This window comes from Bactrocera tryoni, chromosome 3 (genome assembly GCF_016617805.1).
Source record: "Bactrocera tryoni isolate S06 chromosome 3, CSIRO_BtryS06_freeze2, whole genome shotgun sequence".
Classification (NCBI taxonomy): domain Eukaryota; kingdom Metazoa; phylum Arthropoda; class Insecta; order Diptera; family Tephritidae; genus Bactrocera; species Bactrocera tryoni.
This window is the reverse complement of record NC_052501.1, coordinates 50934427-51006515: the sequence shown is the minus strand read 5'-3', so window position 1 is coordinate 51006515 and position 72089 is coordinate 50934427. Positions and strand designations below refer to the sequence as shown.

General features: G+C 37.3%; 1 protein-coding gene and 1 pseudogene across 3 annotated transcripts; both read left to right on the top strand.

Annotated features, from left to right (window-relative positions):
- Positions 1-33913: 33913 nt before the first annotated feature.
- LOC120772645 lies at positions 33914-37144 on the top strand. Of its 3 annotated transcripts, XM_040101371.1 has the most exons (3): positions 33914-36714; positions 36780-36939; positions 37006-37144. In XM_040101371.1, the coding sequence occupies exons 1-3, from the start codon at positions 36571-36573 to the stop codon at positions 37116-37118; spliced, it is 417 nt and encodes a 138-aa protein (XP_039957305.1). In that variant the 5' UTR covers positions 33914-36570; the 3' UTR covers positions 37119-37144. The 3 variants fall into 3 exon arrangements, 1 of the variants encoding a protein (XP_039957305.1); XR_005705080.1 differs by having other exon boundaries at positions 36780-37144; XR_005705079.1 differs by having other exon boundaries at positions 33914-36939.
- A 17073-nt stretch (positions 37145-54217) lies between these two features.
- On the top strand, positions 54218-60797 carry LOC120772357 (annotated as a pseudogene).
- The last annotated feature ends 11292 nt before the right edge of the window (positions 60798-72089 follow it).

Here is a 72089-nt window from a genome sequence, read left to right as displayed (position 1 = left end):
TTTTATGCCTGCATGTCCCGTTTCATTCTTATGGTATCTTTGGATCTCTCTATAAGCTTGGTCTTCACTCTCTATTTCTTTTGCATTGTACGACATCTTTCAAATTTCACATTTCCGTTCCCTCGAATAAGTCTAATATTTTTTGTTGTAAAATGTTGTATTTATGATCGTCTAATGCAGTAAATATACCTACTTTTCCAGTATCTATATGATGTGTTAATAAATGTTCGAAATATTTTTTCTAAGTCAGTTGAATTAATAAATATTTTCTTTTTGTTATGTTTATATTCAAAGTCTTTGATTTTATCATCTGTAAGAATTATTTGCGTTTTAAAACGATTAACAACTGTGTTAAGAATGCCAATATGGTTAAGAGTGTCTTCTTCCTGAGATTGTCCCGTCTCATGATCATCGGTATTATTATATGGAGAATCAGCTTATTCAGTTGATGAGTTAAGTGTGTGTATTTCTTCGCATCTAATTCCACTCAAAAAGTCTGTTAATACTAAATTCGCTAAGTTTAATGTGCCATCTATACATATCGGACTTAGAGCTCTTAACTGTGATTTGACAAAAAGCCATCGCAGTGGTTGATGGTCAGAAAGAATGTCAAATTTAACACCAAATAAATAAGGTCGAAAATAACCAGTAGCCCAAACAATTGCTAATAACTCTTTTTCAGTGGCAGAATAATTTGCTTTCGTGGTTATTAGGGTTCTACCAGCGAAGCAAATTGGATGATTGTCTTGCTGCAAAACTGCACCCAAAGCATAGTTGCTTGCGTCTGTTATCAGTTGAAAACGTTTTTTAAAGTCGGGGTACTTGAGTACGGGAGCTTCAGTTATTATTGTTTTAATAACATCATTGGGATTGACTTTAGCATCCTTTTTTAAAAACTTTATTAGTGGATAAGCTACCTTTGAGTAGTCGCGATTAAATTTCTGTAATATCCGGTATCACTTAGAAAAGATTTAATCTGCTTCATATTTTTTGGTAGTTGCAGCTTTAAAATGCAATCAACTTTTGCCAGATTGGGTTTCACTCCTTCTTGGGCGAGTATGTGGCCCAAGAAAGAAGTTTCTTTTGCGAAAAATTTGCACTTATTAATTTAAATTTTTAAGTTCGAATATATTAATTTGTTAAGAATATGCTTAATGTCAACGACATGCTCTTGTAAACTTGTGGAGAAAATTAAAATATCGTCAAGGTAGACGACGCACCTTTTATTAATATCGTTTTTCAAAACTGTATTAATTAGACGTTGAAATGTGGCCGGTGCATTTTTGAGCCCAAATGGCATTCGCGTAAATTCTTAGTGGCCATGTGGGGTGGAAAATGCCGTTTTCGACAGGTCTTCCTCTTTAACGAGGATTTGGTGAGAACCCTTTGCCAAATCTATCGTGGAGAAATATTGACCTCGGCCTAGTTTATCTAATATACTTTCAATATTAAAAATAGGGAATTTATCTTCTACTGTTATTTGATTTAACTTTCGGTAATTTATATATCTATTACTATTCTCTACTTATCCACTCCTGAACTATCCTTTTTTTTGCCACTATCCACAAAGGTGCATTATAAGGTGACGCACTTTCCCTAATGATGCATTGGCGTAGCATGTCATCTATCTGTCTATAAATTTCCTTCTCATGTTTTTTTAGATTTTCGGAAATTTTTCAGAATTTCGTGCTCTACGCAATTGGTATTACTTAATATTTCACTTTCCATAAATATTACATCTTGGAAATTGTTTAGAATGGTCTTTAGTGCAGCTGACTACTCGATATTTAGGTCACTAAACAGGTTATCCACTACATTTTTCCCTAGGCTTGTTGGCTCTAATTGGTAAATTTCGTGTCTATTGAATAGAAAATTAGGAAGAAATTTTAATACACTATGGTTCATAATAACTACTTCTTTACTCATATCAATTATAGCTTGAAGAGGTTTTAATATATTTTGCCCTATTATTGCGTTGAATTGTTTATCCCTAAAATCTGTTAATTTCCATGACATAGTGGCGATTTCGTTAAACTCAGTTGGTAAGTCGGTTATGATTTCATGATAAATATTTGATTTTGAATTAAGGGAAGAAAATAAAATTGGGTTATGTAAAGGTATTATTTCATACTGCAACAATTTGTCTTTGTTTAAAAGAGAAGTTGTGGATCCGGTATCAACTAAAGCAAATAATTTATTATTCTTAATTGTAACCTCAATTAAGGGAAGTGTCGTTTTGAGACATTTGTATGAAAATTTATTTCGTGATCATTTTCGTTATATTGGAAGTTGCTATGATTAGAATATTTTTGATAATTGTTGAAACGTCTAAATCCTTCTACATTTATTCCTTGAACAAAATTAGCATCTGCGGTGTTTACCTGTACGTGATCTACATCCATTTTTGAAAGCGTTCTACTTTGTGGTAACGCAAAGTTACGGTTTCTAACACTATTGTTATAACTTCTGTTTGCTTCAATTATATTTGAATTTGGTTGCTAAAATTTATTTTGTCTTACAAATTGTTTCGTTTGGTTGTGATACCGATTAAAACTTGGTAAACTTAAAATCGTTTATTCCATTATGATTTTAATTTTTTCTATAATTCGCGAAGCTGTTGTTATTTTGGTAAGTAAGATATGGTCTTTCGTTTCTATTATATGTAAGTTTATTTTCTACGATATGATTTCTAATAAGTCCTTCTGCTTCTAATAAATTATAAGCGTTTCTTAAAGAGTTAATACATTTATTAATGATGACTGAAGCCAAATTAACATCAATATTATTAAAAAAGGTTCTTAATATAGTTTTTACAACATTTTTTGGGCAAAATTCAATAGGCTTTTTGTCATCGTACTCGAATTTCTCATTTAGTTTGCATAAAATATATAGTAATTAACAATACCATTTTTATTTACTAGCATAAATGCCTTTTGATACAACTGGTTATAAGATTTTTTTATACCAAATTTTCGTATAAGAATAGTCCTTACTTCTATCCATGTTGGTGAGGGACAAGAGTTCGAACGACGTGCAAAGCTTCACCTTGACTCTTATTGATTATATAATACGATGAAACACGTAGGTTTTCTCTAGCGAATCCGTTGGAAAAAAAGTTAAAACCATTTCCACTTCTCTTAAGAACGAAGTAAGAGCGCATGAGTTGTCTCCTTTATATTCGCGAATGCGATATGCATCTTTAATTATCTAATTTAATGTAAATGTTAAAGCACCGTTATTCGCTGCCATGGTAAATGTTGTCAGTTCAATTGCTCTTTATATACTATTTTTGCCTTGGTCGCTCTCCTATGTTTTTTTGTGTTTTTTTTTTGAACCCACAAAACCGGTATTTGTTAGTACATACGTTTCGCAAAAATAAGTTTTGGCGGGAAATCGGTGGCTTCGTTTGGTTTTACCGATACTTGATTACGGAACTCTTTCAGTTTAATTTACTTTATTGTATTTTGTTTTATTTTATATTATTTTATTTTGTTTTATTCCTGTTTTTATTTCTCTGGTTTCACTTCTTCACACTTATAACACATCACGTTTTAGTGTTTTTTTTTCCTGAGCGATAAAATGCAATAATTTTTCTTTACTTTTAAATCCGCACACTTTATTGTTTTTTCTTTAATAGCTAGTCTCACTGTATAAATAATAATTAGTCATACACTAGTAAATATATTTTTGTGATTATTTTCTTTGTCTGTTCTTTTTTTCGACTGCGCCAGTTATGTGTATTAAGACATCCGATTCCGAAGAGTGATAAAAACTTAATGCTTTATTGTATTTTTAGTTCGAGGGAATAAATAGCTTAAAAAGAAATAGGAAAATGTATGTTAAGTATAACATAATATATAATGTTTATAAACATAATTTTTGTAGACATGTTTACATACATAATTGACGCGCTGTTCTTAACTCGGCTATAAACGCGTAAGCGGTGTCTACGCCAATTAAGAAGAAGAAGTACGTCACCAAAGGAAGCAATATGGCGGTTATAGGTCTTGAACGATATGGTCGATACGTGAACTGCAATAAAGCGCTTTGTAGGATATTTACTTGTGCAATTCATGAACATTTTCCGACTGGTGTGCGTCTCGCAGTTAATTTGGAGAATGACCAAAGAGTGTATTTCAACCCAGAGAATACAATACAGCCAGTGGAAACACCGCCAGCAACAAAATTGACCCTGACTAGTTTTTTCTAAACTTTCGTTAGTGATCCGTTTGCGAGAACATTGCTCTATTCGGAAATACCTTGATATAATACATGGGATGCATCGTCGAAGAAATAGTTACGCAGGAAGCAAGGCCAACCAGTAGATGGACATCTAGGTGTGTTCTCAACTAATGCATTGGGAGGAATTTACACAATCCACCCGAAAAACGACGATTGCTTCCTTCGGTTGCTATTGATAAATGTACGTGGTTCAACTTCATTTGAGCCATTCACACTACGATGAATGGTACGATGTGTGCAACTTTTTCAGAACCAAACCAGCAATTACAATTGCTGGAACATGTTAATCACTGGAATGCAAATGAAGTTCGCACACTTTTCGCGATAATCATTTCGACATATCAGCTTTCACGTCCGCGTCTATTGCACGCGCAATGTTAGCTGCCAAAAATACCGATGTTGTTAACTTAAACTGGAAGATTCAAAGTCAAATTCCGGGAGATTTGCGCTCATACAAATCGATTGATCGTTTTGACAACGAAGACGACGTCGTGAATTATCCAGTGGAATTTCTAAATTCTTTGGAGAGGCTTGGTATGCCACCGCATCATTTGCGTCTCAAAGTTGGATCTGTCGTTATTATGTTTCTCAATCTGCATGCGCCGAAACTGTGTAATGGAGCCCGACTAATTGTGACGCACCTATCGAATACAAGGGGTAGAATGCTTGATTAAACGAATTCCTTTGAGTTCTATCGATTTGCCATTTCAGTTCAAACGTATTCCGTTTGCCAGTGAAAATTGCATTTGAGATGACAATGAACAGGACGCAAGGATAGTCGCATAGTGTGTGGCATAAATTTGGAAACGCTATGTTTTTCACACGGCCAGATATACGTGGCGTGCTCACGAGTTGGAAAACCATCTTTTTTGTACACCGGAACAGAAAAAAAAAAATGTTGTTTTCAAGCTGCGTTACATTAAAAAAAAAAACAAATGATAAATTTAACTTTCTTTTAATTTCAAAACAAATAATTTCACGCCTAACAACGGCTTCAGGGTCAGCTAGTTCAATATATGTTTATATGTACCTGTATGTACATATATGATATGTCTGGTCAAAACTGAATGAACTGGAAAAATTTTAACTTTTCTGGATCAACTAAAGACATTTAGCTTTAAGTTTTAGGTATGGAGCGTGTCAATGCTAGACTCGAAAATCGTTTGTAAAAGACAAAGTCTAATAGAGATTTCCGAACACTGAAAACTGTCCAACAATCTAGCGAATGGCGTTCCAAAAATTAGCCGAAATCAAGAAAAGCACTTGAAATGTGGTCAAAAATCACGGTGCTGCTCATCGTTTTTATTGATTGGCGTGGCCTGTTTACCATTGGGTCCATGCCAAAGAATTAAAAGGTCCGAAAAGTATATTATTTGAGCGTTGTGAGCTGTCTTCGTGAATCAATATGTCGGAAATTAGCAGACTTGCGGTTGATTTTTCACGACGATAATGTGCTGCCATCTGTTAGCACGTTGTGACTAATCAAATTCAAATTCAAATTTCATTTATTGAGACCAGAAAGAAACAAAAATACAAATTATTTACAAAAGTAGAAAGTTATAACTTAAGACTATACATATTTTATCTTAAACAAACGTTTCCGAAAACAGATCTTAATCTAAAGGAAAAAAAAGAAAAAATTACAATAAATTCTTGCTCCCGACATTTTCAAATGTATTCTGAGGGCTACGACTCAGTCTTAAAACTAACTTAAAACTTAAAACTAATTAAAAAAGAAATCTTACAAGCTATAATAGCAAATAAAGCTTATGCTCAAACTAGCCCCTGTGCGAACCAGGTGTTGATTTTACATAAAAGTATGAGCAGAAGGCTTCTGGATGATTAACATCATTTATTATATTTTCTTTACTAATACCAAGTGGAGATAAATACCTGCTGTTGACCCAAGTATGACCCGACAGCGACAATATACCATCAGCAATCAGTGGATTGTCACAATTCCGAACATGGTCGAAAAACCTTAATATTGCTCTTATTGCATATTTATTAAAAGGGGTACTTTAGAATTTGAGTAGATATATTTATTTGAGTATCTCTTTTTAAAGTGAATGAAGTTTTTGTTTAAACAAAATCTTATAATTTTACGTTCAAATATTACAATTTTTTTCATCAAAGAAGGCGAAAAATGAAACCAAATCGGCAAAGCGTACATTAAGACTGGACGGAGAGCCACTTTATAAATCAAAATTTTGGTTCTTGTGCTTAAACTTGTATTCTTCATTATCACTGATTAGGCATGAAAACGGTTATTACATTTTTTCACCATGTCGTTAGCATGAAAATTGAATTTAAATAAGTTGGTGAAGGTTACTCCAAGATATTTCATTTGATTCTGAAAACGAATATTATGACCATTAAGATTTAGAATCAGGTCCCTACTCTCCTTTACAACCCCTCTAGGTCCTTTACCTGAAGCATTTCTGATGCAGATAGGTACAGTCTTGGCCTCATTTATCTTAACCCCCCAATATTTGTAGAAATTATTATCTTTTTCTAGATGATTCTCTACCATTCGCAATGTCAAGGTAGGGAATTTGTTATGAGCATAAACTAAAGAATCATCAGCATACAGAATACTTAATGAATTATTGTGACTATGTGGAAAATCAAACATAAAAATATTGTAAAGCAAGGGAGCTAGAATAGAGCCTTGTGGAACTCCACAATTGCAAAATCCGAGGAACAATCATTTATAAGCACAAAAAATTCCTATCTGACAAAAAACTTGAAATAATCTTAATAATACCATGATCAAAACTAATCTGAACAAGCTTAAAAATAAGCCCTCTATGATAAACACGATCGAATGCTTTTTCGATATCTAATGATTCTGCTACAGTACAAAGTTTATTCCTTAAATTTACCAATACATCATTGGAGTACTTAAAAAGTGCATGTTGCGTGGAATGTGATTTTTGGAAACCAAACTAATAAGACTGAATAAACTTTTCCGAGTGCAAATCATGAATTTTGGAATGAATTATTTTTTCAAGTAGCTTACCAATGTTCGATAGTAAGGAAATAGGTCTAAATTTGTTTGCCTCAACAGAATTACGATTTTTTTTAAAGGTATTATCTTGGCAACTTTCCATTTTAACGGAAAATATCCATTATTTAAGCAATTATTAAATATAATAAGTAGAAATTTGATAGCATTTTCTGGCAGTTTCTAATTAAATAATTCGAAATGCCATCTGGTCCTGCAGATGGCTTTGAATTCAGTGAAATAATTGTGTCCTTTAAAATATATTTATTTATCAAAAGCTTATTAGTATTTGTTAGAGGATCAAGCGATGTAAGACGTGGAGAAAAATCAACCATATTACCACCAAGAATATGATCATGCGCATCCAGGGTTCTTTCCACACGACTGACTGAAGCACAATTAGGAGTTATCTCCGAATAAATACTTTCGTAATAAGATTTGAACACTAGAGCCTTTGCCTTATCCTCATAAATCTCCACATTATTAACCAACAACTTATCACAAAAAACATTTGGTTTCATCTTAGCCGCTCTATAAATTTTCCTAAAAGCATGAGGTCCTGGTGTAATAGTTTCAAGGAATTTATTGAACCTATCTGCTCGCGCCTTATTAATCCAATCCTGCAGAAGCACTTTAATATAATAAATTTGAGATGAAATTAATTTGTATTCCAGGGAAGTTCTATGTCCGGATGTATGATACATTTTTTTTAATTTTTTTTGCCACATATGCTTAATAGCAATTAAATTCTTAATTTGATTATTATAAAAAGGAGAAAATTCTATATGCTTTGTAATGCAGGAATTTTTAATCTTGGCAATGCCTAAATGTTCAACTGTGACTAATCTTTTAGGCAAACAGTGAAAGTCAGCGCTACCATATTCGCCAAAGTTGGCTAACTGTAATTTGTATCTGCTTCGCACCATCAAATCCATTAAAAGTGATTCGTTGAAAGCGCAGAAGGCCAACCCAGACGATGCTTAGAACAAGTGTATGGAAAATTTAATTAAATGGCATACTTCTATTGGCTCAAAAGCAGCTTATTTTGAAGGCGTCAATAACGATTTACATCATAATATCAGAATGCTATATAATAATATAGTATTTACGAGAGTTGCCTTTTATACGAGAATAAAAAGAACTCATTCGTTGCCAGATCGGGACCATACGCATCATCCGTATCGGTACTGATCAAGTGGATGTTTTGAGTGCTCAAAAATGCAGTTATTTCCGTTGATGTGTGAGAGTTCGCATTGTCGTTATGAAGAGTGATCAGTGAAGAGTAATCGGTGGTTGGTTTTCCCGATTTCCTGAAATATTAAATATATGTCGTCCCACAAATGCCTATGGTTGTCTTAATCTCACAACAGGTCACATGACATTCTTGCAAAATGAATTTGGTAAAAACATCAAATGTTTCCGGAAAGACTACTGATTTTGACGACCTTAACCGAATTCATCTTGGACTGATCTACGACATCGATTGAATTCACGATACCATCGATTAACATGGAGCTCTAACACAGCCGAATTTATTTTTACCAAAGCACCAAAGGTGATTTCTCGTTTCATTTCGAGAAATGTATTTTAAACCAATATTCATTATAAGTATATGGATAGAAATATCAAGTGCGTTCCATGACTTTTGTAAGTAATGGTATTAAGAATCAAAATAACTAATTTTTTAGGCAAAACAATTAAAGAGCTAATATAGAAAGAATTAAAATTAATACGATTAAATCTAACCCAACGCACATCTTACTCGCCACTAATCCCACAAATCCATCTTGGCGATTGTTTGCTTGCTACATTCAGGGCGTAATATTGATATGACTGTCCGAAAAGGGCATCAGACACCAAATACGCACACAGGCGCGAGTTGCCTTCTCTACCCTATTTGTACAGATGCTGAGAAGAGAGGAGAGAATCACTAAGCATCTATTTTTTTAGAGAGAATCGCGAAGCGGCTATTTTTCTATGATCATTCGAGCGTGAACTTTAATCCGAAACGGAAGCAAACAGAAGCAACGGCACAGCGTTTCTAGATTTTGTTCGAATAAAGGAAAAGGCACTTACAAAAAACTGATTTTTAATAGTGTTTAATAGTAAATAGTGACAAAAGAAACTCCCAAAAAGGGTAATAAAAAAACGATTGAAAGGTTATCATACTATCGTAAAGGAGACTCGTACAACAAGAAGGTAAGTGAATGATTTTTTTTTAAATATTTTGCAAATAATTACTTCATTTGTTTTTATAGCATTGGAATTAGCAGCTGCAGAAATATCATCAGAAGCAGCAAATTTGTTAAGTAAGTATGTGAGAAAAAGTGTGTGTTGTTTGAAATTGGATTGCGCAGTTCAACATAATACGCAAAAATAATTACATACATATGTACATAAGTATGTATTTTATGCGTTTAAGGCGGCCTGCACAATCTAATATAATATGTGAAAACAAATGTTTGCCTTATATTTTAAATAATCAGATAATATTATTATTTTATTTCAGATATTATTATGATTTTTATTTAATTATTCTTTCTTTTCAGATTTTATCACTATTTTTATTTAATTAAAATTGGCTTTCAGAGTAAATTCTATTTGTATTTAATATATTTTATTCTTTCAGATAATATTAATCTTTTTTTTTCAGATATTATTATCATTTTATTCAATTAATCTTTCTTCAATGTAATTATTATTTATTTTCAGGTATTAATAATCTTTAGTGATTTTCAACATAACCTTTGTATGGGAGGTGGGCGTGGTTATTATCCGATTTCTTCCATTTTTGAACAGCATATGGAAATGCCTAAAGAAAACGCCACTGTAGAGTTTGGTTGACATAGCTATAGTAGTTTCCGAGATATGTACAAAAAACTTAGTAGGGGGCGGGGCCACGCCCACTTTTCCAAAACAATTGCGTCCAAATATGCCTCCCTAATGCGATCCGTTGTGCCAAATTTCACTTTAATATCTTTATTTATGGCTTAGTTATGACACTTTATAGGTTTTCGGTTTCCGCCATTTTGTGGGCGCGGCAGTGAGCCGATTTTGCCCATCTTCGAACTTAACCTTCTTATGGAGCCAAGGAATACGCGTACCAACTTTCACCATGATATCTCAATTTTTACTCAAGTTACAGCTTGCACGGACGGACGGACGGACAGACGGACGGACGGACAGACAGACATCCGGATTTCGACTCTACTCGTCACCCTGATCACTTTTAAACATATATAACCCTTAAATAATCAATACATAATTCCAATAACAAAACGGGCGCGAATTAAAAAAATAAAACCACAAGCAACAACCCCTTCAAGAGCTGAAACAAGAGAGGAGAATTGACGATAAAAAGGGGCATGCACATACATACGTTATTCCTAAATCAAAGTGAGCGTATCAATTTCACTTTTTATTTAATATATGCACATTAATATGTACATATGTATGTTTTAAGTTAAGGGTTTTCCTATTTAAAAACCTAACAAAAATCAGTACCCAAACTGTTATAATTCACGTTTTTAATTTAAATTGCCGCATTATTAAAAACAGTTAAATCAGGTACTTAAATTCGGCTTGATATTCCAAAAAGGAATTTTCCCAGCAATACCCCTTTTGTTTAACAACAACAATAAGCAGGATTGCATATATCCAAATATCAACTCAAATGCGAAGAGAAAAAAAAATACAAACATACATATGTATATGCATAAAACGTAAACATATATACACATATATTTCACTTACTTAGCTAACAAGTCTAATTGCTATATTTACATATATATTAAATTACATACATAAGAGGACAACGGAAAATACAATTTTTTCTATTCCGTTTTCGCGTCCTCTCTCTATTGCGAAAGAATATAAACATACGGCATATAATCTGCCTATGCTATACCCTACATACATTGGGTCAAATAATTATTACAAAATTATAAAAAAGTCGTCTATTATTTTGAAATTAAATAAATGATGCGGGAAAATTAACAATATTACAAATTGTTAAAACATATACATTCATAATTTATTGAAATCTGACAAAAAAAAAACCCAGCTCAACATAAACAAATTATTGAACATATATGTATATGCATACATATTCGCATATACAAGTACATATACATCCCATGAAGCCGCTAGCATTATATCTGGGATAATGCCGCCAGACATAATGGCACGGGAACTGAAGCGGATCTATGGCAAAAGCAAAATTATTGGCAGAAAGCTGACAATGGCAGAGCGAAAAGTGGAAAGACAAGAAAGCATGGAGGAATGGCAAAATCGTTGGGACACAACAACAAAGGAAAGATGGACGCACCGATTAATCGGGAAAGTACAAGAATAGGTGGAACGAAAGCATGGCGAAACAGACTTTTACATGACGCAGTTTCTGACAGGACACGGATGTTTCCGAGAGTACATACATAGGTATGATCATGACAATGGCGTTACTTGCTCTTTCTGTGGTAATAGTAGTGAAAATACGGAGCACATAATTTTCTACTGTCCGAGATTAAAGTCAGAGCGCCAGGCCCTGGAGATAGAAGTGGCAGGCCGGGTAACACCTGATAACATAGTGAATCATATGCTGCAAAAAAGACGAGTATGGTATGCCATGGAGAGGACGACAGCTCTGATACTGCAAGAGCTGAGAAGAGCCGAACACCAAAGAAGCAGTGAAGCTAGAGCCGCAAATAGCGAACTAATGACGTGAGCCAATAAGATTCCCCCTTCGAAAACAAAAACAAAAAAAAAAAACACAAAAACAAAAAAAAAAAAAAAAAAAGTACATATACATTTACATATTCAAAGTCCACATTGGCAATTATTCAGCAATACCTCTTGTTATTTGGCAAACAAAAACAAGCAGGATTGCGTACAAAAAGCGAACTGATCTCTCTAACGAGCTCTCAATTGCTTAAGATAACCAACTTATAAATACACAAACGATTCGTGCATAATTAGGTAAATAGCGCATTGATCTCCTCAGCGAGCTCTCAATTGCACAAAACATAAGTACCTTCATAAGCACATACATATGTATGTACATACATACAAGTCCAAGTATTAGGGTGTACCCAAATACTAACATACGGACGTAAAAGGTGTTTATAAATTAAAAGTGCGGATATTTGCAAACTTAAAACTAAAATAAAATAAATAAATAATATTATTTTACAAAAATGGTTAATGACAACACAAATCAAAACACATCTGGAGCCACACGCTCAAAACAGGTTGTAAAATTTATTTCACAAAGTGACAGTTTAATAAGATACTGCACTAGATTTGCCTCCTCACCGATTCACGAAAACTCTGAATCGTTATTAGAAGTAAAAGGCCAAAATCTTAAAAATTTTTGGACTCGCCTCCAAACGGCTCATGACGCCATTGTAGATTCTGACGATTCAGATCTACCACAAAATTTTAAATTATCTGCTACCGCAATATACGAAAACTGCTTGGACCAGTACGAAGAAACAAAAGCTATGATCTCCGATCAACTAAAGCTCATTAAAGCAATTGCACCTACTCCCCACAGTAGAGTAGAGCTGCCACAAATGCAACAATATCAAGAGGCAAGTTCAGGCATCCACCTCGAGGTGCCCGCATGTGACACAGAAACCTTTTACGGAGGTTATAAAGAATGGCCGTCCTTCCAGGACATGTTCACGGCCGTGTACATAAGCCATCCTCAATTATCACAAGCGCAAAAATTGTATCACCTCAGATACAAAACTAAAGGTCAAGCAGGCGAAATAGTCAAACAGTTCGCATTAAATGACGACATTTTAATTTGGCTTGGGAAGCTCTAAAAGCTAGATATGAAAATGAAAGAATACTGGTCGATAAGCAAGTAACGACATTAATGAACTTGCCAAAAGTTAAGAAAGGAACAAGTGTAGAATTCATCAAACTAGAATCCACTGTTTCAAATTGTTTGTCGATTCTATCGACACTAAATATTCCCACAGACAGCTGGGAGCCAATTCTGGTAAACATTTGCACCGCCGCATTACCAGAAAAGTCGTTACTTCTATGGGAGCAATCGCTCTCATCACGAAAAAAGTGCCCAACGTGGCAACAAATGAAAGATTTTCTCACCACCCAATATGAAATTGCGGAAAGGTTAGAAGAAAAAATAATCAAAACTAAGATCATTAAACACGACCAAAATAGAAGCTTCAATAGACCCCAAGCTAGAAGCAACAAAAATTTAAACAAAAGCTTTCACAAAACGCACTCGTTCATATCCGAACAGAAAAAACACACGTCATGCGAACTATGCACAAGAGGGCATAAGCTTAAAACTTGCGAGAAGTTTAAAAAATTAAATATTAACGAAAGGAACAACTTTGTCAGATCAAAAAGACTCTGTACAAACTGCTTGTCCCATACACACAATGTTAAAAATTGCAAAAGCAAATATAATTGCTTCTATTGTCACAAAAGACACAACTCAATGCTTCATTACAGCAGATATCCCATCTCACCCCATAGAAGCGCTTATACACAAAGAACCACTGGTATAATTGCAAAAGCAAATCCAGAAACCCGAAATTCGAAAAATTGCCAAGAGACACCATGTTGCTCAAAGGCACAAAAAGTTCAAACGCTGCACAGCGAAACACAAAGTGGACTAGTTACAGAACTAGTTACCACCATACCAACTCAAGTTGAGGATAATGCGAACCTTAATGCACAATTAAGAAAATTTCGAGATATAGGGAAACCTCCTCCTCCTATATTAAAAGCACATACAACTTTTCGGCCCCGCAGGATGGCTTTCGCCAATAATGAAAACCAATTCTAAACAAATCCTAGAGCGGTGGCAGGCTACTAAACGCCAAATTAGTGCATACGCACTAAAACCATAAAACATAACACAGTAAATTTTCAAAAATAAATAAAATCAAAAAGAAAGTTAAAGGATCACCATACTCCCAATGCGATTTATTGACGCACCTGCTCTTCCAAAAGCTAAGGTCGCTCTTATCACAACTATCCAACCGCTTCTCATATGGGTGGGCTATGGAAATCAGCTATACAAAGCATCAACTTAATTATGAAGAATTTTCTACTTTATGAATAGAAGCAGATCTACATTCACGGCCATTCTCTCACAAGATCCCTCTAATTTCATAGTCCTAACTCTAGGGCTAAGGAGTACCCATTCTGGCCACATCTGAGCCAGGCGTGGAGTTACTATCCTTTATAAGCCGATAACATAGAAAAGGCAAATAAAAAACAACCGGTATACCATACCGATGAAATAAGAAATTTTAAATAACCGCTAATGAAATGAATATAAGCAAACAACGCATACACTTGTTTGCCATAATAATGAGTCGTCAAAAAGGCAAAATCAAATAAACCCGCAAAATAAAGTTTCTTCTCTTAAGCACCTACCCGCATATTAAAATGCACATTCTAATACATGTGGTATGTTTCAAACCAAAATCCGCTCTCTACACACACGGATAAATGTGAGTAGATTACAACTCTATCAAGAAATACTTCTGCTGTCAGAACGTATTCCGCGCTTCGGCTACTCTACCAGCAGTTTGCCGAAATAAATGCAACAACATATATGTACATACGCAATACTAGGCAAAATATTCGCCTAGGGGGCCCAGGATGTTTAAATGAGTTAAGCATCCCCCCACTCTACCTGGGAAAAACTGGCGCACCCTAGCAAGACAGCATAATACACCACATCCGATGGCGCCATCCACTTACATCACCACACTACACCAACACAACTCACCACACCTGTACCCACTACACAAAAAGAATGGACAACAAGTTTCGCATAGACACTGCCGCGTCGATACCTACACCATTCTACCGCGATTTCTACTTTTTGACATCAATGCACGGAAATTCGATCACCAGCAGCGTCAAATCATATTCGGCATTGGAGTCTTGCCGCCCCGCTTATTAACATTTTCCTTTTAAATAAAACTTAAAATATTTAAATTTGTAAATTCGTTATTTTATATTATTAAAATAAAAACAAAATTTATAATAAAAAATAATAAAATAATAAAAAATTTATAATAAAATAAATTTTGTGTACATTTAATCAATTTCTATGTTGGTAGTTTATTTCACTACTTATTTATAATTGGAAGTCCTTCGTAAAATGCGGGGTGGCGCATAAAAAATCGCGTTTAACATATTCGTCTTTCCGTAAATCAATCGTAAATGTCTTCTTTTTTTTCTTTCGCCTTTTTTCTATGTTGCACGAAATGGTTGTTGGGTCCGGAATTAAATCGTCAACATCAACATTTTTCCCATACTTTGTGCCTATAGCCACAAAAAATTGTACTAATTTTTAAATCCGGAGCCCTCCACGGAAGAAAACGGACGACAGTCTTCAATCACCCAATCAGCGCAAGCTTCTAAAGCTAATTTTTGGAACGAAGTTCGGCAGGCTTGGAGAAGATAGGGATTTTGCTGCGGGACCTAACTGAAAAAAAGTGATGGTAAAACCGTAAGAAAAAACCCGTAAGAAATAACCCGTAAGAAAAAGACTGTAAGATCGCTAGTTATAGCCTACCTTTAGGTTTTGCAAAATAATTAGGCATGAAAATCTGTAACATTATTGTGTATGCAAATTAGTTTTGGGTGAGAATTGTGCTTGCACTAAGTACGTTTATGGGGAGTTGAATTTTTGCCTATTTTTTGGCGTAAGAAAAAAGTTAGGCTGTTCACGGTAAGGTGGTTATCGGGTTATGCAGAGAACGTATATTTATAGAGAAGGTTCACGGAGCGGAGAGCGTAAAAAATATTTTTGGCTAACAAAATGCGATGAGCGTGTTTCACCACAGCAAGATTAGAAGGAGAAATCTTAACAGTGGCGCATGAACAGAGTTGAGCATTCAATGAAAATTATGCTCAGAAATATACATTGCTATTACAGACGCATGTTGGCCTTTCGCTTATATTTTTATACGTTTACATGCAATCATATTAATTGATATGAATATCATTTTGCGAATTTTTCTGAATTCGTTCAAAATTGATAACATTATCATTAAATTATGCTATTTTCAAGGTAATATTTGTAGGTAATGTACAAATAAGAGATACCTTTTAAAAATTTCGTATATTTGATAATATGTATGTATGTCATAAATTCACAAATATGTATGTACATACATATGTATGTGGATACGTTATATATATTTATGACATACTTTCATAATATCCTAAAAAACTGCTAGAGGATATAACTTTAATCTTCTGTAGTAGACGGGGAGATGAACTCCAAGTTCCGAAATCTATTCATTGGCGAGAAAATGTTCTGTGTTGCGCTCATCTCCTATTTTTGATGCAAAAAACAGATGTTAATAGCATATTTTCTAATAAGAAAAAAGAAAATCTAAATGGAAATGCCATTCGCTTAGTTGTATTTATTTTTTGTGCTGCCATTTAGTAAAATTCTAACGACTTTCTAACACTGGAAATAAGCAAACAATCACATAATCTGTACACAAGGGCTTAGGTTGGTCAGAGTTGGCTTTTTTGTCATACAGCATTTTGTAGTTGTTTACTTAATCACATAACCCGACAACCACCTTATCGTGAGCAGCCTAAGTATTAATTGCATACTTTTAGGCGGGCTCTAACTAAGTGTCCGCTCCCCTGCACATTTCTTCACCATTGAAAAAGTTTACGTTGCGCTTTTGTGAATAAGCTTTAGAGCTACTAGATCAGAAAACGGTCGGTACGTCGTTCGACTACCACTTAACCCATCTTCGGCCGCTACATGAAATCCTAGTAAGTTTTTAATTTCCTTTCGAAGGGGTGGTTTTATGATCATAATCAAGAATAATTTAAAAAAAAAAATTTTTTTGACCAACCGTTTTCTTGATATGAACTGGTCGAAAAATCGACCGCTGGCCAAAAACCGTCAAGTATGAAAAAATATATTTTTTTTGTTTTATTTTCTTTAAGAAAAATTTAATCATTTTAGTTCAAATTATTTGCTTTTATTTAAAAGATATGTATTTTTTTTATATAATACATGTATATTTTACAGACGTAAATTTAAAAATTTTGATGATATTCATCAAAACATTTAGTATGTAAATAAACTTTACACTTTTTGCAAGTAAAAATAGTATGTTTCTTGCATAACTTACAGCGCCGATATTTATTTTCGAGACTCCCATGACGGCGTGTACCTTTTCGTTGATCCGAGAGAGGTTCGATGGATGTCCAGAGTCCTCATCTTCATCTCCATTCTCGTAATCTTCCTTATTGTCGTAAGTCAACAAATGGTTTGTGACTTCAGATCGAAAATCAATTTGTGACAGTGGTTTCGTCTTTTGAAATTTTGCGAACATACAATACAACTTCCATGCATTGATCATTGCGTTACCAAGAGCATTAATCCATATTGGCCACCACTATTTTTTTCCTCGTATACATATCCGATAGTTGGCCGCAGCATTGTCATGAAGATCCACTCCACCCATACCGTGATTATATTCTTGTATTACTTGGGGCTGTGGAATTTCGATAGTTTTCTTTTGCTTCCGACAATATCTTTTAGCATATACCATTGGTTCGGCTGTGGAGTTATTAGTAATAACATTGACGACAGCGTTATCGTTCCACCGTACAGTCAATATTTCTTGTTGACCATCGAGTAGCTGGTCAAATGCCCCGCGCTTTTCTTTTTTTAAATTCCTCAAGGGCGATTTTGCCATCCTATTTTCACGTATAGTACCGGTTGCAAAAAATCGACACCCATTCAATAGGCACGTAAGATGATAGGATGAAAAAAAATTGTGAAAGGAAATAATATGGCAGTCGGGGTCAGTTACGTTAGCAAGCAAATCTAAAACAGTTTGTGCTCCTAGACCGATATTCTTATCGTGAGGGGTTGCTGCACCCCCATATAGTATACTAGAAAATAAATATCCACTTTCTGAACATAAGCACCACGACAAAAACCAAAACGAATCGGTTTTCCTTTGTTAAACATTTTGCATGAGTGTCGACCAAAAACTCCGAACTGCATAAATTTTTTATTGAGAGCATCAATAAACGGGCGAACCTTGGCAAAACGATCTACATACTGTATTTAAATCGGTGTTATCAGCGAGATGTAAGAACCGTTTTATTATTTTAAACCGATTACGACTCAACACTTGTTTTACAATTGGAATTCCCATGTCGGGCCGAACAGACCAATAATGGTCAATATGAGGCAAGGTGTAATACCCGGAAATGTACAAAATACCAATGAACCTACGTATTTCCACTGGCGTGACGTTAATGGCAGCATTGTGTTGATTCGCATATTCGTTTGTGAAATGCGTAATCTCTGCAATTATTAATTTATCAAAATAATCTTCTTCATCTGTCATACACTCCACATGAGGTGGTGGAATGTATACGACGTCAACATCTGTTGCATTCAATACAGCTTGATCCTCCTCGTCATCTGAAGATGGCTTATTTTAAAAGGGCCATGATTTCACTAATTTTTATTGCTTTACGCTTTGGCATTATCTTCACCAATTGATTTTATTGTACTACGCAAGTTCGAAATCTTTCTTTTTGCAATAACAAAAGCAAACAAAATAAATTCGGTGAACTGCCTTTTTAAATTTTACGTTACGATAGTCAGAGGGAGACAAATATATGAGACGAAAAGGTTACATGTGGACAGATGTTGCCAGACTTAAAACGATAAAAGTATAAAATCCGAAAAAACTAAAGCAAGGGCCATTAAATATTTGATATTTTGAAGATATATACTTGCCTTTTACTTAATAATAACAAAAATCATGCTTAAAAAAATGTTGTCCTACTTGACGATTTCTGGCCAGTGGTCGATTTTTCGACCACCAAAGAGTATGTAGTTTTAAAAGTCGAAAAACTTGTAATATTGAGGTGAGTTTCTTTTGATTGTTAAAAGTTGATCTCTTGTCTTCGTATACAATTAAAAATAAAAACAATTTTTTTTTGTTTTCCCAATTTTTTTAAATTAAACAAAAACACTTAAAAAAATTAATTTTTTTATGATTCTACCAAATTTTTCATTTAATGTTTTAACTGAAAAAAACTATGCCTTATGTTTTAATAAAATTCAGGATTTAATTTTTCTGAAAACAAATCATGAAAATAGCACTTAGCTTCAGAAATATGGACCTCCAAAGTTGATGGTCGAAAAATCGACCAGCGGCCGAATATGGGTTAAGCAACAATTTCCTAACACACTCGCCTTAGGTCACTCTCGCACCTCTGCAATACAGCAGTTTCTAAGTATGGAAAGAAACCTACTTAAAAAAGGTGAATCAGAGTATGATGGTGTGTTAGAAGAATACCTCCATTTAGATCACATGGAGGAAGTAACCCCAGGGGAGAAAATCGTCAACGGCAAATACTACTCCTTTTATCTGCCACATCACGCAGTAGTGAAGCCAGACAAAAAAACAACAAAAGTAAGAGTTGCTTTTAATGCCTCGAAAACCACCAGTTCAGGGAATTCCCTAAATGATATCCTATTTACGGGACCCATACTGCAACCAGATTTAATGCTTCTGATTTTAAATTGGCGTATATTCAAATACGTATTCAATGGGGACGTTGAAAAAATGTATCGTCAAATAGTCGTACATAAAGACGACCAAGATTTTCAACGTATTATGTTTCGAAGATCCCCCACCAGTCCTTTACGCGACTTCAAACTAAAAACAGTTACATTTAGCGTTAACTGTGCACCATATCTAGCCATTCAAACACTCCACGAATTGGCAGACAACACAAAGTCAGAATTTCCTCTGGCAATTGAAGTGTTGAAAACTCAAACGTATGTAGACGATATTCTGTCTGGAAGTCACACTCTTCCACAAGCATACGAGGCCTTATCACAGGTAATAAAAACCCTCAATTCCGCAGGGTTTCCATTAAAAATGATTACGGCAAATCACCCAAATATACTAAAAAATATTCCAAACGAAAATTTGTTGGACACTAATTTCCTTATATTCGAAAAAGAAAGTACAACATAAACACTAGGCATCCAATGGAATGCGATATCGGACCAGTTCTCATACACGACGGACTCCATATCCGCATTATCAGCCATAACGAAAAGACAGATTTTATCCTCGGTGGCAAAACTTTTCGACCCCGCAAGATGGCTTTCGCCAATTATGATCCAAGCGAAAATCTTAATACAAGAACTATGGCTAGATGGAACCGACTGGGACGAACAAGTGAAACCTCTTCGCTTAGAAAAATGGTCCCAGTTCGCAAACAATCTGAATGATATTTCTCAGATACATATTCCACGATGGGTAAACTACTCCCCCGAACACAAAGTCGAATTACATGGCTTTTGTGACGCCTCAGAAAAGGCATACTGCGCTACTATCTATGTGCGCACGCAAAGTGACACCACGACCACAAGCCACTTATCAGTAGCAAAAGCAAAGGTGGCACCTTTGAAAACTATAAGTCTCCCACGACTTGAGTTATGTGGCGTACTACTACTGTCAAAATTAGTAGCCATAGTGCAAATGCATTTAAATATGACAAAATGCAAACTATATATGTGGTCCGATTCTGAAATTGTACTAGCCTGGTTGGAAAAACCACCACATGCATGGAAGACGTATATTTCTAACTGAACGTCTCAAATCCTTGACCTAGTGGGATCAGCCACGTGGCGTCACGTAGCCAGTGCTGACAATCCTGCCGATCTAGGTACAAGAGGGTGCAAGCCACTGCACCTTGCCACTACCACCCTCTGGTGGAATGGCCCCCGATGGTTGATAGAATCTCCTGATTCTTGGCCACAATCCCCCATGCGCAAAATTATCGCCCCAGAAGGTCGAAAAATCGCCACCTTTCACACATTATTGGAGGATGCCGACATCCTTGAACGATTTTCATCGTTTCCAAAAGCTCTCAGAGTAGTTGCTTATATGTTCAAATTTATCGAGCAACTCAAAAGCAAAGTAAAAGGATCACATAATTTCCCATGCAACACAGTGACGCACCTAGAGTTACAAAAGGCAAAGGTCGCACTAATAGCATATACACAAGCGCGCTACTTCAGCCGGGATATATCACTACTAAGAGAATCGAAGCCGATTAATAAAAAGAGCTCACTCTTAGTTCTAAACCCATTTCTGGACACGAAAGGTCTGCTTTGTGCCAATGGTCGGCTCGCTAATTCAAGCCTAACATACAATGAACGCCACCCCATAATAATTCCAGAGAGGTCACCATTTGCCGCATTATTCCTCCATTACATCCACATCTTAATGCTACACGCCAAACATCGCCTCATGCAACATATGGTACGCCAGGAGTATTGCATCCCCCGTCTTAAGCCGCAAATAAAGAAGTGCATCTTCACGTGCAAGATTTGCACTATGCACAAGCAGAAGATGCGAACCCAGATTATGGCAGCACTTCCACCGGAACGCTGCAATTTCGCTCTGCCTTTCACCACAACAGGTGTTGATTATGCTGGGCCTTCCCAGGTAAAGGCGTCCATGTTAAGGTCTCCCACTCTCATGAAAGGCTATGTGGCTGTCTTTGCATGTTTCACGACAAAGGCAGTACATCTTGAGCTATGTAGTAATCTGACGACGGAGGCTTTCCTCGCGGCATTTGCTCGCTTCGGCGCTCGACGTGGCTACCCTTCGAAAATCATGAGCGATAATGGCAAAACCTTTATTGGAGCTCAACGAGCCACAGAAAAGCAACTTGTGGATTTTTTAAAACAAGTGTCATCCGACATCGTACAAAAGTACGCCCCTCAAGGTATCAATTGGCAACATATCGTGGCACGATGGCTCATATCTCACTGTATGATAAATTTATAACCAATAATCTTCTCTAAACAGATTACTATGGAGGTAGATACGCCAGTTACAGCCACGCCAACCGCTCGGGCTACCAATGCGCCACGCACCGGGCCCTCACCAGCGCCCCGAACTGTGGTTGCAACAACGCCGGCCCCTGTACCGGCAACCGCGCCTGCAGCGGTCCTTTAATCCGTACCTCGCGGTTGCACTCGGCCACCACCACACCCATCACGGGTTTTGGAATCCCTAAGGTGCCCCATCTGTCGGCGCCGACATCGCCTGCACCATTGTGGCATATTTCGGGGTATGCGACCCGTGCTATGGCAGCAAGTTTCGCAGGCCCACGGGCATTGCCAGAACTGCCTGTCACATACACATGTGACTGCAGCGTGTGAGTCACGAGGGCTGTGCCAAATTTGCCACAGGTCGCATCACACGCTGCTACATCGCAGCGCAGCACGCGAATTGAACCGGCCACCCATCCGTCGCGGCCGCGTGAGCGGAACCTCATCGCGGAGTCGACAGCCTGGGCCACCACCTCGTCGGTCTACGGGGCTGAGCAGCGTTGTGGCTACGCTGCAACAGCTGCAGCGCCTTTTAGGCTAAACAGTCGTTTAGGGGGGCCGGGATGGCTAAATGAGCACCTGACCCCCCTCTTAATATAACAAAGCTACACCCTACTCATACACACCATACTCAACACGACTACACCATCTACATCATCCACACATCATTTCATCACCTCTCATCTCATCATCATCTGCACCACACCTTTCACACCACACACAAGGACACCTAACACAAGCAACAAAAGGGACTGGCGGACGGCGCCAGCCGCTCTTTCGTTTACGGTCCGTGCGCATACACATACGCTAGTTCCCAACCGTTTCAAGTGTCAACGTTTTTTAAGTTTTTTTTCTCGAAGTTGTCAAAGGTGAGTGCCGGTATTTCTATAGCATTTTATATAACCGTATTACCGTATAGTTCCTAAATTTTATATACTTAATATCGAAGATATTTTGTAAAAATTCACTTTTGTTCGAACCAACTCATGAAATTTGTATGTAGGTAGATAAAGGAGGGTGGCAAAACATCCTTGGCCCCGGGCGCCCGAAATTGTAGCTACGCCACTGTCAATATGTCGACTTACCAGGAGATAGTATGTCAAGGTTATCGTGCCTTTTTATGTGATACAGCTGTCGTCCTTTCAAATTAATAAGACGTGAGCCCCAGTACGCGTGTTTTGCATTGTAATCTCCACCTGCTAGAAATCTATGGCCTAGTATTCCAAAAAAGTGTTTAAATTGGATGTCCATAATTTTAAACCAAGGTGGGCAGTATATGGCCGTGAAGCTTAAGTCCCCGTAGCAATTTTTTATAGTTATTGTCGTAGCTTGTAATTGCGCTGTGGCATACGATTTTAATGTGTGATGATTTAATCTTTTTCTAACCAACACTGCTGTTCCTCCATGTGCCTTTCCATCTGGGTGGTTTGTAACAAAGAGTCTAAATCCCGGTATAAAGAAATTGTTTTTGTTCGTAAGCTGAGTTTCTGACAATAGCATTACATCAATAATATTTTCATCCAGAAATCTAATAAGTTCCAATTTATGTTTGTTAACACCCTTTGCATTCCGTAAACAAATGTTTAATACACTCATTTACTTAAAAAAGTTTGCAATATATAGTTTTGTGATTTGATTATCTCTTGAAGCATATTTTGCATTGAATCCATAAATCATGTCATACATTGTGTAAGGTTGAAAATCATAGTTTCAACGCTTCCATTTGGTTGGTTTTGGGGCAATTGAATTTGTACAGTACGCCTTTCACCACGTTTGCATAGCTCCTTTGTGTAGCATTGTCTTTAAGATTTATTGGTTTTGAAATATGGACGGGAATTTCAATATTTTCATTAGGAGGAATATTCAACATTTGATTACGACGTGGTCGAATGCCCTGTGACATCTTCGATTTCAAATCTTTATATACACGGCAACCCCTGTTGTTAGTAGTGTGATTTCCTCGACAATTGCTGCATTTTTTATTTAATTCTTATATAATTATATATGAAAATTGTTAGTACCTACAATTTCACTCAGTTTCGCAACAAGAGTATTACTGCTACGCTCGCAAATATTGGAGGTTGTTTGGCATTAACGACTGTGGTGGTCGTCGTCTGATCCATTGCTTAATATGGCAAATCTGTTGCCATTTAAAACTTCCGGTTTATTCTTATTTGGTGTACCGCCTTGAAATTTTTTAGGATTGACCGCTGACTTTGAAGGACTTATATTCCTTTTTAAATTAATGTAACGGTCAAAGCGTGTTTGTACAGACGGGCCTTTTTTTATTGGTATATTTTCACCTTGCGTTGTGATTTTCTTTGTTAACTGCGCGCTTGCTGGTACCTGCTTACTGTCAGCGCATTTGTTGTTGCGCGATTGTTGTTTTCTGCTACTTTTGCTGACTGCGTTCCTTGCTGCGTTTCCTTCTCTGCGGATCGCCGCGATGACTCATCATCACCGTTACACTTTTTATTGTAGTAGTGTTTAGTGCTGTTAGGTCGAGAAAGCTGAAGTAGGCATTTATGGAATGCAAGTCCGTAGGCTTGGTGAGGCTGCGAAGCACTCATTATTGTTTTTAATTTCTTTGTTTTGTTTTTATCTATTTATTTCGTGCATTGTTTGCTTATATTTATAAATAATAATTTGTGAGCAGTGAATTTTATTGATTGTTTGCTTTTAGTTTATTATTAATGGCCGCTTTTTGCAAAATGTGAATACATACATCTCCTGTCATCAAACAAACAGTCGTCGCACTCGCGACTTGGCTCTCACGTCACTGTTGACCAACCCATGATTGCTCTTGCCAACAGGTGCTACTTCGGACTGAGTAGGCAATTGAAAAGTAAAGTCCTCTCTCGACGAACAAAAGCCAAACTCTATAAGTTGCTCATAATTCCCGTCCTGCTCTATGGTGCAGATGCTTGGACGATGACAGCAACCGATGAGCCGACGTTACGAGTTTTCGAGAGAAAGGTTCTGCGAAAGATTTATGGTCCTTTGTGCATTGGCCACGGCGAATATCGCATTCGATGGAACGATGAGCTGTACGAGATATACGACGACATTGACATAGTTCAGCGAATTAAAAGACAGCGGCTACCCTGCACATCGCCTACCCAGTTTGTTTCGTTACAAAACAATATGCAAAGTAACAAATGTTCCGGTGACATTACTGAACATTATGGTCCGTTCGAATGTATTGGAATTGACGCTTACGAAGTCAGCTTTTGTTATATGGGAAGTAGGCGTGGTCTGGGTCAATTGTAGAAGTTCACGCAAGTGAAGACAGTTCTCTGATTCCCATTCATTTGGGAGTGGTCAGAAACGTTTGTTTTACATATGGCTCAAGCAGCCATGATCTGGTAACCGATGCCCAGAGCATACTAAAATTATGGAGGGAACACTTCTCCCAAATGGCAGAAAGTGAACCCGACTCCTCAATCGATGAGGCGGAGCAGACGTTTCTTTGCCCGATCATGAAAAAATTCGAATAGCAATAACCCGCCTGAAGAACAACGAATTGGGGCTGATAGATTGTCGGCCGAGCTATTGATGAACGGCGGCGAAGAACTGATAAGTAGCATGCATCAGCTTCTTTGTTAAATACGAAACGAAAGAGTGCCCAACGATTCGGAATTTAAGTGTGCTGTACCTTTTGATTTTCCGATAACCAATGGATTCGGTTGCAGCTGTACGTATGGAGCTTGAAATACCATCCCACAATTACCTTATACCGAGTTGTTGACGAGTGCTCTCAGAGAGCAGAAGTGCAAGTCGAGTAGAACATCGTTCTATTGTGATTGCAGCTCCTCGCCGTCGAACCCTTCTTGAGTTTATTGGCGTGCGTTTTTTGCTGCACAGAGGCGGTTTCGAATCTTGGCTGCAACAAAATAGTGGTCCGAGTCGATTTTAGGACCACGGAACGCACGCACATCTAAAACACTAGGGACGTGTCTTCCGTTTATCACTACATGATCGATCTTGTTGGTTGCTTTTCGATCCGTGGAGGCTGAATTTACCGACCGCAGTGCCAAAAATAGCTTCTTTGCCCACCCTGGCGTTAAAGTCGCGAAGCACGATTTTGAAGAACTTCGCTTTAATGCGGATTGTGGCTAGACGTTCATCCACGGGTGTGAATAACAGTACTCGGCGACGGAGCTCTCTCTCATCACGAATCACGGCGATGATGACAGCCTTCACTCTAACGAGGATATCAACATCTTTCCAATTAAGGGACCGGACATTCCAGGTGCATGCCCTTAAATCGTAGTCCTTATTTTGTTTGCCATGGTGGTCATCAAAAGGGGGGTCTCTCATCCGAGGCTGTCGATTAGTTTTCATTGGTACTGTTTTTTACGTGGCGGGTCCCAAACTTAGCGCACAACCCTCTAGAGGGGATATTTCGCCTTCTCACTTTAGCTCGCCTCCAAACGGATGTTCTTAGGCTACCCAGAGGATACTTGGTCAAAGACCGGAAGTCCTGAGCTGCTTGAGCCATGTGTAAAAGAATCGTTTCTGACCACTCCCAAGTGAATAACGATCAGAGAGCTTTCCTAACTTGCGTGAACTTCTACACATGGCACCATCTTATATGTATATATAGATATAGATATACAATAAATTAACATGTACTTGAAAAATTTTAATACAACAAATACGAAGCGGAAAGGAGTGGAAAAAAAATTAGAACAGAAGCATGAACACATATTCTTACGTTACCCCCAAGAGCCCTGAAAGGAATCAAAGTGAGCCACTATTTATTTAATATATACAAATATGTGTACTTAAATATTAAATCCAATATAAATCCATTTTAAATCCATAAGAAACGGTTTATAAGCTGTCAAGGTTTCAATTACCGTGTTGCGACTTATATCTAAAGCTAAAACGAAAAAACATTAAGTTAAAATTAAGTAAATTTTTAAAATATTATATTTGAATTATAAAGTTTTCTTTTTATTATGTAAAAATATTTACCCTAATAGTATTAAACAAACTCACCTTAATCTATTACTATAAGTAAACAAAATGAATTAAACTCACCTTTTTTTTGTGCATACATACATACTTACATTCCAACTGTTGTTACGCCTTTCGGCTTTCACGGTTAAGTGATATGGACAGAAACAAAACAGAAGTTACAGAAAACAAAGTTTTATGAGAAATTAGAAAAAGGATTAGGAATCCGTACGTCTATACATATACTTTTTTTTTTGTTACCGCAGGGGGAATCTTCCAAAGAAACCGTCCTGTTTCAGACGGCAAGCACGATTCATCCTACACGCGCACGTGCTGCCATTGTTACCAAGTACGGAACCTGCGGGGTAGGATGCCTACGTACTAAACCCTAACTCCGTCTCCTCTGGCTATTTATTTTTCCTTGCGGGACCGCCGCTAGGCAATTCTTCACAATAATAAGCTTTAGCCGGTTGGCTCTCGATCTATAAATTTACCAACTCCATGTGGATCACCTATCTATCGCGCAGTATTCTTTGAAGCAATATAACCACCTGATTCCTTCAATAGCCTTGCTTGCGACCTCCGTTACCTTTTTTATGGCGTCTATTGTTGACCTGTGTCTTCGAAAGCCATATTGGTTTTCGGCTATGTCCGGCGGCTCTCTTTCTAGATGTTGCTCTAGCCGCACACAGATTATACGCTCCAGTATTTTCCCCATTGTGTCCAGCATACATAGTGGTCGGTAGGAGCCTGGCTCCCCTGCTGGTTTATTTGGCTTTTGTATAAGCACTAGCCGCTGTTTTTTCCAGACCTTAGGAAACACTCCCTCTCGTAAACAGCGCGTTTAAACTCCCGTAAACGGGTGGGCTTATATTTAATAGCCAGTTTTAGGGCCTTATTCGGGATGCCTTAGTCTTTGACATGACGATTTTATATGCATCTCCCCACGGGTTTTCTTCGACCTTGTTGCAGAGCTCTTTAAAACAACAGGCTTTGCTCTTGTTTATTGCTTTCTTGAGTTCATTTCGCTTTCGTTTAAAGCGCTCGTTTAGCATTGTGAAATCCGTCGTTTTTTGTCCCCTTTGACACTGGCACCTCGCTTTGTGGCATTTACTTCTTAGAGCTTCAATACCCTCATTCCATCAGTATGCGGGTTTCCTGTATGTGCCCTGTTTTTTCCTACACATAGCGGCATCGCAAGCTTTGCTCACATATTTAACAAGACATTCAGCCTTCTTTACTATGTCTATGGCGTAGTTCGGATTGTCATCCAGCATTAATTTGTACATATCCTCATCAAGGGTTTCAGTTTTCCAGCCTCTGTTTTGAACTTTTTCGAGATACTTAGGCATTTTGTGCGTTTTATCAATTTCAGGCAAGATTGCCAAGTGTACATGTAATGTCCACGACCGCACAAGGGAGCTACTAGCAAACGTAATATCGATTACAGAACCGCGGCCGTTTTTTCGAAGGTATTTCTGTTACCGGCATTCAGCAAGACGGTGTTCAGTAACGAAAAGGCCTTCAGAAGAGTTTCTCCTCATATATTTGTGTATGTGCTGCCCCACTCCACTGCCCATGCATTGAAGTCATCTGCCACTACGTTCATTGAGGTGTTCGACACTTCTTGTACAAGGTTATCAATGATTATTTCACATTCACCTTGTGCGATTCTTGGCGGAATGTAACAGCTATAGAAGTTTATTTCATTGAACTTTGCTCGTGTGTAATAATCTTGTCTTGTTAGTGGCTTTTCTTGGAACACGTTTTTTCCACAGGCACAAATGGCCGCTTTGCCCGTTAGGTTGGAGGTCCACGTTGCTACGCTAACGTTTTTGTATTGTTCGCAGACTATTGCCACGTCGATTTTCTGCTCACATACTGTATGCGAAAGAGGGTCTTTATCTGCTTCGCAGTGGTTGAGGTGGAGCTGAAGAACCCTCATATTTTGGCTTTTTGCACGCTTTTTGGTGGAGTTGATTTTTTTTTTGCTACCTATCTGATGGTCAGAGTTCTCCTTTCCCTGTTTTTTACATGCACTGCAAGACGGCTCCTTGTTGCATGTCTTAGCAAAGTGACCTTTTTCCCCACATTTGAGATAGCATTGACTTCTATCGTCTGAGTTTTTGCAGGTTCTCGCCAGGTGGCCATATTCCAAGCACCGGAAGCACTTCTTAAGGTTCGGCTTCTCCCTAATCCTACGCACTACCCATCCTATTTTAATTTTTTTGGCTTCAATAAGTAGCATAGCCTGTAAGGCGGGGAGGCTTATCACAGCTGTTTGGGTGCCTGCGTATGACGCCCTAATGCCTCTGATTGAGCCTTTATCAAAATCCCCTAGTTTTCCTATTTGCGTGCGAACAGCATTGACAATGTCTTCCTGTCCAGTTATTTCATCCAGATCCCGGATTTCCACAGTGGTCTCACTTGTTAGGGCTTTAATTTTGGCTTGATCTCTAAGCACTTTGCCTATTTCGCTGGTGTAGTCAGCGGTGTTTTCCATTTGCGCGCTATTCAGTTCCATTAAAATTTCACCTTTGGCCGTCTTCCTAATCCGGGTTACACTTTCCCCCAGTTTCTGCAGGGCATCTTCTTTTTCGACAACCCTTAAAATATCGCTATGTCACGTTGCTGTTTCGCGCAATCACTATCGCATCAGGCCCAGGTCTGTGCTTATATGCTGCCTTTTTTTTTTCTTTTGATTTCCATCCAGCCATCTTGTTTTCCCGGTATCTGTCCTTTGTTTATTGCGGTTGACTTATCTCCTTTTTCCTCGTTATTTTTAGCCTTCTTTGGTTCCTCTCCATGAGTGGTTTTATTCTTTTTTGGAGGAGTCTGCCTTTTCGCCTGTTTTTCTTCTCGAGGTCTTTTAGGCGTTATTTCCGTTGTTGCGGGCATATTTAGGATACTCCGTCTTGCTTCCTTAATATTTTGGTACTCCTCTAAGGCTTTTTCGTACGTCTTCGTTATAATGCCAACGAGGTCCCTAAGATTATTGTTGATTGTTCGTTGCGGTGGGCGCATCATTTCTATCAACTTCGTAATTTCTTCACCAAGCTCACTCATATTGTCACCGCGAGGTTTTACCGCCTTCGTTTGCGGCGTGTTGTCTTGCAGCGTTGGTGGCGACGATCTCGTTCGCGTTGGTTTTTCTACGCTAAGCATCTTTAGGGGAGATCTGCTAAGTCGCGAAGACCGCTTAAATGGATCTATTTCCATTACTGGTGTCCTTTGGGAGTCAGTTCCTTGCACTTTTGGATTATTCACATCTCCTGCGTTTCCCGCGTCATTTTCCAGTATGGTAGCCACTTCTGTTCGTTCGTTCTTCGTTTGTATTGTTTTTTCTCTTGTAAAAGTCCGTTCCTTTCTTTTGTACCAGCGCATCGAGTATAGGGGGGCGGGCCGAAATAAACAGGAGAGGGTGTACCCTCGGTGTCTATGCACCAACCCCAGTTCCCTGAGGCCTGTTCTTCGCTTTACTGGTCCCGGAAAACACTTACGGACCAGCGCTCGCCCGAGGCAACGCAGACTACTAATCTTGCGCCCAATGCACACTCCTTGACCAGAGCCCGAAGGGGCTGGTTTCTGATGGACACCGCGGCTAACACTTCGGCAGAGCAGGCTCACATCACCCTATCCATCTCGGCAGCAGAGAAGTCGCTGAAAAGATTTAAAGGGACTCCCAGTGCGCCGCGAGCGTACATCGGTCAAAAAAACTTTAACAGCCGCACCTAACATGGTGAACAGACGCTGACCAGGAAGCCGCTCATTGTGAGTCTGTCGTAATAATTATAATTTTTTTCATTGAGTTATAAAATTCATAAGAAATAAAAAAATGTCCCAAAAATAATCAAACTTTAACTGTTAATACTTAGACTTAAACGTTTGGGTTTACGAAAAAATCATTATAGACCTTTTTTGTAGAGCATTAAATTTCCTACAAAATCTAAGGAACAAGATATTTTTTTAAGTAGTTGGAAGCGATATATAAATTTTTCTATCTGATAATAAGAAAAAATAGAAAACTGTATGTAGGTGGACCTTCCCGTTACAATTAAAAACTCATGTTTGGAGAGGCTTTCTTAGAGGTGTCTAGGAACCTATTTTTCCGAGAACCAAACGAAAAAAAAATTTTTTTTTTTTGAATCACTCTAATGTACATATATGTATGTGCATACGTGAAGTGCAGCGATATCTACTTACATATTTATATTTATAAGTGGAGTGCAGTGAAAACATCGAACAAAAAAAATTTAATGTATACACACATATACGTAAATAAACGGGAAGTGGAGTGCTAAATGCATAAATATCCGTACTTACCCAAATACCTACCTCAGCCTATAAGAGCAAAAAGAAAAAAGGAAGTATATAGTATGTACTTGTATGTAAACACACTCGTGACCACGCAAACCTTACCACACAAAATTTTCAAGTATTGTGCGTATTTGACCACACTTTATAGTGGTACTTTTTGCAGAAAAGCTAGTTGTGTTTTATTCATTAAACGTAATAAATTAAAAACTATAATTATAATTAGATAATATCATTTAGTTTACTTATGCTTACTAAAAACTTAAAAAAAGAAAAAATTGAACAAAATCCCGAACAAACGAAAAAGTCCGAAAAAAATTAAGAAAATATATTATACTCGTAGTGTTAAGTTTAGTGTGACCACTATTATATTTACGTACATAACTATAAATGCATAGTGTTAAAATTTCGTGAACCAATTATACCTAATACCTAAATAAGAGAGAATATAAGAATAATTAAAACAAATAACGAAATAAAATAAAAGGTGGTACGTAACGCGTACAAGTGCGCAAAGTTATTTATCTATGCGGTATAGTGGTGAACGCAAATAAAAGGACAAACTTTAAATATTGTGGGTTTGGGCTAGCGAACATATACATATGTAAGTATATAAGACCCCTGCCAACCATGAGCGGGTAAAAAACCAGATAATCAGTGGGTAATCATGTGTACTTTGCCATAGGCCGAGCGACAATTTTACTCACTCACGTACGTATACATGTGATCATACATCTTTGTTGCTCTCATTCAGCAGTGTCATATAAAAAAGTATATCTGTCCTGCTCTAATATCCCCAATCGACGGCTGATGCAGGGTTGCATTTTCTCTTTTTAAATAGCTGATGCAGGGTTGCATTTTAAACAGCTGATGCAGGGTTGCATTTTTTAATTCCTACTTTTAAAATTTAAAAGAAAACTTTTTAATTTTTAAAATTTTTATTTTATTTTATTTTTTACATTTTTACATAAAATTTATTATAATTTATATATTAATAAAAATATATTTAATTTAAAAAAATAATTAATATCTGAAAAAAGATTAATTAAAGAAAAGAATTATTACAACCTGAAAATAAAAAAGTGGACAAATATTATAAAAGACAAATACCTGAAATAAAATAAAGGTTATTAATACCTGAAAATAAATAATAATTACATTGAATTTGTAATATCTAAAAGAAAAAGAAAGATTATTTGTATAAAATGATAATAATATCTGAAAAAGAAGATTAATATTATCTGAAAGAATAAAATATATTAAATACAAATAGAATTTACTCTGAAAGCAAAGCTTAATTAAATAAAAATAGTGATAAAATCTGAAAAGAAAGAATAATTAAATAAAAGTAATAATAACATCTGAAAGAAAAGATAAATATTATTTGATCATTTAAAATATAAAACAAACATTTGTTTTCACATATTATATTGGATTGTGCAGGCCGCCTTAAACGCATAAAATAAATACATATGTACATATGTATGTATTTATTTTTGCGTATTATATTGGACTGCGCAGTCCAATTTCTAAGTACACACACTTTTTTCACATACTTACTTAACAGTTGATATTTGCCGCTTCTGATGATATACATAGCTGCTGCTGCTACTTCCAATTCAGTTCTGATTTCCAATGTTATAAAAATAGATGAAGTAATTATTTTCAAAATATTGTTAAAAACTCATATAAAATGCATTTACTTTCCTTCTTGTTGTACGAGCCTCCTTTACGATGGTACAATCACGAACGACGTGCGTCTTTCAATCGTTTTTTTTATTACCCTTTTTGGGATTTTCTATTGTCACTATTGACAATTATGTTTTCTCCTTCGCACTCATTCAAATAAATCAAGAGATGAAAGAAACTTTTTTCATCGCACTTAGGTAAACAAAAAACAACCCGAAAATGTGCGTTGGTGTTAGTGTATAGAGAAAAATGTGTAGTTGTAGTGGAATATTTGTCACAAGCGGGTAGCCGTGGTTCGCAGGAACATATGTAATTTATATATACATACATATGTATGTACCAGAGACCTGCACGAGTAATTAAAAAAGTAACATGTTAGCAAGCGGCGATGCCGATGCGGCGAGTACACGCTACGTAACGGTACTTTGGCATCGTGGGCATCGGCATCGTGGGTATCGGCATCGCCGATTACTAACATGTTACTCACTTAGTATTGTGCGCCAAGAAAAGAACTGGCATTTTCGCATTAGATAAGTTTTTGCATTTGTGCTATTATTTAAATGTATATAATGGAAATTTTACAACATATTAAAAGTGGTGTTTATAAAATTAGTGATGCATCGGGTTCAAGTGACATCTGGAAGTTTTACAATAAAATTGTGGACACCAAGACGGGGGAGAATGTACCCTATGTTATATGTTCACTTGTATGTTGTATGTATGTACTTCGTTTCATTTGCCATTGACGATACCAGATAGTAATCGTACGATGCCACGATGCCGCGATGCCGATGCGCAATGTTACCTTCGCATCGTGGTAATCGTCAGAAGTGTTACTTAGTAACGTAATCGTACGATGCCTACCTTAATCGTGCAGGTCTCTGGTATGTACCCAGCAAACATATTGGCAAGCGTTTTGTAAATTAAGATTGCAGTAAGCTTGCATAAATAAGAGTTTTGCGAATGTCGTTGACAATTTGTTTGCAAATGCAAGTGTTTTGCGGACGTAGTTGACAATTTACTTGCAAATGCAAGTGCTTTGCGAACGTCGTTGACAATTTGCTTGCAAATGCAAGTGTTTCATAAATTTAAGCAAAACGTGTAGTTCTCGCCGCAAAAGATTGTGCTAATAAGTTGTGTTAATAAATTATGTAAAATTGTTCTTAAAGTTGTTAAATTAAGTGCGTTTGATACTTTTAATTATCATTTGCTATTAAAAAAGTTAATAATCTACTTATTTAATGTCTGCAGCAAAAAAGAAGAAAAGTGTTGTGCGCAGCAGCTTCGAAATTTTTGAACATCTATGGAACGGTGCGGCTACAAGTTCGGTAAGTACCCAGAGTGAATTTGTGGAACAGGAGGTTGTGCCTGAAGCACAGAATAATTTAGATTCCTTGTTGCCAAATGATGATTATATTTCTGATGAAAGTGAGAACTCGTCCGATGGCACCGTTATTGATTTCAATAAACGTTTAGCTGCATGGTTTGTAGAGAGCAATGTGCCCAATGTGCATGCTAATAAATTATTGGACTTATTAAGCGACAAAATTGAAGGTCTACCAAAAGATATCAGAACGCTAAAACGTACGCCGACTGATGCTCCAGTTGTCTCCTTAGCAGGTGGAGAATATGCCCATTATGGCTTGAAAGACTGTTTGACAGATTTTTTGCGGGAATATAAAGTGCATACAAATATTTTAGAATTGAACTTTCACATCGATGTATTGCCAATTTCGAAAAGTTTGCTGAAGAGCGTGTGGCCTATTTTAGTGAATGTAAATGGGACGGATTCAGTTTTCGTGGTTGCTATTTTTTGTGGACGGTCTCATCCCAATGATGTGAATAAGTTTCTGGCACAATTTGTCGATGAGTTGAACGATCTTCTCCAAAATGGATTCTCATACGAAAACAAAACTTTTGTAATAAAATGTCGAGCATTTATTCTGGATGCACAAGCTAGGGCACTTATGCTTAGAGTCAAAGGACACGCAGGCTATAGTTGCCGCACAAAGTGCGTTCAGAGGGGCGAACGGAAAGAGAATCGTATTATATTCCATTATCAAAATCATCCTTTGCGCACAAATATAAATTTTCGGCAAAGAACTGATGTCAGCCATCACAACCAGCAAAGTTCTTTGGAGATTGAAAAACTTCCAATCGACGTGATCCAAGTATTCGCTCTAGAGTACATGTACGTGGTGTGTTTAGGTGTAATGAAGGCTTTGCTTGGATCCTGGATAAAAGTTAAAAATCGCAATTATTCTTTGCAACAATATGATATCCGAAAACTAAACACAGTATTTCAATCCATTGCGCGTTACATACCAAGAGACTTTTGTAGGAAACCACGGGATTTAAAAGAGATAGACCGCTTCAAAGCAACGGAATTCCGTCAGTTCCTTTTGTATACAGGCCAGGTTGTGCTAAAGGACATATTGAGCGAACAGAGGTACATTCATTTTTTGCAACTTAGTCTTTCAATGCGAATTCGCCTCAATGCTGAAGATTGTGTACAAAATAACAAATGCGCAGAGGCGCTGATAAAGGATTTTTTACTCAGAGTCCCTATTTTATATGATGATTTAATGTTAACATATAATTGCCACTGTTTGAGTCATTTGGTCAGAGATTCCATGCACTTTGGATCACTAGATACAACCAGTGCTTTCAAGTTTGAAAATAAATTAGGAAAAATTAAGAAACTAGTTAAGAAAAAAATAATGTTCCGTCCCAAATTTACAACAGACTAGATGAGCAGAGTGTACATGGAAATTATCATACAAATATTGTTTCTAAAAAATATACAGTACAAAGTGATGGCACTTACAAATTTGTTAAAACTTAAAACTTTTATTTATCATCTATTGCACCTGAGAACTTTTATTTAGTACAAAAATTAATTTTCAAACTTATTTTCATATCCAGATCTGCTGATAACGATTTTGTACTTCATGGGCTAAGGGTACAAGACTTACATTACTTATATGATAAGCCACTTCAATCATCGCTTTTTAATATTTACCGTGCCGAAAATCTCAGTTTTAACAAAACACTGAATCACATCCAAAGTTATATGCTTCTACACCAGATCGTCTTATATATTTGTGCCACTCATAACAGATCATGTCGCAGAACAATCTCAATTACATCGTCGACCCCATTAATGATGACATCGCATCCTCACAAACTATTTATGTGATGCAACCAAGTCCAAGCACAACAACAACTTCTTTGGATAGTGCAACGTCGTCGGGTAAGATAGTATTTATTTTTAAAGGATACTTTTAACATAACACCGCGACACTTTTCTCATATTTGTTTTATATTTTTTTCGGCAGCAATTCAATCAGTAATCATCGACGCATGTCAAAAGGCTGTTGAAGAGGTGGATGAAAAAAATAAGCTAATATTGTTGCGCCTAACAGAAAACGTTGAGGGGATGCGCAAGGAAATCATTGATCTTAAAAAAGCGGTATCACATAATAACGCTACTATTATACCAAGCAAGCCGTATGCTAATATTGAAGACTTCCTCAATTTTGAGAAAACTTTTCTGGAAGATATTGATAAATTTTCCTTGCTGGTAAGAATTTAAATTTGAAATATTCGGTGACTGTATACTGATGTCGATTTTATTTATATTTTTAGAAGGCAGATCTAAAAAGATGGTCAACATCCAATTCGAGAAAATTTGTTACGAAAGCGGGGCAGAAGATTATGACTGACAACGTTGCTGAGAGCTTTTCCTGGCGAGGAACTGCAGATAAGAAGTGCATTAGGGCCTTCACTGTCGCCACTGCTATTCAGCGTAAGTAAAATACGTTTAAAAGGTTTCTAGTTACATTTCTATATTCATATTTAAATTCTATTGCAGAAACTTTCGCTGAAAATGGAGGCAAGGAAGAGGACTTTGTGTTTGCCTCTAAGTCATATTTGCAGTACGTAATAAATCTTATTAAAATTAAAACAACAAAAAAAGTAAACTAAAATACTAAGTAGTAATGATTTTTTAAATGAAAAACAATGAAGTTCCTATTTTTATATATTAATGTAATATTATTCTATGAAGAAACCAAATTTAATATTAAAACTGATTTTTTAAATGTATCAATAAAAAAGCATATCCAGAACAAAGTAAATGTTTAAAACGCTTACTTATTTCATTAAAAATACGTGTTTTTTAAGCATTTTCAAAACGCGTTTTATAAGCATTTAGAAAACGTGTAATTACGTTACTTAAAAAACATGTTTTGCAATTGTCTTTTAAACGCTTATAAAGTTGGGTCCTTTTCGATTATAAACCCTTTGCTTTGATGTCTTTTATAAAGGTGACAGCAGCGTTTTATAAGTGTTTTGCTTACATTTGAACGCTTTCAAAACGTTTATTTTTATATGTAAATGCTGGCTGTGTACGTTCGAAAATAACAAATGTGTACGACAAAAAAGTTAAAAAAATGTTTGGAAGAGCCGGTTGAAAAAACCGTTTAGGAAACTGTTTACAGTGCCGCTAGTTTCAAAAACCGGTAAAACTCAAATACCCGTAAAGACCAAAGTGCCGGTAAACCAGAGAACTTAAAGCCAGAGAACTTAAAGCAGAGAACTTAAAACATAGAGAAGGTGTAGGCTCGACTGCGAATATTTTTTTAAATTTAAGTAAGGAATTCACCTCACAACCACAGAATTCACGCTGTGAAATGTAAACATTTTTAACAGTTCTCTCACATACTCCAACAAAGAATATGAAGAGAAATAAATAGTATATGTATTTTCGGCATATGATGACGTGACATGTATGGCCATGCAGAGAATATTGAAGGAAAATAAGTTCTTTTATATTTAATTTTTAACAGTAAAAATGTGTACAACTACAGCTCTCTCACATACTGAAGAATATGAAGAGACGTATATATACATACATATGTATGCATTTCATACTATGCAAGCTCATGATGATACTCCCAACAACAGCATTGTGATATTTTCATACTTCAATTTTTGCATTCAACTAGGGAATCGCAATGTATGCAAATGTGTATGCAAATGTGTATGCTTTTGCGTTTTGCCGTCGGCATTTCCATATTGGCATGTAAAAATAATTATAGTGTGAGTATAATTTTGCACGAATGCATGCAAGTTATCACAGCTAAATGTACAACAGCAAAGTTGTCGTAGCTAGCAAAATATACTGATATTACTCAATTCAGCAATATTATGTAAATATACAATATCATTGCTTAATTTCCAAAATTTGCAACAACAGCACATTTCGTCGGCACTAAACCAGAACGGAAGCCGTGCCGCCGCAATTAAAGCCGTTTTTCGACCGAACTGAGGTTTACTGTTTGGCTATAATTATTGCTTACGTTAGTATATAGAAATAAGTACTAGTAAGTAAGAATTCGTACATATGTAAGTTTATAGTATATAAAAAAAATGCTGTATAAAAGAAACGTTTTTAATAAAGAAATTCGAGTTCGACTTCACCATTCAAACCAGTGTGTTGTTAATCATCCGGTGGCAACCATTAACTGGCGCCTGAGAACTTTAAAAAACTAGAAGTTGCCTGCACCAAAAGTATTAAAGTGAATCTGTACGCACAAATATCATTATCCAGAAGGATAAACCACGGAATTTAATTTTTATAGAAAGTTCAGTCGAGTTTGATATAAGTCATTAAAAACAGTATTTAAAACCTTGTTCGGAAATTTAATTACAAGTGTACGCAAAAAACACCGCAAAAACAAAAAAGCGCGTCAAGTGTCGTGACATATCTGAAGATTTGTTAAACAATTAAGCTAAGTGTTTGACAAATCAAATTAAAAATACTTATAAAGTGAGGAACTGAAACAAGAAGCCGCCTAATCAACGCCTGGAGTGACGTTATCCACCCCCCAGTAGAGGACTAACGCTTCAAACAGGACCAAGTGGACCGTCCAAAGAGAATGACAAAGTTGAAGCTGATACTCCTGTAATTTTAAGTATTATAATAAGTACCCGATATATAAAAAATATTAAAAATCTTAATAACCAAATAAAATTTATACCCGATTATATAAAAAATCTAATACAGTCGGTCAGTTTAAATTTATACCCTATATATAAAATATTAAACAATTTTTAATAGCAATAAATATATATAAAGTATCATATTGTAAAAGCAATAAATAGTCGAAATTGTAAATCACAGTAACGAAGCAAATTCAAGAAGCTATTACACACCTAACAGGTGCTGTTAATGCACAAATAGAACAATCAAAAATATTGAGCAATAGGATAAATCAGTTAGAAATTAGAATTAGTCCCCATAACGAAAGTTCTATTTCAAATCACCATATTCACTTAACTGAGTCAGACTTAATAGAAATTAGCAGATTACCTGACAGCGTGAAGAACCTCCCAACATTCGAAGGAGATCCGATCTAATTCATATCCTGGATCCACAATGTCGAATCTGTTTTGCAGGACTACGAAGTAGTCAGAACAAAGCCACTGTATAGAGCCATCCTACGACATATTAGGCAGAAAATTAAAGGCCCTGCAGATACGGCCTTAATCTCATACAACATATTCAATGATGATTGGGGAATAATCAAAAATTGTTTGTCACTACACTATGCAGACAAACGCGACTCTAGAACACGAACTAGGAACATTATCCCAAAAACTCTTCAGCATAGAGCAATTCTACGCAAGAGTCAATCACCAACTATCGCTGTAATAAACAAAATAAAGAGTCATGATTATTCAAGAGAAACAAATAATGTTCTACTGGAAACCTATAGGAATCGAGCCCTTGATATATTTATCAGAGGCTTAAACGGCGAATTGTCTAGAATGCTAGTCATTCAACGCCCCAGCAATTTACCCGAAGCATACGCTTCCTGCCTTGAAATTCAAAACATTAACTTAAGAAACTATTCAATATATACAAAAAATGGAGGTAGCTCTAATCAAATGCAAAAACATAAAATGAATCCAAAACCAATATTTGTACCAAGGGTATTAAACCCTGCCGAAAAAAATTTAATCTATAATAAAAACATGCGAAATCAAGCACCGCCACCACTCAGACCAACCAATCCTAAACCACCAATCCCTATGGAGGTGGACCCTTCAATACACTCACGAAGAATAAACTATATGAATCGACCGAACAATACGCCTCTAGTAAGGCCATTTAATTACTCTTCAAATATCCCTAGGAAATCCCAAAAACTATTTAATGCCCAAACAGAGGACGAGGAAATAAATTTTAAGACAGACGCATGTCTACCCTACCCTATTTAGAACTAACTTTAAAGAACGGGGATATCGCGAAGTTCCTTGTAGATACGGGAGCTAATAAAAACTTTGTCTCCGAAAAACTTTCAAAAAATTCAAAGAAACTTGAGTGTCCTTTTAAGGTTCACTCATAAACTACGTGGACCATTCTTCGGAAGTATAGATATTACAAATAATTTTGATTTCTTTACATTACCCAATTTAAAATCCTTTGATGGCATCATTGGCGATGATACCCTCAAAGAATTGGGAGCAATCATAAATAGAAAAAATGACACAATAACCCTCAAGGATGTGGTACTGCCACTAAAACAAAATATCTCCAAACAAATAAATAATATTCAAGAAAACTCCTATGAACATGAAGTTAAGGAAATGATAAATAAGTATTCGGAACTTTTCGGACCAGTCTCCGACAGTGGGACAATCGACACAACTGTATTAGCAGAAATTAGAACAACAAGTGAAGAACCGATATACATATACAAAAGCATATCCATACCCAACAAACCTACGGCGCGAAGTAGAAAAACAAGTAAAAGAACTTCTAAACAATGGTGTAATAAGGCCTTCGAAGAGTCCGTATAACTCCCCATTGTGGATTGTTCCAAAAAAAAACCAGGTCCATCAGGAGAAAAAAAGTATAGAGTAGTTGTTGATTTTAAACGACTAAACGTAATAACTATACCTGATTCCTACCCAATACCTGATATAAACAACACTCTCGCTAGCTTAGGCGAATGTAAGTATTTTACTACACTCGACCTTACATCCGGATTCCACCAAATCTGGATGAAGGAAAAGGACATAGAAAAGACAGCTTTTTCTACAGCCAATGGTTAATATGAATTTACTAGGTTGCCATTCGGTCTTAAAAATGCCCCTTCCATTTTTCAGAGAATGATCAATGATGTTCTCAAAACACTTATAGGAAAAGCCTGCTACGTTTATATCGATGACATTATAATAATGGGAAAAACTAAAGAGGAACACTTACGAAATATTGACGATGTGTTCATGCTTTTGTACAAATCAAATTTAAAAGTCAATCTGGAAAAATCCAAATTTTTTAGAACAGAAGTAAATTTTCTAGGTCATATCGTTACCGGCGAAGGTATTTTGCCAGATCCTGACAAAATATCCGCTATTAAAAAAATTCCCGCACCTGCTAAACTTAAGGAATTAAAAGGTTTCCTGGGTTTAGCATCGTATTATAGGAGATTTATAAAAGACTTTGCGAAAATTGTCGAGCCACTTACCAATTTAACTAGAGGTGAAATTGCTCAAATAAAAGCAAGTCAATCCAAACGGATACAAATTTCACTAACAGAGCAAGGCTTGAAATCATTTAATAACATAAAATATTTGCTTACATCTTCTGAAATTCTGGTTTTCCCAGACTTCAACAAACCCTTTATTCTGACGACAGATGCTTCCAATACTGCAATCGGAGCAGTCCTTTCACAAGGGATAATCGGTCAAGACAGACCCATAACTTACATCTCTAGATCACTCAACAAAACCGAAGAGAATTACTCGACAATAGAGAAAGAAATGCTCGCCATAGTATGGTCCCTCGACAAATTAAGGACTTACCTGTATGGAGCTAAAGAAATAAAAATTCTTACTGATCACCAGCCACTGACGTTTGCACTAAGCAACAGTAATAACAATGCCAAGTTAAAAAGGTGGAAAGCAAGGATAGAGAATATAATTATAAACTAATTTACAAACCAGGAAAAAGAAACGTAGTCGCCGAGGCGTTATCACGGCTGCCAATAGAAGTTAATACGTTAACATCCACAGATGAAAATACTCGTACACAACATAGCGCAGAAGAGGATAGCTCAAAGCTCATTCCTCACTGTGAAGCTCCAATTAACGTATTTAAAAATCAAGTTATATTTACCGAAGGAAAGGAGGAAATTACACACGATGAACCTCATCCAAGCTTCCACAAACACCTCATTAAATGTGAAGTTTACGATAAAGAAAACCTAAGTAAAATCTTGAAAAGCGTTCTAAACCCAAACATAATCAATGGAATTAAAATCCAAGAGAAACACATTTCATTACTACAGCAAATATATCAAGAAAATTTCTCACAATTTCGTTTCAGGATAACACAGAAAGTAGTTACCGATATCGTAGACGAAGATGTCAATTTTAAAATAATAGAACAAGAACACAAAAGAGCCCATCGTAATGGTAAAGAAAATAAAGACCAGATATGGGAAAAATACTATTTTTCACAAATGACTAAACTTATTAAAAAATATACTAAATCATGTGAAATTTGCGGATGTAATAAGTACGATCGGCATCCACAAAAACCCAAGTTACAGGCAACACCCATACCTTCGTATCCAACAGAAATACTGCATATCGACATTATAGAAATGTCCGGCGAAAAATATATTTCGTGCGTTGACAAATTCACTAAATTTGTAAAATTTTTCAGGATAAAAATAAATCAGTACTGCATATCAGAGATAAATTGATAAAGCTTCTACACTATTTCACTGTACCAAAGACTTTGGTCATGGACAATGAAGGCAGCTTTGTAAGCCCAATAACTCTGAACTATTTAGAAGGGTTAGGAATTGAAATCTATCTAGCACTACCTCAGAAAAGCGAAGTCAATGGTGCGAAAGAATGTGTGCATTCCACTATTATTGAAATAATCAGATGTCTCCAAGTGGAATATCCTGATTGCTCTATTAAAGAAATTGTCAATATTGCCGTTGACAGATATAATAACACGATACATTCAGTTAGGAAAAGAAAACCAGCTGATATTTTCTTTGGAAGAACACAGAGAATCAACTACCAAGATTTAACAAACTTTAGGGAAATAGTTAATTCTGACCTTCGAAATGAAATAGCCAGAAACCAAAAAAATACACTAAATTAACACAATAAAAATAGGTCAAAAGTAAGGAATTACGAACCTGGTGATACTGTATTTAAAAAGAACAAACAAATTAAAGGGAAAACGAAACCCATTTTTAAAAAAGAAACTGTCGCTAAAGACAATACCGTCACAATAACTACTAAAGATAACAGATTCATAAATCACTTTTAAAAAACTAACTGACATTTACTCTTTAGACTCTTACCTTACTGGACAACTGCAACAGTGGACACCTACGAATATGACAGCCCACTTGTGACGATCAAACAAGGACTAGGAAAGATTACAAAAGGGACGTATAAAATTATCCACACCATCGACTTGGACGACTACGAAAAAATTACCAACGACGTCAGACTTACTATATACCACGAAATTAGTAAAACAAATATTTTATTTCCACAATTAAATCATCAACTTTCCGAGATAGATAGCTTATTAAGCCAACTGCGTATAAAAAATGCAACTATTCAAGAGAGATCAATCAATTGGATAGGATCTGCTTGGAAATGGTTAGCAGGAAATCCCGATGCCACTGACTGCGACCAAATACTTTCCACAACGCATGAACTGACTGAAAACAGTAACGTACAGTACACCACAAACCAATACCTAATCAAGACAAATAATCAAATATTAGATAGTTATAACATGATTGTGGATGAAATAAGTAAGAATAATAAGGAATTATTCCCACAAACATTATATAATAGGTTAGGTATCGTAAAAGACGAAATTGAAAAAAATATAATATCAACGCAATTAGCAAAACAAGGTATCGTTCATTCACAAATTCTAAATAAAGAAGATATCGCAAATATTCTCTCTCAAAATGAGACATTACCTTTTAAAAATGAGCTGCAAGCACTCAATATGTAGAACCTTCTATGATTATTAAAGACTCACTTCTTTTATATATAATTTCACTTCCAAAAACCGAAGATTCCCTTTACAATAACATTATCATACGTTCGACTGTAAAACACCTTAAACGAGTATATTTAAAATTTACCAATCTTTTCATATCCCAAAACGACAAATATGGCATACTTGGAAATTGCATAGAAGTAGATGATACTACTATATGCAAGAGAAACCAACTTAAAAAACTGAACAAAACCCATTGTATTTCATCCTTAGCGGAGAAAAAGCGCTTTGTGATTACCAATATGTAAACCAAGCTATAATTGAATTAATTAGTGAAGGAACAATATTTCTTTCAAATTTTATTGGAAATATTACTTATAATAATACATCTTTTAAACTAAATGGTACTTTTCTCATAAACTTCTTTAACGAAACTATAACTTTGAATAACGTTAGTTACACAAACTGGCAAACAAGTTCTACCTAACGGAAAATGAAATTAAATTAGACTTAAACTATTTACATAAACTACATTTAAATAATGTAAATGAACTAGAACGAATAACATCAAAAAACATTATTTCAATTAGCTCAAGCTTCTTAGCAATTCTTGTTGCAGTAACACTATCATTAGTTTTATATATCATACTCAAACCAAAAACCAGAAATTCATTTCTTATCCCACCAATAATAGATTACCCACAGCTTTCAGTAGCCAATAATTCTTAATCAGCGAGACGCTGATGCTTAAGAAGGGGGGAGTTATCACAGCTAAATGTACAACAGCAAAGTTGTCGTAGCTAGCAAAATATACGGATATTACTCAATTCAGATATATTCTGAAAATATACAATATCATTGCTCAATTTCCAAAATTTGCAACAACAGCACATTTCGTCGGCACTAAACCTGAACGGAAGCCGTGCCGACGCAATGCAAGCCGTTTTTCGACCAAACTGAGGTTTACTGTTTGGCTATAATTATTGCTTACGTTAGTATATAGAAATAAGTACTAGTATGAAAGAATTCGTACATATGTAAGTTTATAGTATATAAGAAAAATGCTGTATAAAAGAAATGTTTTTAATAAAGAAATTCGAGTTCGACTTCACCATTCAAACCAGTGTGTTGTTAATCATCCGGTGGCAACCATTAACTTGCATGGTAATATTTGCAGTCAATTTGGACTTGCATATTTAATAATTTTATTTGATTTTTACATAATATACTCTAATATACCAATAAGTATTTTTGAATAATGGTTCTTACTAATAGAAATTGAATTTATCATAACAATATATAAATACATCGTCTAACATATTAATCTCATTATCTGCTCATATGGATGTACATATGTATGTATACGCAAGTTTTGGTTCTTCGAGCGGAGGAATAAAAATGACGACGATGTTACTTCTGTGGCACTATACTTTATTCTCTACTTGTTATCTTATTTTTTTGTAATGTTTACTTGTTTTTCTTTAATCTTTTATTTTGTCCAATTTCCAATATTTTGTTGTGTTGTATCTGGTTGGGATGATAGTGTACACATAACTCGCATGTGACATTCCATTCAGAAATTCAAATCATGATTTTATCACTTATCAATATATTACATGTGCGCGCATTGATCTGCATGTTCATTCATTCATATATAGTATGTATACTTATATGTACATATATTCGTATACACTTCCGAACAAATAATGCACAAACATACAAACATACATATGCGTACACATGTAAATATGTCACCAACAAAAAATTGAAACATTGTTGTACAAAAACAACAATCATCTCAAATACCATAAGCATGGCAAGTCAATATGGCAGAAAAATTGGCGAAGCCCAAATGTAGTAAATATGACAACAAAAACGATTTCATTCATAAACGCAGGCGCAAATTCCGTAAGGGGCCTCGCTTAATTCATAAAAACAGACGCCGTAACATCTCCCCGAGCATGCCTTTGCCAACAAGTGTCTTTTCGCCATGATGGCAAAAGCTAAAAATCATAAATTGAAAATCTTTCTGGTGTTTGTTCTAAGAGAGAAGTGAGAAAAGTGGCAACATAGCTGTTGTCGATTTACAATATTTGTCAATTCTACAATATTCTTCTTTGACGAAATGAAGTTCATTTGGCACATCTTAACTTTGTAATAGTCGAAATAAATAAAATTTATTTGATATATTAATTTATTTAAAAACTAGCTGACCCCGCAGCCGTTGTCTTGCGTGAATTATATGCTTTGAAATGAAACAGAGTTGAAATTATATTGTGTCGAAAATGATTTATTTTCGATTTTTCTAGATTTTTTTAATGTAGCGCAGCTTAATAAACATAATTTTTTTGATTTCTGTTCTGGAGCGTAAATATACAAAGAAGATTGGTTTCCAACTCGTCAACACGCCACATATATCTGGCCAATTTTCCCTGGAAATTGAATACGCTTGAAACGAAATGGCTGTCCCTTGTATTCGATAACTGCGTCATAATCAGTCGGGTTCCATTACACAGTTTCGGTGCATGAAGATTGTGAAACATAATAATCACAGATCCAACTTTGAGACGCAAATGATGCTGGGGCATACCAAGGCTCTCCAAAGAATTTGGAAATTCCACTGAATAATTTACGGTTTCGTCTTTCTTGTCAAGACGATCGATCGATTTATATGAGCGCAAACCTCCAGGAATTTGACTTTGAATCTTCCAGTTTAAGTAATTAACATCGGTATTGTTGGCAACTAAAATTGCGCGTGCACTCAAGCAATCGCAGTTACGATAATTTTGCCAATGTGCGGATAAACATTCGTGATGAGTTCGTCTTCCGTTGAAGTGAATTTTCAAAAGGGATGTAAAATTGATATCAAACCACTGGAAGTATCAACCGAAATTTGCCCATTTATAATTCTTAGCGAATACAATGCAAAATGTCATCGGCAATGTCATTTTTTCGTATCCCATAATTAACGCGAATTTGAAGGCTGATATGTCGAAATGATCTTCGCGAAAACTATGCGAACTTCAGTGGAATGCGAAGTAACTATTGCATTGTCCTTCGTCTGCTTCCAGTGATTAGCATGTTCCAGCAAACGCAACTGCTGGCATACACAAAGCGCTTTATTGCGGTTCAAATATCGACCCATTTGATATTGCTGATCTCATATTGTTCAAGACCAATAACCGCTATGTTGCTTTCTTTGGTGACGTACTTGCAAACGTGTTTGATCGATTTCACCAATCTATAATATTCAACATTGACATGAGTTTTGAATGTGAATTAGACGAAAGTGGCGAATATGGTACGATCCATATGTTTTCAAATTCGATGTGTTGTTAACGTCGATATTCACGCCTCTCAATGCTAAATGTTCTGCCATTGTCGTCTGGTGAGCGACGCCGATACAGTGAATATCCATAATTTCCCATTTCCGAAAGAAAAGCACATGAGTAGTGTTTCATGCATTTATTGTCAGACATACAAACCAAAGTGGGATTGTAATGTTCCCAAAGTCCATGAACCATATTGGTTTTCAGCACTTCGTATAATTCTGGATCTATCTCTGAATCAGGAATTTCCGCTGAAATGATTTCATCAATTTGATCTGGTGTAATCACCATCCGCATCCAAAGAAGAATGTGTGCGTACGCAACAGAATACATTCAGCATCTAACGGCACCATATATACCATAGGTTGCTTCAAGATAAAGAGCGTCAAACATCGCAGCTATTGTTTAAAAAGTCGTGCTGTGATATCGTTGCGATCGCTAACTGATTGACCGCGATCCATAATTCCGCACGTATGTCATCGCATTTTGGGAGTACTTTTTGCCTTTCTTTGGTCTGCCATACGTTGATGGTAAAAAGAACGCCGACAAATATTAGCGCGACCTCTTCGTGGCTTCGTAACAAATTTCAATCAGTAATTGATCACTTCGTCTGAAACACACATAAAGTTTCCACTGAATAATTTTCAATAATTTTTCCTTTGGATAGCCGGAATAAAAAAGCAAGCGACCGCAAGTGAACGATTCAAATTATTTACAAATCAAAATATTGAAAAACAAAACAAAAAAGAATTGTATGAAAAGTCACTTTTTGGAAATTTGCAATTTTTCGACTTTTCCTTATGAAAAGTATATGGTTTTTTTTATATCTAACCCTTTCCAGATCCATAGCGAACAACTTCTGATTTCATGAAGATTGGTTCCGCCGTTCTCGAGCGTTAGCGTTACTAACAAACAGACAATCATTTTTACTTACATATGACAATACATACGTATGTATGTATGTATATATCGGGTGATTTTTTAAGAGCTTGATAACTTTTTAAAAAAAAAAACGCATAAAATTTGCAAAATCTCATCGGTTCTTTATTTGAAACGTTAGATTGGTTCATGACATTTACTTTTTGAAGATAATTTCATTTAAATGTTGACCGCGGCTGCGTCTTAGGTGGTCCATTCGGAAAGTCCAATTTTGGGCAACTTTTTCGAGCATTTCGGCCGGAATAGCCCGAATTTCTTCGGAAATGTTGTCTTCCAAAGCTGGACTAGTTGCTGGCTTATTTCTGTAGACTTTAGACTTGACGTAGCCCCACAAAAAATAGTCTAAAGGCGTTAAATCGCATGATCTTGGTGGCCAACTTACGGGTCCATTTCTTGAGATGAATTGTTCTCCGAAGTTTTCCCTCAAAATGGCCATAGAATCGCGAGCTGTGTGGCATGTAGCGCCATCTTGTTGAAACCACATGTCAACCAAGTTCAGTTCTTCCATTTTTGGCAACAAAAAGTTTGTTAGCATCGAACGATAGCGATCGCCATTCACCGTAACGTTGCGTCCAACAGCATCTTTGAAAAAATACGGTCCAATGATTCCACCAGCGTACAAACCACACCAAACAGTGCATTTTCGGGATGCATGGGCAGTTGGCCACCAAGATCATGCGATTTAACGCCTTTAGACTATTTTTTGTGGGGCTACGTCAAGTCTAAAGTCTACAGAAATAAGCCAGCAACTATTCCAGCTTTGGAAGACAACATTTCCGAAGAAATTTGGGCTATTCCGGCCGAAATGCTCGAAAAAGTTGCCCAAAATTGGACTTTCCGAATGGACCACCTAAGACGCAGCCGCGGTCAACATTTAAATGAAATTATCTTCAAAAAGTAAATGTCATGAACCAATCTAACGTTTCAAATAAAGAACCGATGAGATTTTGCAAATTTTATGCGTTTTTTTTTTTTTAAAAAAAGTTATCAAGCTCTTAAAAAATCACCCGATATATACATACATACATATGTACATATGTACATATGTAAGTAAAAATGATTGTCTGTTTGTTAGTAACGCTAACGCTCGAGAACGGCGGAACCAATCTTCATGAAATCAGAAGTTGTTGTTGAAAGGGTTAGATATAAAAAAAACCATATACTTTTCATAAGGAAAAGTCGAAAAATTGCAAATTTCCAAAAAGTGACTTTTCATACAATTCTTTTTTGTTTTGTTTTTCAATATTTTGATTTGTAAATAATTTGAATCGTTCAATTTTGGTCGCTTGCTTTTTTATTCCGGCTATTTAAAAGAAAAATTTTTGAAAATTATTCAGTGAAAACTTTATGTGTGTTTCAAACGAAGTGATCAATTACAGATTGAAATTTGTTACGAAGCAACGAAGATATCGCGCTAATATCGGTCGGCGTTCTTTTTGCCATCAACGTATGGCAGCCCAAGACACTTGAGCTACATGAGACTCCCAGGATGCGATGACATACATATGTGTAGAATTAGTTTTCAATCAGCAAACGATCATCACGACAATACAGCAAGACTTTTCAAATAACAGCTACGATGTTTGATGGACTTTATCTTGAAGCCACGTATGTATATACAAGTATGGTGCTTTGCCGCACGCACACATTCTTCTTTGAATGGTGGATGGTGGTTACACCAGATCAAACTGATGAAATCATTTCTGCGGAAATTCCTCATGCAGAGGAAGATCCATTATTCTACGAACTAATAAAAACCAATATGGTGCATGGACCTTGCGGACTCCACAATCCCACTTGCAATAAATACACGAAACACTATCCTTTTTTTTCGGAAACACAAACTGGAAATGATGGATATCCACTCTACCGTCGTAGCTCATCCGACGACAATGGCAGGACATTTACCATTCAACTTAGAGTAGTGAATATCGAAGTCGACAACATATGGATCGTACCATATTCGCCACTATTGTCTAATTCACATTCAAAACTCATGCCAATGAGTTATTGATATTGTAGTTTGGTGAAATCGACTTTACCGACTATTGTCCGTTTCCCAGTTCTTTTGGAGAATGGCTAAAGAGTGTTTTTCAACCCAGAGAATACAGTACAGCCAGCGGAAACACTTCCAACAACAAAATTTATCTCTAAACTCTATTTGGAAATGCCTTGATATTATGCATGGAATGCATCTCCGAAGAAATAGGTACGCAGAAAGCAAGGCCAACCAATAGATTGACATTCAGGTGTGTTCTCAATTAATTCCTTAGGACGAATTTACATAATCCACCCGAAAAACTACGATTGCTAGTACCTTCGGTTGCTATTAATAAATGTAAGTCGTTCAGTTTGATTTGAGTCATTACGCACACTTTTCGCGATGGTCATTTCGACATATCAGTCTTCAAATCCGCGTCAATTATGGAACACGAACAAAAATACATTGCCGAAGACATTTTACATCGCATTCATTAAGAATTGGAAATAGGCAAATTTCGATTCCAGTGGTTTGATATCAATTCCACCTCCCTTTTGTCAATTCACTTCAACGGAAGATGAACTCATCACGAATGTTTATCCGAACATTGGCCAAATTATCGTAACTACGATTGCATGGGTGCGCGCCAATTTTTCGTGGCGTTTTCCCGAGTTGAAAACCCATCTTTTCTGTAGATTTACGCAACGAAATAGAAACCAAAAAATGTTGCTTATCAAAAAATTTAGAAAAATTTAAAAAAAATAATGATTTTTAACACAACGTAAATTCAACTTTTTTTCATTTCCAAACACATAATTTCACGCACGACAACGCATGCGTTGTCACGGCATCACGCGTGAATGGCTGAACCGATTTGGTTGATTTTTTTTTGTTGTTTTCTAATACTCAGTACAAGGTTTTTATGGAAAAAAATATTAAGAAAATCTCTCAGAAAGAATGAAAAATATACATACATTTCATTTTGCATATTTTAAAAAACGCGCGTAACAAATGTAAACGTAATTCAATTTAAATGTCAACGTCATTCAATTAAAAAAAAAAAATTGTGGTAATCTGTTTTCATGTAAATTTTATTAAGTCTATATAACTAAAAATGAATCGTCAAAATGTATGTACGCTCATAACTCAATAACGTCTGGACCAATTTGGCCAATTCTTTTTCTAAAATGTGCGTTGAAGTTCAAAGATGGTTTTTACGGCGAGAAAAATTCGAATGGTTTCCGGAAAACCCCTAAAAACAGCCCTTTTCTTTTCCCCATACAAACGTTACAATAAATATGAATATTTGTTTGTTAGTAACACTAAAAGAACGGTTGAACCAATCTTAATGAAATTTTTAAAGGTTGTTTGTTGTGGATCGGGAAAGGTTTAGAAACAAAATACCTTATACTTTTCATGAGGAGAAGTCGGAAAATTGGACAATTCCAAAAAGTAACATTTTGCATACACATTTTTTCAATTTTTGTTTCTTTTGTTTTTCAATATTTTGATTTGTAAATTATTTGAATTGTTCAATTGCGGTCGCTTGCTTTTTTATTCCGGCTATCCAAAGGAAAAATTATTTAAAATTATTCAGTGAAAACTTTATGTGTGTTTCACACAATGTGATTAATTACATATTGAAATTTGTTACGAAGCCACGAAGAGGTCGCGCTAATATTGGTCAGCGTTCTTTTTGCCATCAACGTATGGCAGCCCAAGAAAAGGCAAGAAGTACTCCTAAAATGCGATGACATACGTGCGGAATTATGGATCGCAGTCAATCAGCTAGCTGGTGCTGTTAGATGCTGAATGTATTCTGTTGAGTAGCAGAAAAGAGGTTTGCCGCACGCACACATTCTTCTTTGGATGCGGGTGGTGCTTACACCAGAGATAGATCCAGAATTATGCGAAGTGGTGAAAACCAATATGGTTCATGGACCTTGCAAACCTTACAATCCCACTTTGGTTTGTATGCTTGACAATAAATGCACGAAACACTACTCATGTGCTTTTCTTTCGGAAACGGAAATGGGAAATGATGGATATTCACTGTATCGGCGTCGCTCACCAGACGACAATGGCAGAACATTTAGCATTGAGAGGCGTGAATATCGACGTTAACAACACATCGAATTTGAAAACATATGGATCGTACCATATTCGCCACTTTCGTCTAATTCACATTCAAAACTCATGTCAATGTTGAATATTATAGATTGGTGAAATCGATCAAATACGTTTGCAAGTACGTCACCAAAGAAAGCAACATAGCGGTTATTGGCCTTGAACGATATGAGATCAGCAGTATCAAATGGGTCGATATGTGAACTGCAATAAAGCGCTTTGTAGGATATTTACTTTTGCAATTCACGAAAGTTTTCCGACTGTTTTGCGTCTCGCGGTTCAGCTTCATTTAAGTCATCGCGTATTGTGAATGGTACAGTGTGTGCAACATTTTGAGAAGCATGCCAGCAGTAGCATTTGCTGGAACATGATAATCACTGGAAACAGACGAAGGACAATGCGATAGTACTTCGCATGCCACTGAAGTTCGCATACTTTTCGCGAAGATCAATTCGACATATCAGCCTTTAAATTCGCGTTAATTATGGGATACAAAAAAATGACATTTCCGATGACATTTTACATTGTATTCGCTAAGAATTGGAAATGGGCAAATTTCGGTTGATACTTCCAGTGGTTTGATACCAATTTCACCTCCCTTTTGTCAATTCACTTCAACAGAAGATGAACTCATCACGAATATTTATCCAAACATTGGCCAAATTATCGTAACTTCAATTGCTGGAGTGCACGCGCAATTTTAGCTGCCAAAAATACCGGGAAATGCTAACTTTTTCACACGGCCAGATATATGTGGCGTGTTGACGAGTTGGAAATCCATCTTCTCTGTATCTTTACGCACCAGAACAGAAATCAAAAAATTATGTTTATTAAGCTGCGCTACATTAAAAAAATTTAGAAAAATGGAAAATAAATAATTTTCGACACAATATAATTTCAACTTTCAAAACACATAATTTCACACAGGACAACGGCTGCGGGGTCAGCTAGTTTCAAATAAATTATATTAGTTTCGACTATTACAAAATGAAGATGTGCCAAATGAACTTAAATGCGCTCATATATATACGTATTGGGTCATTCCTTTCTTTCTACCACAATGCTGTTGTTGGGAGTATCATCATGAGCTTGCATACATACTTATATTTATGTCTCTTCGTATTCTTCAGTATGTGAGAGAGCTGCATTTGTACACATTTTTCGCTGTTAACAATGAACTTTTTATCCTTCAACTTATTTGCCTTCAATATTGTCTGCTTGTGCATACATACACGTCATCATATGCCGAAAATACATATATTTATTTCTCTTCATATTCTTTGTTTGAGTAAGTGAGAGAACTGTTATAAATTTTAACATTTCACAGCGAGAATTCATTGGTTGTGAAATGAATTTCTTACTTCAATTTTAACAAATGTTCGCTGTCGAACAAATAAGCAACCATGCCGAATAATGGGGTCCAGATTATGCTCATTCACAGCCACATTAATATTTTTGCCATCGTAACGGAGGTTTTGCAAGAAAATTTGTTTGATTTTATTTCATGGTACAATCTCTTACGATGGTTTATTTAGTTATTTGAATCTGGAAGAAGTGTTTGCAAATTTCCCTTGGGACGATAAATAACAGATCGGCTGGGATTTTATTCCAATAAAAGTACGAAATAACTAAACATGGCCTCGTTAATATCGCTGCGTAATGGGTCAGGTGCTGATCCAATTTTATGATTTAAGAGATGAAAAAGCTATACGCGATGCTGTGAAGTGCTCAAAGGTAGTTATTAACAAAGAAGCTGGTGTATAACGTTTGATTATTTGTCTGCTTTAAACGCTAGTCCCAAACCAATGAGCTTTGTGCTTGAGGGTGGAAGCAACTTTTTGAGGAGTAAATACTACGGTGAGCACATTCGGATGTTGCACAAGCTATTGTCAATTGCGCTAAGGATCCCGATACTGCTGGTCAGGTTTATCAAGCTGTTGGGTAGGTTTCGAGCAAAATTGAATTTACATACTTTCTAATATATATCTAAACACTCAACACCCACCTTGCAGACCAAAGCGTTACCAGTTGTGCGAAATAATTGACTGGTTCCATCGTGTTATGCGCAAAGATGAAAAATGGTGGGTGTTAACGATTAATAACGAGATCACTAAATTTACGTGATTTATACTGTGCAATTTGGCATCAACATTATCTAGGTACACGATGCCCTATCTGGCATCACCATGATCAGGTGACACATTTTCGTTAAGGCATTTCTACCGTTGTTTGGGTCAGACCATTGTGCAGTATACAAAAACAACTAGACGCACGATTGTCAGGTGATGCGTTTTAGCTTGGCACATCATACGATTAAACTGTTCTTTTGGTCAGACCATGGTTCCGTATGCAATAACACAATTGTTATTTTCACCAGTTCGCTTACATATTATTTTTCTACATAAGCTTGAGTTAAGCATAGAATTGGTCTCAGTTGTCAGTCAAATGAATTGGATGGTACTTGGAGAGTACCAAATACAGGTGAAATAAATTTATATTAAAGTTCAATCGTGGTTTTATTACAGTGCAGACATATACGTCATACGGGTTAATTTGAGTGTTTAGTGCAATCCTAAACATTTTTGGTGCCTCCTGTGAGGAATGAGTGTATCGTTTAAATTGCGGATAATATGTCAGCATTAAACTTGCGTACATCAGCACTCACATCTATTCTGCGCATCTGGACGCAAGTTCAAGTAGAGAACTACCATCCAGACTGTGTTGAAAGTGAACAGCTCTTGGGTAGTGCCAGACAACATTTCTCTCGTTTTATGGACAACCATTTTGCCCTTGTGTCCAGCGCACATGGAGGCGAGATGGCAGAGCATGATGATTTGCTCGCTTCAACGGAGGAGATTTTCAACAACATTTGCATCAAATTAAAACGTAAAATGTCAGCGTTTGGTGAACTTCCCAACCAGGAATGCAGCCATGCACCAGACATGCGTTTGGATCCCGTCTCCATTCCAAGCTTTGACGGAGAGCCCATCCAATTGGTTAGCGTTTAAGGATATGTTTGAGACGCTGGTTCACAACAGGAACGACTTGCAGTTCACCTATAAACTGGGAAAATTTAGACAATATGTGAAGGCGGAAAATGTTCCATTAGTCGGGGGCTTGTACACAGGTGGGTATGAAGAAGTCTGGGCTGAACTGAAAAAACGTTACGACAATCCCCGTACTCTTTCGGAACTTCATGTTTAGCATCTTCTAGACTTACCAACCCACCCATCAGAATCTCGAGCTACTCTACTTAATTTTGTGGATAGTGTACGTAACTCCTTCAGAGCGCTTGAATTGATGAATGTGCCAGTAAAACAGTGGGATGCTATAGCCGTACCTCTGCTACTACCGAAGCTACCGATTGTTACTCGAACCGAGTGGAGAATGAGCCTAAAATCCAATGCAATTCCGAAAATGGAAGATGTGATAATGTTCGTGGAACGGCGTGCAGCTAACCCGCCGACATCGTCGCCAATTGCTCCACATATTTCAAGCGGACGGACATCGAGTCGTGTCGTGAAGGCGCATCTGACAATGAACTCGGGAAAAATTCTTAATCCGTTGGTGGCATCTGACAAGGCAACGAATTTCCCATCTTGTAATGAGTTTCATCGCATTACGAAATGTCAAAAGTTTCGTAACCTTCAACTTGACGGACGCTGGGACTTGGTGAAGCAGGCATGACTATGTTTCAATTGCCTCAAGGCCGGCCATCGTAATCGCGACTGTTCATTTGGTTTATGTCTCAACTGCCAACAGAAGCACAATACTCTTCTATGTAGACGGCCCCAGCAGAGGAGCGTTGAAGCTACGACAACAATGACCATGGAGCGACGTCCCGTCATTTCCCTTACAGAGTGACCGGACTATTCTCTTAGCAACGGCAAACGTGCTTCTTGCTGACTGTAAGGGTTACTTAAAGGAATGTCGAGCACTTTGCGATATTGGTTCCCAGATGAGCTTCGTTTGCGAATCATTAGTAACTATTTTGAATCTTTCTAGAAGTCCCTGGGAGTTTCAAGTCGAGGGTATTGATCAAAGCCTTTCAACCCGTACCAAAGGTGTTGTCAGAGTTAGTATTCAGTCTCAGGTGGACGAGAAGTTCCAGATTAGCTTCGATGCGTACATCATTGATTCAATCACGTCTATGACTCCTTCTACTAATATAGACATCAGGACCAGCCATTATTTAAGGGATCTTTGTTTAGCTGATCCGGCATTAGGTATACCAGGTCCCGTAGAACTACTGATTGGCGCAGATATTTGGCCTGCTCTTGTATTAAACGACGTTGTTCTCGGTTCTCATAACGAACCATGTGCATTACACACCCGTCTGGGATGGGTAGTGCTAGGTCCAGTAGCATCGAACGAGTCGATGTCAACCCTTTTTTCATCACTCATTGACGTTTCCGTTGATTCTACCACCGATAAACTTCTAAGGAAATTTTGGGAAGTAGAGGAGCCTCCTGATAACATCAAGGCGGAGGTGGACGAATGTGAAGAGATTTTCTCAAGCATGGTTACGCGACATCCGAGTGGTCAATATATAGTACAGATACCATTTCGATCTGATGCCTCTCCACTTGGAAATTCACATTCGGCGGCACTTCGGCAATTTTTGACACTAGAGCGGACATTGGCAAACGACTATGTACTGAGGGAGAAATACGTGGAATTCATGAGGGAATACATTAATTTGGGACATATGGAGGCAATCGATGCTCCTCCAGTTGACATAGGAAGCTGTTATTACATCCCTCACCAAGCTGTTTTGACTAAATTCAGAGTAGTGTTTAACGCCTCATCTAAAACAACGAACGGCGTATCTCTTAACGATACGCAAATAAGTGGACCACAGCTACAGGATAACCTGGTTGGCATACTTCATCGATTTCGGCGGTATTCGGTAGCTCTCACAGCCGATATCAAAAAGATGTTCCGACAGGTAATGGTGGATTCTAGGCATCGAAAATGCCAACAGATCCTTTGGAGGGAGTGCCCTAATGAACTCATGCGTACCTATCAACTTAAGACAGTGACATACGGTATGGCAAGCAGTCGTTTTAATGCTATCAGGTCATTGAGACAGTGTGCATACGATAATTCGAAAGTGATCGCTGACGTCAGCCGGGCAGCCGCCGCACGTGACAGCATCCTTCGTAGCTTTTATGTTGATGATTATTTGGAAAGTGTCCACACGACAGAACTGGCCATCAACCGTGCACGGGACGTTGATGCCATTCTTCAACAAGGTAAATTTGAGTTGGATAAATGGAACTCCAACTGCGTCCAGACCCTGGAAGGAATCAGTGGCTCTAAGGCGTCAGCATCGCAGATAAATTTTAGCGATTCCAGCACAACGGTATTGGGCCTTCACTGGAATCCTATTACTGATACATTATTCTTCAAGGTAAAGGTATGTAACTTTGACACAATTCCTACTAAACGGATTGTTTTGAGTAATATTGCAAGGTTGTATGATCCACTGGGTCTGCTGGCACCAGTTGTCGTGACGGCCAAGATGTTTGTTCAAAATCTATGGTTGGCGACATCTACCACCTAATCTTCGAGAGACTTGGATGAAATACCGGAACAGTCTACAGACTCTCGAAAGGATCAAAATACCACGAGGGCTGGGGATCAGAGAATATTCTGTATCGACACTACATGGGTTCCGCGATGCAAGTACCAAAGCTTACGCAGCAGTTATTTACCTACGAAACACCATAGCTAACGGAGGATCCCATATTTCTCTGATTGTCGCAAAAACAAGAGTTACTCCATTGAAGGAAATGACTATCCCCCGCCTCGAGCTTTCGGCAGCTCTGCTATTGGTTACAACTATGAACAACTATGAATTACACCGATAGCACTCATGGGGAACGAACTTTGGTGGAAGGGACCTCCTCTTATTCATGCGGTTAATGATGATAATGATAATGCCGACGTTCAGAAGTCAGAGATTACAGGAGTTGATTACTGCTGAAGAGAAAGAATGGGCACTAATCACACACATTCGTCAAAGCCAAGGTAAAATGTATCATTCTGAAAATAGAGCACTTAAATCTCGTTCCAGCGTCGCTTTGTCAAGTAACCTGTTTCCACTGAACCCGATTTTGGACGAAGAAGGCATACTGCGTGTTGGTGGTCGGTTAACAAATTCGGAATTACCGTATGAGCAAAAACATCCAATCATTCTTGCCAATACCTGTCCATTGGCAAAACTTCTCGTAAGTGATGCTCATAGGTGCTGTCTCCATGGTGGGATGCAGGAAATGCTGCAGTACTTACGCATTTGGATTATGCATGCACGTCGGATTGTAAAGTCATATCTTCATAAGTGCGTCACATGCCGTCGACACTCCCGAGTAACTCAGCAGCAACAGATGTCATGACTTCCAAAATCCCGAGTTATGATTGCCCCACCCTTTACCCATACCGGGTTAGACTATTGCGGGCCATTCAACGTTCATCATGGAGGAAAGCGAGCCACTACAATGAGTAAAACTTACGGAGCGATTTTCATTTGTATGGCTACAAAGGCCGTACATATCGAACTTGCGGAAAATTTGTCGACTCAGGCATTTTTCGAAGTGTTTGATCGCTTCATAAGCCGCCGTGGAATATGTTCGATCCTTTATAGCGACAACGGAACGCAATTTGTAGGTGCTAGTCGAGTTCTATATCAAGACCTTCAAAGTTGGAGAAATATATATGCAACTCAGCATATTGCAGCTTCCGGCACGCAGTGGAAATTCATCACTCCAGCCGCACCCCATCATGGAGGTCTTTGGGAGGCAGCTGTGCGTTCAGCAAAAAACATCTCTATCGCACAATTGGTCGCCAAATCTTACGCTTCAATCAACTGAGTACACTACTTGTTCGGATTGAGGCTTGTTTGAATTCCAGGCCACTGGTTCCTCTTCAAGATGACCCCAATGGTAGCTACGCACTCACACCTGGCGACTTCCTCATTGGTCGACCGCTCAATTCGCGACCAGAACCACCTATTGATGATATTCCACAAAATCGTCTTATATATTCTCAACAATTACAGAAATTGTTCGAGCACTTTTGGAAGCGGTGGAAACGTGAATATTTATCCAGCTTACAGGGGAGTCGCAAAAGGGAAGGTCGACGTGAGAATCTCCAGCCAGGAGATGTAGTACTGATTCAGAAAGAGAATCTACCACCCACGCATTGGCGCATGGGTCGCATCACTGAAGTTCACCCTGGCAGCGACGGATTGGTACGAATAGTTACTGTTGAATACAACAGTGAGAAACGTACACCTCAAGGACTTTTTGTTAAGCACCATTGTCAACGTCCAGTGCAAAAGATTTGCCGTCTTATTGATCCAAATCAAGAATTCCTGAACCCTGACGGTTCAGCGGGCAGGAATGTTAACGATTAATAACGAGCTCACTAAATTTATATGATTTATACTGTGCAATTTGGCATCACCATTATGCAGGTACACGATGCCCTATCTGGCATCACCATGATCAGGTGACACATTTTCTTTAAGGCATTTCTACCGTTGTTTGGGTCAGACCATTGTGCAGTATACAAAAACAACTAGACGCACGATTGTCAGGTGATGCGTTTTAGCTTGGCACACGATTATACTGTTCTTTTGGTCAGACCATGGTTCCGTATGCAATAACACAATTGTTATTTTCACCAGTTCGCTTACATATTATTTTTCTACATAAGCTTGAGTTAAGCATAGAATTGGTCTAAGTTGTCAGTCAAATGAATTGGATGGTACTTGGAGAGTACCAAATACAGGTGAAATAAATTTATATTAAAGTTCAATAGTGGTTTTATTACAGTGCAGACATATCCGTCATACGGGTTAATTTGAATGTTTAGTGCAATCCTAAACAGTGGGGATACCGTCGTTAAGACATGCGTTGCGATCCTACCTTCTTATTGAAAGCCAAGTTCACTTAGCTTAACTGTCCTGGACAACCTATTGGTGGACTGCATATGGAACGTATCGATCGCGAATGTATTACCGATGTCGTTTGGATGTACAATTGACCTCCATGGAAGAGCAAGTACCATGGGAATTGCGACCATATCGTGCTGCGCAATATTATGATGCCGAATTGGAAAAGTGGGAGGAACCAGCTCCACCAAAACCGATACGAGTAGAACATCGGGAAGAACTACGTATGTTTGCATAAAACTACTATAATGGCAGCAACGCTAACAACAACAGCCAAGCAAATAATAAACAACACTCATCTAATGAAAGTTGGTGGCGTTGGTGGCCAAGCAGCGATTTGAAAAGAAACATTTGCATATACGCGAATTACTATTCGTCTTCACATCTAGTGAATTATAGTCGATTATGAACGATGTGGAAATTGATAATTTAACTTTAAAAAACAAATAAACGTTATTTGGTTAATAATGAACAACTATTAAAAATTAAGGAATTTGAGTTGAATTTTTATTTGGGCCAAACAAGTTATTATCGATTAGAAATAATTTCAAACGGAATATATTTCGAACAATATAAAAATCTTATATACATACACGTAGGTGTTAGTACTTTTTAAATATAAAAGTATATAACATATCGCAGTTATTTGTTAATTACTTTTATTTACATTATTGCATTTAGTTTAAACCATGCTACAAGGATATCGACCCATCAAACTACCGACAATATTCATACATGCAGCTAAATCCAATATTGCTATTCAGCATTGCAAAGTAGTGTTGCGTAAGCTAATTTAAACTACTTTTTACTACTATATAGATATTGCAAATTAAAAAAATAATTTCTTTAAGAATCCTTTTAATTTAAAAACTTAGCTTAGAACTAAAAAATAATATGGTAAATCTGTTAGGATGGTCAAACACTCCAGTTGGGAACGAGTAACGTATAAAACGTGTATGTAGTTTGTGATTACAAAAATTTATACTTAAAATATAGGAAACATGGCCATTGCATTTACAATAAATAAAATGTGTTTTACTGTTCAGACGAATTATTATGATAAGTAATAACAAATTTTTCCACAATAGTAATCTCTTTTGGTCCACTCATTATCAAAAAGAATTTCCAATATGTCCATGAATAAATTAACTAAAACGCTTAAAAATATATATCATATTTATTTATATCAAGAAGATATAACTAAATCTTTTGATAACAGCATTAAACTTCATTCTATAAGCAAAATTGAAAATAGTATTTATAAATGTATAAATATAGTACTGTAAATTTATAATTTAATATTAAAGCATTTTTGCTTTACGCAACCCATTTTAACCTCTCGCCACCCTTATTCACCAGAGGTGGCCATGATGTTTTTATTGTGAACGTACACTTGGGGGGTAGGTTAAGGACTGTGAATGACTCTTTTACTATGGTGAATGGGCACTTTCCCTACTCCCTTGTACTATGGTTTGAGTCGTCCTGGGAATGAGCTGCCGCTGCGTCCTGTGCCAAAGGGACGTAAACGACGGCAAACAGCCGACGCACCAGGTAACGGTGCGAATTATTGAAAGTGGTGCAAACAAAAAAAATACAATAATAATAAAACGCACACTTTCAGTTTTTGGCTTATTTATACATATGTATGTATATGTACGTAAATCGTTTTATACATACACTTATTATATGCATATATTGAAGTGAATGTGAAGAGATTTCGGGATTGCGGTTTCGTTTACATTAGGTGCGACCTTTTTGTAAATCGCATAATTTTAAAATTTAAAAAAATCTTCGTTCAGTTTTTCGCATATTATCTCTTTTTTTCGTAAATTGAATTATTGGACAATATTTTTTCGCGTAAAGTTTTCAATTGTGCTATTGCTCATTTTGAGGTATTTCTTTCGTATGGCTTTTCGTTCAATTGGGAATCGATATTTTTCTTTTCGTTCTCTTCAACCGATTTCTAACTTTCCAAGTCTAATCTGTTGAAAATTTCTCGTGAATGTTAATTCAAAAAGTCAAAATGAGCAAGCCAAAATCAACTACCGCCAGCCTTTCTCCAAGCAAGGAGGTTACAGATTTAAAGTCATTAAAGCGTCAAAATACGTATACGACCTTTGGGAAAAAACCATGTCTTTAGATCCAATTGAATTGGAATGTCGACTCGACATATGAAATTTACATAGTGAAAAGTTAATAAAAAGCCAATCTAAAATTGAAGAGATTGATGAAGACGACTTGGCCCGAGGGGAGTTGGAGGACATAATTGCTGAAACGAAATCAATAATTAAAAATATTTTAGCAAAAGTAGAACGTCAATTGCCGAAACATCTTTCGTAACACCTCAAGGAAGAATATTCGGAATTTAAAAATTTCAAGAATCTGTTTGAGAGTTTGGTTCATAATCACCCAAGTATCCCAGATATTGAAAAATTTAACCACTTGGTAAATTGTCTGTCTAGAGAAGCTTTGCCAACAGTCAAGGCATTTCAAATGTCAGATGAAAATTATCCGAAGGCATTGGCAAGTCTCAAAAATGTCTACGATAACAAATGCTTGATATTTTCAACACAATTTCAAAATTTTTAGAGCTGCCAACTATCCCCAAAGCCTTCAGTACCTTTATTACGAGCGATGATCGATGAGTGTCTGCTGTTTATGACTCATTGCTATCTCTGGGCGATAAGAAGCAAATAACAAACGCCATTATCATACATAAAGTTTTGTCAAAGGTGGACTCTGCCACTCGATCCAAGTGGGAAGAGCAACTTGACTAATACCACTTACCATTATGGAAAGACTGTAAAGCCACTTTAAATATAAGATTTCACGAAACTAGGAGGCACAACCAACACGAGCCCCATGAAGCAGCCAAACACGGACGGGACAAAATCTGCTTTAGTTGCTGCAGATACAAAGCAGCCAATTTGTCAAAAGTGAAAATCGAAGGAACATCCTTTATCAGCCTGCCCCACTTTCAAGGTGCTTCCGGTACAACAGAGGTTAGAGTTTGTGAAATCGGTGCCCATATGCATAAGGGGCACACCGTATCCAAGTGCTGAACGGATCGATGTCGTGTATGTAATCGATCTTACCAAACGTTGTTGCACCAGTATCCAGTCTCCTTCCCTGCTGCACCTCATCCGCAACCGTCCACCACACATGTTATACATACAGCAAGAACCGGATCGGGTAATGTTGGCGACAGCTGTTATTCAAGTAAGGACTAGTTATGGTGAATACATGCCTGCGAGAGCGGAGCTGGACACAGACTCCCAAGTCAACTTCATGACGGAGGACTTGGCAGAAAAGTTGCGGATTCGACGCCAACACAAAACGTTAAACATAGTAGGAATTGGAAATTCTAATACGAAAGTGGGGACAAAATTAAGCGCGTTTATTAAGTCGAAGGTAAATAATTACGAATTTTTGGCGGAATTCTGGATAATGCGTTGCATTTCGGCAAATGTGGACACAGGCTCCCATGTCAACTTCATGACGGAGGACTTGGCATAAAAGTTGCGGATTCGACGCCAACACAATACTTTAAACATAGTAGGAATTGGAAATTCTAATACGAAAGTGGGGACAAAATTAAGCACGTTTGTTAAGTCGTGAGTAAATAATTACGAATTTTCGGCGGAATTCTGGATAATGCGTTGCATTTCGACAAATCAGCCAGCCCATAATATCATCGTAAGTGGCTGGAAAATTCCGCACAATATTGAATTGGCGGATCCAGAATTCCACAAATCAGAAAAGGTTGATATCTTATTGGGTGCAGAGACCTTTTTTGATCTGTTAGCGGTTGGACAAATAAAAAGTGACCCTAGTCAACCTACAGAAAACCCTTTTAGGGTGGGTTGTGTCCAGTACATCTGCAGCAATCTAAGTCCTCCTCCTTCTGCAACTAGCACATTAAGCCAATCTTAAGATGACTTAACGTCAATAAATTCGGTGGTTCAAAAATTTTGTGATTTAGAAGAATTACTTTAAGAAACAAAAAGCATCAAATTCACAACAGAGCAAAAAGGGGTTTCAGGCCCTGGAGAGAAGAACATTAAAAGATCCAGAACTTCGTAAAGTGTGTCTGGACTTTATGAATAAATACAGAGTACTGAGTCACATGACCATCGCATTGTCCTGATTTACCTTCGTGTAACTTCTGGCTATTCAACAAATTCACATGATCACTCCGATGACACCGTTTTGACTCAATTGAGGATATAAAAGCTGAATCGAAGAAGGCTCTGATAAATTTCAAGTGCTATGATGACTGGAAAATTCATTGGCATAAGTGTATTGCAACGGGAGGGGTTTACTTTCAAGGAAATGAAAACATGACAAAATTCAATTTTCAATTTGATCATAGTAGTATAATACCAGACAAAAATAACAGTACCTACTTGGTAAGGGCATTTGAAGTGTTGTCAACATACGAGGTGTGTTCAAAAAGTATCGCGAATTTTGAATTTTCGCGGGTTACGTATATTCGAATTTCGAATTTTTTGTGGCGTTATGTTGGTACTCATGTCTCTCACTTATGCCGAAAAGCTCGGCCATTTTGAATGTTCATTTAATTGTTGACAGCTGCTTGCACGTGTTTTCGATCGTCTTCGATATTTACCTATTCAAACAAGTAAGGAAGGGCTAAGTTCGGGTGTCACCGCACATTTTATACTCTCGCATGATAAAGTGATAATCGAGATTTCATCATCCGTCATTTACATACTTCTTTTTCAAATACCGTATTTGCGTAAAATTTTATTCCGCTATCATCATTGGTTCCTAATGTATATATTATACAGAGAAGGCATCAGATGGAATTCAAAATAGCGTCACATTAAAAGAAGGCGTGGTTGTGAACCGATTTCACCCATATTTCGTTCATGTCATCAGGGGGTTAAGAAAATAATATATACCGAATTTCATTAAAATCGGAGAAATAGTTCCTGAGATATGGTTTTTGGTCCATAAGATGGCGACGCCACGCCCATTTTCAATTTTTAAAAAAAGCCTGGGTGCAGCTTCCTTCTGCCATTTCTTCCGTAAAATTTAGTGTTTCTGACGTTTTTTGTTAGTCGGTTAACGCACTTTTAGTGATTTTCAACACAACCTTTGTATTGGAGGTGGGCGTGGTTATTATCCGATTTCTTCCATTTTTGAACCGTATATGGAAATGCCTGAAGGAAACCACTCAATAGAGTTTGGTTGACATAGCTATAGTAGTTTCGGAGATATGTACAAAAAACTTAGTAGGGGGCGAGGCCACGCCAACTTTTCCAAAAAAATTGCCCCTTCCTAATGCGATGGAGGATGGAGTCATGTGTAGAAGTTCACGCAAGTGAGAAAAGTTCTCTGATCGCCATTCACTTTGGAGTGGCCAGAAACGATTCTTTTACACATGGCCCAAGCAGCTCACTACTTCCGGTCTTTGACCAAGTATCCTCAGGGTAGCCTAAGAACATCCGTTCGAAGGCGAGCTAATGTGAGAAGGCGAAACATTCCCTACATAGGGTTGTGCGCTGGGCTTGGGACCCGCCACGTAAAAAACAATACCAATGAAAAATAAAACACAGCCTCGGATGAGAGACCCCCCTTTTGATGACGACCATGGCAAACGGAATAAGGACTACGATTTGAGGGCATGCACCTGGAATGTCCGGACCCTTAATTGGGAAGGTGCCGCTGCCCAGCTGGTTGATGTCCTCGCAAAAATAAAGGTTGACATCACCGCCGTCCAAGAAATGCGATGGACGGGACAAGGACAGAGACGAGTAGGTCCTTGTGACATTTACTACAGTGGCCATATAAAGGAGCGCAAGTTTGGTGTTGGATTCGTGGTGGGAGAGAGACTCCGTCGCCGAGTACTATCATTCACTCCGGTGAATGAACGCCTAGCCACAATCCGCATCAAAGCGAGGTTCTTCAACATATCGCTGATTTGCGCCCACGCCTCGACGGAAGAGAAGGACGATGTGACCAAAGATGCCTTCTATGAGCACTAGGAGCGCGCTTATGAGAGCTGCCCCCGCCACGATGTCAAAATCGTGCTTGGCGACTTTAACGCCAAGGTGGGCAAAGAAGGTACCTTTGGCACTATGGTCGGTAAATTCAGCCTCCACGAGGAAACATCCCCAAATGGGTTGAGGCTGATCGACTTCGCCGGGGCCCGAAATATGGTTATCTGTAGTACTAGATTCCAGCATAAGAAGATTCATCAAGCTACCTGGCTGTCTCCGGATCGAAAAACTACCAACCAGATCGATCATGTTGTGATAGATGGAAGACACGTCTTAAGTGTTTTAGATGTGCGTGCGCTCCGAGGTCCTAACATCGACTCGGACCACTATCTTGTTGCAGCTAAGATTCGCACTCGCCTCTGTGCAGCAAAAAACGCACGCCAACAAACACAAGGAAGGTTCGACGTCGAAAAGCTGCAATCACAACAGACTGCCGAACGATTTTCTACTCGGGTTGCACTCCTGCTCTCTGAGAGCACTAGTCAATAACTCGATATAAGGGAACTGTGGGACGGCATTTCAAATTCCTTACGTACAGCTGCAACCGAAACCATTGGTTTTCGGAAAGTGCAAAAGAACAGCTGGTACGACGAGGAGTGCCGTGTCGCAGCGGAGAGAAAACAGGTTGCCTACCTCGCAACGTTACGATCGACCACTACACGTGCGGGATGGGATAGATACCGAGAGTTGAAGAGGGAAGCGAGACGCATTTGCAGACAGAAGAAGAAAGAGGCCGAAATGCGTGAGTACATAGAGCTTGATAAGCTGGCTGACAGGGGTAATGCTCGAAAATTCTACGAAAAAATGCGGCGGCTTACAGAAGGTTTCAAGACCGGAGCATACTCTTGTAGAACCCCCAAAGGTGATCTAGTCACTGATGCCCAGAGCATAGTTAAATTATATAGGGAACACTTCTCCAGCCTGCTGAATGGCAGTGAACGCACAACACCAGGAGAAGGAGAACCCGATTCCCCAATCGATGACGATGGAGCAGACGTTCCATTACCCCACCAAGAAGAAGTTCGAATAGCCATTGCCCGCCTGCAGAACAACAAAGCGGCAGGGGCCGACGGACTACCGGCCGAGCTATTCAAACACGTCGGCGAAGAACTAATAGGGAGCATGCATCAGCTTCTTTGTAAAATATGGTCGGACGAGAGCATTCCCAACGATTGGAATTTAAGTGTGCTATGCCCAATCCATAAAAAAGGAGACCCCACAATCTGCGCCAACTACCGTGGGATTAGCCTCCTCAACATCGCATATAAGGTTCTATCGAGCGTATTGTGTGAAAGATTAAAGCCCACCGTCAACAAACTGATTGGACCTTATCAGTGTGGCTTCCGACCTGGAAAATCAACAACCGACCAGATATTCACCATGCGCCAAATCTTGGAAAAGACCCCTGAAAAGAGAATCGACACACACCACCTCTTCGTCGATTTCAAAGCTGCTTTCGACAGCACGAAAAGGAGCTGCCTTTATGCCGCGATGTCTGAATTTGGTATCCCCGCAAAAGTAATACTGACGTTGAACAACACCAAAAGCTCCGTCAGGATCGGGAAGGATCTCTCCGAGCCGTTCGATACCAAATGAGGTTTCAGACAAGGCGACTCCCTATCGTGCGACTTCCTCAACCTGCTCCTGGAGAAAATAGTTCGAGCTGCTGAACTAAACAGAGAAGGTACCATCTTCTATAAGAGTGTACAGCTGCTGGCGTATGCCGACGATATTGATATCATCGGCCTCAACACCCGCGCCGTTAGTTCTGCTTTCTCTAGGCTGGACAAGGAAGCACAGAAAATGGGTCTGGTAGTGAACGAGGACAAAACGAAATATCTCCTGTCATCAAACAAACAGTCGTCGCACTCGCGACTTGGCTCTCACGTCACTGTTGACAGTCATAACTTTGAAGTTGTAGATAATTTCGTCTATTTAGGAACCAGTATTAACACCACTAATAATGTCAGCCTGGAAATCCAACGCAGAATTGCTTTTGAAAAAAAGGTGCTACTTCGGACTGAGTAGGCAATTGAAAAGTAAAGTCCTCTCTCGACGAACAAAAGCTAAACTCTATAAGTCGCTCATAATTCCCGTCCTGCTATATGGTGTAGAGGCTTGGACAATGTCAACAACCGATGAGTCGACGTTGCGAGTTTTCGAGAGAAAAGTTCTGCGAAAGATTTATGGTCCTTTGCGCGTTGGCCAAGGCGAATATCGCATTCGATGGAACGATGAGCTGTACGAGATATACGACGCCATTGACATAGTTCAGCGAATTAAAAGACAGGGGCTACGCTGGCTAGGTCATGTTGTCCGAATGGACGGAAACACTCCATCTCTGAAAGTATTCGACGCTGTACCCGCCGGGGGAAGCAGAGGAAGAGGAAGACCTCCACTCCGTTGGAAGGACCAAGTGGAGAAGGACCTGGCTACGCTTGGAATATCCAATTGGCGCCACGTAGCGAAAAGGAGAAACGACTGGCGCGCTGTTGTTAACTCGGCTATAATCGCGTAAGCGGTGTCTACGCCAATTAAGAAGAGAAGAAGAAGAAGAAGTCCTTGGCAACGCCTCTGTTTGTTCCTCTTCATCATGTAGTGACCTAAATTACAAAAGTGACCAGTTTTAAAAATTCATATTAAAATAATGTTAACACTTTTAATAGCCAGAAAATAATATTATACTCGTAATAGGAAAATAGTACATGAATATAAATTTCTACATAAATTAATAAAATAAATGGTCAGGTTTGAAAACAAAATATTTGCTATGGTGTCCTATAAATAGGACAGTGGGAAGGAATGGGTTAAGTTTAGCCAGGAAGAAGGTTTACGGCGTTGCCAATTTTACGATATTTCATTTTTCGAAGGGGTACTGTTTCGGATGAGCGTGTTTTCACCACACTTAATAGCCCTGACAGACCAGCAAAATTAATGCGCCTTAAGCAACGCTAATGCACATTGAAATTTTATGGTGACAGACGGAAGACTTGTGCATTTAGACAGCTGAATGTGAAATTTGTTTATTTATTAAAAAAAAGTGAAATAAAAATGAAGAAGAGAAATTATTAATAGAAATTTTGGTATTTTTGGAAAATCAATGTAAATTTAACGAAAAATTTGTTTATTATTAACTACGTTCAAAGATAATAGAGTGAAATTAAAAGCAACAATTGATTGTAATGCGAAAAAAGTTAAGAATATTTTAAAAATGGATAGCAAACTGTGCATTATTTATTTTCTGCTATCTAAAAATATTCAAATTTGTTTTTGTTAATATACATATGTATTTGCACATAATTTAACTAGCAATACAAAACTGCTGATGCTGATGCTGTGAACGCAAAGGAGGCAGCAGACTCCAAGCGACATCTGTCAAAAAATAGCAAAAATCGGCCATTTTTGAGCAGTGTTGCCTACTTAAATTTGGTAAATTCATCTAAATGCACGAAATTCTTGTGCATTACAAATTTGCATTAACATGGGTCAAATGCGCAAGTAAATGTAAATTAACCCCGCTAATGTATATTAGCGCTGTCGTCTGTCATGGCTATAAAATCAGGAGTACGAAAATAGCAGTCTTGCGAACTGTATTGCCGTGCCTATTGCCTGTGGAGACTCCACATTGCTTATATCTTACAATATATCGCAAACTAATTCGTATGCCATACATAGTAAGCTATAAGCTGTCACTTCAGCAGTTTGACAGTGCAGTTATCATTTCTATGAAAATTTCGAAGATGCAACATATCCCATTTGCACATATGCCGACGGCATTTTCATTTCGGTAATATGAAAATTAGAAGGGCGAGTATTAAGACGGTTGTGTTATATTATAAAAATAAAGTACATTTTCAAAATAATATTTTTTCAAAAAATTAATATTTAGGTTAATATTGTTAATTTACAGAAAAATTATGCAAATTGGGTTGGGAATAAGCGAAATCTTAAATTTAATGAACTTATACTAGCAAAAATCAAAATATCATTGCTCATTTTAAATTTATTATTTTAATTGGTAGGTATTTAAAATGTATGCCACAATTATGACATAGTAGTCCAAAAATATGAATTCTTATTTTTCCCACAAATACATTTGTGAAAAAAGGATATTTATCCTTTTTTTATTTTCCACATAAAAGATTTAAACAATTCAAGGGCTCAAAACATGCGCTACATCAGCTACCTACCCAAATGCTACCTTCACAAATGATAAAATAAATTTTTGAAGAGCTCAAAGCATGCGCTACATCAGCTCGAACCTACCTACCCTACACAGTATATACTACCAACATAATTTTGTGAAGGGCCAGGTTTAGCATTTTCATAACCGTAGCGGGCCAAAAGAAAAATAAAATGACCTTCAGTTTTGGTATATTTATTTATTTATAAAAAGCAACATCACATAGTAAATCTAAATATATTATTATTAATGTAACTATGGCCTTAGCATGTAAAGATATTCTTATTCTTAAAATCTAATTAATGAGATCTCTGAAATTTTTTCTGTTTTTTCAGCGCATCTATGTCAGCTGGAGTTTTAGAAGTGGCTATGCGCAAACTGCCTTTAAGATGGCTATCTAATAAAGATGATCTGGTTTATGATTTGTTAAATTTCATGCGAGAAAACAGCTGCTCGCAAACATATGTACTACCAAATAAAGAAATATGTTGAATAGCCAGCTTAGTAAGGTTTGGGTATTGACTGGGTGTAATATACTTTTTGTAAAATTCAATTAAGTGTGGAAGACAATTATTATATGCTGTTTTTAGATGAGAGCTGCTTTGCAATTCTATTAACTCCAGCTGTAAACTCAGCGCAGCGCCTTCAATTTCAACATCAAATGGATTTTGAAACACTTTCATGCAGGGAGTTTGTGATTTGAAGTCTGCGTATCTGTCGTTAAACTCGTTCCTTAATCTTTGTAACATCAACACGTACTTGTCAAAATCCAAGGTATCTTGCTTTCTTGTAGATAAGGTCTCCCAATGAATCAACTGCTTTTGTTCAGGCTGCTTTTCCAACAACAAAAGCTTTTTTGTGAAAGCTAGAACGTGTTCGTATAACTGTGTCCATAGTTGGTCTTTCCCTTGCAGTTTCAAGTTAAGATCAGAAAGATATTTAGTTATATCAACCAGGAAAGCCAGATCAGCCAACCACTGCTCATCAGTAAGGAAAGTAATTTCTTGGTCTTTGTTGCCAAGAAAACTCTTTAAGTCGTCCAGCAGGGAATAGAATCGTTTTAATAGCTGCTCTGCTGCGCCAGCGAACGCGACTGAAGTATACAATGTCTTCGTGATCTGAACCGACATCAGCCATAAAAGCCTGGAACTGTCTGTGGTTAAGCCCTCTTGCGCGTATAAAATTAACTGTCTGCACTACTTTATCCATCACGTGTTTCAGGCCTATACAACTGGGATGCCCAAAGGCTATAAGAGATGGCGGGCCGGATGGTGGCCCGGGGGCCGTATGTTGGACAGGCCTGGTATATACAGTAGATAACCTTTTCGTGGTAGCTTTCTGAGGGGTGAATAGCGGC

Excerpts from the sequence above, each read along its gene's own strand:
- LOC120772645 (XM_040101371.1), top strand. The coding sequence starts at position 36,571 with ATGCGCAAGGAAATCATTGATCTTAAAAAAGCGGTATCACATAATAAC. Across the intron at positions 36,715-36,779 it reads TTGATAAATTTTCCTTGCTG|AAGGCAGATCTAAAAAGATG; the intron begins GTAAGAATTTAA and ends TTATATTTTTAG. Across the intron at positions 36,940-37,005 it reads TGTCGCCACTGCTATTCAGC|AAACTTTCGCTGAAAATGGA; the intron begins GTAAGTAAAATA and ends ATTCTATTGCAG.